The following is a 72089-nucleotide window of genomic DNA, read 5'->3' on the forward strand; positions in this document are numbered from 1 at the left end:
ACATTCCTCCAAAGGAAAAGGAATGTACCTGAAAGAACAACAAACAATGAAGCATATTATATTGCATTGATAGAAGGCTTAGGAAAAACTAGGGAGTATGGATCCAATGGAATTGTAGTCTTCACCAATTCTGAACTTGTGTGCAACCAGATGAAAGGCGTGTACCAAGTTAAAAAGGAGAGGTTAAAACAATTGCATGGAGAAGCAAAAAATATTGTCAGTCAATTTCAATCATTTAGCATAAGACATTGTGCAAATGTTAATAAGATGTCTAGTGATCTATTGTATGGGAAAATGCCAATTCAATATTTGTGTGTGAAAGATGAATCACTGTTAAGAAGTTCTCCATAAATATTTATTGGTGTACATTGTAACATATATTTGATATGTGTGTGTTTTTTAGTTATCAATGTGTCATTTTTAATGACCATGTGTTTTTTTTCAATTCTATACCAAGTGTACCCCCACTATGTAAGCACAAATTGATTAACTTGCCATGTTTTAGAAAATTTTGTATTTAATTTTCAAAATGTGCATGCTTCAACATTTAGTCTTGAATATATTTTAAATGAAGAGCTTCGAATTTTTACATTAATTTTCTAAATTCTTTCAATATTTTTAAATAGAAATTTTAAGATATTAAAATGCATGATGCAATTTCAAGGGTTAAATCAATTAAATACATGAGGTAACTTCAAGGGTTATCTCAATTTTCTGAATTTTTAATATTTTTAAATAGAAATTTCAATATTTTTAAATGCATGTTGTAACTTCAAGGGTTACAACAATTTTCTGAATTCTTGAATTTTTTAAATAACATTTTTAAAAAGAATTGTAAATCCATGAGGTAACTTTTTAAATATCATGCATGTCTATATATCTATAGATATCCATATCATGGATGAGAATTTGCCACATGATTCTTCGAGGCGAACATCAATAGAGTCTCATGCATCTACTAGAGCGGGAGGTTGAGGTCGTGGATCAAAGAGAATATCAAATGAATCGGGGAGGTCCATCATTCACATCATGGTATATATATATATATATATAAATGATAAATAAGTAGAATCATATGTATGTACACATAAATATTGAAAATTGATTTTCTATTTTTTTAGATGCTTCGCTCACAGTGTTGTCGCGTGACGATGGTCAACATTTTCCTGGTGGTCATCAATCTGAGGGTGGTCAACATTCTCCAGGTGGTCAACATCATTTTGGTAAATTATACATGTCTATATTGCATACATGTATGAATACATTTGTTCACATGTTTTTATATTTATGTAATTTTATATATTGATCCAAAGGGTGAAAATGTTGGTCCAAGTAGACGTAAGTGAAGCCAGATGGTTCAAGAAGAAGGCCAAACACCAACTACTTTTTATCCATCTGATATTCTGAATGAGATTCCTTAGGAGACAAACCTCCAACAATGCACATTACAAAAGTACAAAAATCATTATTCTAAATTGAGGAAATACCTTAGGAGTTTGGAACTCCTTGCAGAGAGTAGAGAAAGATAGAAATAGTTACACACTTGCTAAGATCATTTCTTTATGTTTACGAGAAGCTTGGGCCAACCACGAATTCATTTATAAATATGATGAGGCATAGAAAGGAAGTAGTGATGGGTCCCGATAAATGGGTCGAGGTTAATAAAAGGGTTACAAAAGAAGATGCAAAATCTATGTTTAATTTCAAAGAAGGGCTGAAAAGAAAGATTCTCAAGGTGAAATATTTCAAGCACCCTAATATAGCTTTCCATTTGTATGATAGGTTCCTTGCAGCGTATGGAAAGATGCCATGGAATGATGAGGTTCCAGTTTATTTTGCAAAATTATTTTATGCAAATTTGTTTTTGGGTATGAAACCCAATTATAATGACCTTCCATCTAAATATTATGGTACTAGGAAAGGTCAGTTATATAATCATAAGGGCGCATTACGTGATACTGAATTGCCTCCCCCTCAACCACCTTTGGTACGCCAACCTCCTCGTCTGGTAACTTTGTGGTCAGAGATGGATGGAACTTCTCAAATTAGTTTAGAAGGAAGGGATGCCATTATAGACCAAATACAGAGTGCATTGACTAGAATTAATATAATTCTAAATCAGAAAAGAGCACGAGATAATGCACGTGCTAATTTTGTATATAAAACATATGAGGAGATAGATAATATGAATACTAAGGAGCTTAAAGCATATGCAAAGGCTTGTCATAATGGTTGGAAAGACTTAATTGTTCATGAAGAAGAGGGTGTGGGATCGGTATGTGTCAATGGTTAGGGTTGATATTTTAATGTAATTTGTAATATATGTGTTAATGTCGATTCACATACATTTTGTTATTTTTTTTCCAGATATAATCTAATAGAAATTTATCATATGTTCAACATTTTCAGTTAACTCATTTGTTGAACGAAAATTTAGATAATGTCATGGTCCCAGGTTTAGATTCCAATGAAGATATTTTGAGAGATGCTAGTCTTTTTGAAGAGTTCATGTTGATAGAGTTATTATTCTAGTTTTATTAAATATCGGTATATTGTGACCTAACACATTTTTAAAATAAATAATTATGTATAAATAATTAAATGTTAATAGATTCTGATTCCGACCGATGTTTTGGACATAGTGCCTCCCTATTCCTCCCTATTAGGAGATGTGCCACAAATATTGAATATTTCACTTATGTTTTGTTATAAATTGAAGTGAACGTTTAATTAAAAAATGATTTATATATTTATCTTATAATTCTAAAATTTTGGAATTTTAGGTCTGGGGAGATGATTTTCATTGTCCAGGGACTTTAGCGATGGAGTCAAAAATGGGCATAGGATCATCTAAAAAATTCAAAAAGGCGTGTATCGATTTTTTAATATTGTAAGTTTATGCATTTTGATACATGCAACTTAAAATTTCTAATATATACATGTATATGTATTGTACAAGGCTTCCAGGAGGGCACAATGCAAGATGAACACCAAAAGGGCACAATAGAGGGTGAAAACCATGAGGTATTGCATGGAATTTGAATTTTTTTTATAATTTTGTTTTGATGATCTTACATTCTCATTTAATTTTAAAACATTAAAATTTAATTTTAAAGTACATAATATTATGTATATATGCAATTACACATGTTGTGTAGGGCACCCATGATTCAGAGGAGAGCACAAGGAGGTTGATAGATCGTATATTTGAGCGAGATTGTCTAAATTGATGCAACTTTTTATTTGACAATTTTTTAATGTTATATTTACTTTTATCATGATATAAATTTTGGAGATATTTAAAGTAAAACTCTTTATTATGAATTGATGCATCTTATTATTTGACAACTTTTGTTATATATTTTAAAATTTTGGACATATTTTAAATGTTGAACTCTTTATTATGATTTAATACATGCTAATTTTGGAGTTTATGTACATTTTGCATGGTACAATTTGCATGATGTATGGTTTGATGCTTAAAACTTGGTTTTACATACTTAAGTTCATGAATATGTAGTGCAATGAAAGTAAATTTTCATTTAGTTGTTACATTTTGCATTCAATCATTCCTATACCTATAATGTTAGTAGATGATTCTTAGGTTTTGTTTAAAGTTGTTTTGTCTTGACTTATTTAAAATGAATCTATTAAAATTGCAAATTACAAAATGTGGTCTACATTTTGTATATGAATGAATCAAGTATAATTCGATGTAGATGTCTAAGAAAAGAAAAATTAGTATTGCATTGTAAATATGATACATGTAAATTTTGCATTCATGTATAGAAAGACTACTATGGATGTCTTTTGATAGTTAACTTTTAATATAAAGTTTGAATGCACATTTACATAAGTTAGATAAAATTGTATTATAAAACATGACCCACAATTTGTATGATGTATGCATGGCTTTATGCTTTTAAATGTTTTACATATTTGCATTTAGTTGGTACATTTTGCATTTAATCATTCCTATAATGTTAGTAGATGTTTCTTAGTTTTTTTTAAAGTTGTTTTGTCTTAACTTATTTAAATTGAATCTATTAAAATTGCAAATTACAAAATGTGGTTTGCATTTTGCATTTGAATGAATCAAGTATAATTCGATATAGATGTCTAAAACAATGATAACTTAAAATTGCATTTTAAAATAAGTACATGTAAATTTTGCATTCATGTATAGAAGGCTACTATGGATGTCGGTTGATAGTTAAATTTTAATATAAAGTTGTTTGAATTCACATTTACATAAGTTAGATATAATTTCATTATAAAACATGACCCACAATTTGCATGATGCATGCATGGCTTGATGGTTTTAAATGTTTTACATATTTGCATTTAGTTGGTAGATGATTTTTAGTTTTTTTTTTTTAAGTTGTTTTGTCTTGACTTATTTAAAATGAATCTATCAAAATTGAAAATTACAAAATGTGGTTTGCATTTTTCATTTGAATGAATCAATTATAATTCCATATAGATGTCTAAAACAATGATAACTTAAAATTGCATTATAAAATATGGTGCATGTAAATTTTTCATTCATGTATAGAAAGACTACCATGGATGTCAGTTGATAGTTAATTTTTAATATAAAGTTGTTTGAATGCACAATTACATAAGTTAGATAAATATGCATTATAAAACATGGCCCACAATTTGCATGATGCATGCATGGTTTGATGCTTTTAAATGTTTTACATATTTTCATTTAGTTGGTACATTTTGCATTCAATCATTCCTATAATGTTAGTAGATGATTATTAGGTTTTGTTTAAAGTTGTTTTGTCTTGACTTATTTAAAATGAATCTATTAAAATTGCAAATTACAAAATGTGATCTACATTTTGCATTTGAATGAATAAATTATAATTCGATGTAGATGTCTAAAACAATGATAACTTAAAATTGCATTATAAAATATGGTACATGTACATTTTGCATTCCTGTATAGAAAGGCCACTATGGATGTCGTTTGATAGTTAAATTTTAATATAAAGTTGTTTGAATGCACATTTACATAAGTTAGATAAAATTGCATTATAAAACATGGCCCACAATTTGCATGATGCATGCATGGCTTGATGCTTTTAAATGTTTTACATATTTTCATTTAGTTGGTACATTTTGCATTCAATCATTCCTATAATGTTAGTAGATTATTCTTAGGTTTTGTTTAAAGTTGTTTTGTCTTGACTTATTTAAAATGAATCTATTAAAATTGCAAAAATTACAAAATGTGGTCTGCATTTTGCATTTGAATGAATCAAGTATAATTTGATGTAGATGTCTAAAACAATGATAACAATTTGCATGATGCATGTGCATGGTTTGATTCTTTTAAAGGTTTTACATATAATTTAAGTTCATGAATATGTAGAAATGAAAGTAAATTTTCATTTAGTTGGTACATTTTGCATTCAATCATTCCTATAATGTTAGTAAATGATTCTTAGTAAATGACTCAACCAACCACAATCACAACTTAACAGAGAAGTAACAATGCTTAAATCAACCAACCACAATCACAAAGTAATAGAGTAGCAACAATGCAATATACATAAAAAATTAACAGAGAAGTAAATCCCCAATACATGTATACATAACAAGCAATATACATATAACTTTGTAATTCAATACAAGACCCAATGAGTATCGCTTTCACATCATCACATTCTTAAGAATGTACAACTTAAGAGTGCACAAAAAGAAATGCTGACAATGTACTTGAACTCTAAGTACTCAAAGATGAATCCAAGTAGAAGAAATTGTTGGGCAGTTCAATTAAAAAAATTCTAATGGAATGAAATCTTTAATGATCTGTTCGTGGTCAACTTTTGACATTCTCCATTTTTTAACTTTCAATTTTTTTTTTTATTGAACTTCTATCAAGTGACTATATTGACAACTTATGACATCGAGTTAGTAGTCTTGAAAGTAAACATTACTCTCAGTTTGGTGAGTTTCTTGGAAAAAATAACCTTTCAGTATAATAGGCCCTCTTTCATATATAAAACCGTTATCATCATATTCTTCCAATAACTTCATTTTTCATTCAATGCACCACATCAAATAATACTTGACATTTTCTATGTTGTTAGTGGGTGCAACTACAATGAAAACATCTCCTGCACAATAAAACAAGTGTAAATTCAGATCATAATTTACATGAAAGTAACTTTATCAATATGAACATGATTTTATTATCTATTTCTAGAGCTCTATGTTTTAACTATTATCTAGATACTTATACACATTGATCTTAAAAACATAAAACATATATATATATTTTGAAATCAATTGAAATGTTACCTTCTCTAACAAGATTAGAAACTTGATCACCTTCAGATGATACTAAGTCTCCTCTAATTCCATCTCTTCTAAGCTTGAAACTGAGATTTTCCCTTTTGCATTTAATTCTATATGTTGCCAAGGTTTTACATACATATTGTTTTCACAAACATCATTAGATTGTGTGCCCTCTATGAAAACAGGACAAAAACAATAATATTTTATTTTATCAAATGCAAACGCATTTCAGTAATCCTTTGTTTTAATTGAATGAAATTTTTGAGTCCCTTTTACTATTTCAACTTCATATGTAATCAATCTATCTACATCTTCGACTCAAATATGCCAAAAAAACCTATAGTAAATTCAAACAAGAATTTAAATATGTTATTTAAAATACAATTTATATATGTTGAAGATAATCATTCTCATACTATTTAAACTATATAATTTATAAATGTTTAAAATTAGAAAATTAATAAAAATTATCATATATTAAAACTATATACATGTTAATTTGTACATATATGTACATACCTTCGTACCTCCCTTGATGGGTTAGTCTGATAGCTTAGTGCAGCATCACACCATTGAACAACTTGTTCAGCTGAGACAAGTCTGTCTGCAGAGTGGTCCATTTGATATCTTTGAATTTCTCATTTATACATGCCCCTGCACCATCATGTTCTCCTTTTCCATGACTAGTCTCAAAGAAATTCCAACGATGTTTAATGTGGGTTTTCTTATGAAGATGACACAACCAAAAGAATGATCATGAAGATTTGAATTGACCTGTGCATCCATCTGACCATATCCAATGTTCATTGAATTTTATTCCACAACCTTTCAATGAGTCATAAATCTTATCAAAACAATGTTGTACAAAATGTGTATCATGTGTATGATCATCACTGATATAAAAATGATATTCTTTAATAACATGTCGATTCTCACTAGTGATTTCTATATCATCAACATTTTGTTCAACATGTTTATATAGAATATGGACAAGCACAAAGACATGGTTAGAATGATACTATTCAATCTGTATTTCATTTTGTGCAACATGTGTAATTCTATGCAAAACTAGCTATTGAAAAAATGGTCCCTAGTGGAAACATTTCACACGGGATTTTTTGAATTTTAGGTCATGTCATCGAGCTCTATGAGAATGCTTGGTGTACTTATAAATTTTTGTCCCAAATTCTTTCAAAAACTCTATCACAGGAATTTCTTCTTCTTGTAATTCAATCCTTTTAGCACTTGTACTATTATTTGAACTAATAGATGTATGGATATATTCATATCTCTTTCATTTCACTTTTAGGTTAGACAATGATTGATCATTTATATCAATAGAATATTTGTTGTGAATAAAGTCAAATTTCCAAAATGATCACATTTTTTACCACCAAGACTTTTCTTTTGGTAAAATAATTCATGACTTTATTTTTCACATAGAATTTCAGATATGAAACCATGGATAGTGGAGAGGAGGTGAATTTTTCCAAAATGTTTTACCAAAATCAAGGAAGGTGTCATAATATAATTGAAATTCCACATGATAACGACAACAAGTGTCACATATAGTTATAGGTTTAACATACCATGGTTTTTGTTGCACAAAAGTACTAATTGAGACATTAATTCCGCGATTCTCTTCTATGAACTTATTGAAAAACTCTATCTGAGTGGTGTCCAAGATATGTTCTGCATGTTCTTCATACTTCTTTTGTGCTATTCTTCGCCGCATCACATCCCATGCTTTTGGTAAAACACGTGAATTTTTTTAATCGAATATTCATATATTGTTTTTTTATTATCTTCTCCGAGTCTATCTTTGTATGGTTGCCTACAAATAACTGTCCAACAAGCGAGCTCATCATTCACATCTATTTGTAATTGAAAGTTCCTATGTTTGAGCAATGTTTTTCGTGAGGTCCCTAATATTTTTGCCATAGATTTTTCCAAATGATTTTCTTTAATACTTGATGAAACTACTGCCATTTTTATTGCTCTACATGCAGCTAAATCATTTTTCTTTCTAGATCTTCCAATTTTTTGTAGAGCATTATTTATATTTTAAATCACGTTTTCCTTCACCTTTTTATCTTTCTTTTATTTTCAAATACCCGATAGAGTTGTAGTTTCTTTTAATTTCTTTGATGTTAAGAGACCTTTCAAAATTTAAACTTTAAATGTTACACTTTCATCTTTGAATAACGTTTCAATAATGACCTTAACATGACATCGTACAATATGATCAACTTTTTTATCTCCATATATGTCACTGCTAACATTTTCTAACATATCATCATCGATATTAATTTCATCTTTACATATGAAAATTAAATGTAAATGGGTATAAATATTCATTAAATAATAAAATGGAAAAATAGAGTTTGAATGAAATTGAAATTAATAAATATGTATAATTTCATTAATACACATGACATATATATATACTTGATGGTGATTCAACTTCTTCATTTGAATCTCTTTCAACATCTTCAACAACATCATCAATTATTGTTTCATTATCCTTTTCACTTTGTCTTTCAACATTTTCCATCTCATCATCAATGTTATGAGGAATATATCTCTCTGTTTACATTGAAAAATATTTTTCAAATTAGTTCATCAAATAAAAATTAAATTTCAAAATACACCAGTTAAATTTTAAATATGATTTATAATATTTACATTTCCATACCTGCTTCAACTTCTAGTTGGGATTGATTTTCCCTTTCAATATTTGCGCGTTCTTCCTTATTTTTTTGTAATAGTTTCTCTTGTAATCTCTACGAGCCTCAATGTCTCTTGTTCGATCATATTTTCTCTTGCAATTTCTTTGATTTCCGTGATAATTCAATCTATGTCGATCTCAAAAATCTAATTAAAAAAATTCAATTTCAAAAAATCCTGCAAAAAAATTCACTTAAAAAAATTGGACCAAAAAACTCACTTTAAAAATTTAGCATAAAAGCGTTACTTTAAAAAAAAAAATCACTTTAAAAATTCAGCCAAGAAAGTTTATTTTAAAAAAAACTCATTTTAAAAATTCAACGCAAAAAGTCACTTTAACAATTCAGCCTAAAAGACTTACTTTAAAAATTCAGCTCAAAATGCTTACTTTAAAAATTAAGCTGAAAAATCTTAATTAAAAAATTCAACCCAAAAGCCTTACTTTAAAAATTAAGCTAAAAAAACTCACTTAAAAAATTCAGCCGAAAAGACTTACTTTAATAATTAAGCTAAAAAATCTCATTTAAAAAATTTAGCCCAAAGGATTTACTTTAAAAAATTAAGCTAAAAAATCTCATTTAAAAATTTTAGCCCAAAAGACTTACTTTAAATATTAAATCCAAAACATTTCCTCCAAAAAGTTGAGCTCAAAAAACTTACTTTCAAAATTAACGCCAAAAAATTCAGCCCAGAAGATTTACCTTAAAAGTTCACTCCAAATGAGGAAATTGTGCGAAAATGAAGTTTTGGCTCCATTTATTTATATCGTTTTGGGCGAAACATTTTTTCGGAGGGTCGCATCATTTCATTTTTGCGGCCGACAAAAAATATCGACACATTTTCGGCCGAATTTTTAAAATAATTCAGTCGAACTTTTAAAATAATTTAGATGAATTATTTTTCCATTTGTTTTAACGGGTGTCGACGACAAACACAAGTTCGTCCGAATGTAATTTCAATTTGGCTGAACTATTTTACCCTTCACCTTGCAACATCTCAGCTGTTGTCAACTTTTTCCAATTTCAGAATGCTTAAACTCCAAATCTGGTGAATTTACTGCCGAAACAAAAACCAAAATTTGCAGAATTGAATCTACCTTTAGTAGATACAAATTTTATGGAATTTCATAGAAATTTGCTAATTTTAATTAATTTTCTAAAAAATAGTATGCAAAAAATATTTGAAGGTTATTATGATTCAGTGAAATAAAAAATCTATATCTTCCAAAGTACACTATAAAAAAATATGAAAAATTTATGGTTCATTACATTGGTCTATCTTCTGTAATGGGTAGTTTTTAAATTTTTAATTTATAGCTAATATTTTAATAAATTTGACGCTCAACTAAACATCAAACTATGCAATTTTTTCATATTGGTTCAATTCAAAAACTTATAGTAATTATGATGTGGATCAGTTGGGTTCATAAATATAATGATATCGAAGTAGAGTCTATCTAGATTGCTGCAACACATTTTTTTCTTTCTAAAAGGAAAAATTAACAAAGAATACACTAGTGCTAAAAAACATGACGTGTTATGAATCCCTTGATTTTTAAAGAACACATAGTCAAACAATTGCTAAGTTGACATATAAAATCTGAATAATAAAATTCCAAAAAATAAGTAATAGAAAGCTAATAAAATTTTTGACAAGTTCCTTTTTATTGTAAAATGAAATTCTAAACAATTTTTTTTTTTTGTCTTGCCGAAAGTTGAAAAACTTCTAAAATGATATACTTTTCTCAAAAAAAGGCACAAAGTGTAACCCAACTTCAAATTTTCACCCTGAAGTATAGATCAATATGGAATGAAAATATAGAGTTTTGGAAAATATATGTAAATGAGAAAGAATTTTAGCTTTCTCGTTAAAAGTTATCCTAGATTTTTTTTTTTTTTTTTAAATTAAAACATAACTAGAACAAATTAAATAGTAGTAAATGTTTAACCAAACCGGAAACATGACAAATTTGTACAAACAAGACTATAAGTATAATAAAAGTAAAATATTTAACAATAAACATAATTTCCAAATTACAAATAGAGATCAAATGACTAATAATCATTACTGGTTCTTTTTATAATGTATTTTGGAAATAATTCTCTGTGTGAGGCATTTATAACATCAGAGTGTTTGCAATCAATAAAAAACATACAAAATTTTAGCATTATGTCTAGAGAGATTAAACTAGAAATTCTAATTACAAGAGGCTTATAGCCTTTGATAAAATTCTTCTTTTCAGGAAGGAATCTATACATCAAAATGAAATAAAATAAAATTAATTCACAAGCACATTAGAATTCATAAATTCTATACAATCGTGTTCAAATACTGCAATCACGCCCAGATAGAATGAAAGACTAAGGGTTTGGAATATCCAACCTGGTAAAGTGTAGCTAAACGTTTAACGAAATGTAGAAGTAACTCAAGAGATTGGAAACATCAAAGGAAAATAAGTATCCTTTCTTGATATGTAAAGGGTTACCTATAAATTAGGGAAAGATGTGAAATCAATAAATAATGTACATAATTGTTTAAAAGATGTAAAGGAAAAAGACAGGGAAGATACATTCCTTTAAAGAAACTTAGACTTCGTAAAGTCTTTAGAAAACCTAAAATATTAAAAATAAACATGTCGAAAACAAATATAAGGAAATGTGATGAAATATAATTCAAATAAAGAACAGATATACATATAATTACAAAGACTATGAAATGTGAAGACAATGTACACTATATGTCTTCAACATTAATTTAAAAACACAAGAAAATATAGGGACTAACCAAGAGGAAATTTGACTTCTGGTACTATAAATAAAAGAGTAATTAGGGAATAAACCATACAAATAAAGGAAACAAACTAACCCTTTTTTTTATATATGAATGGATAAGAAAGTAAACAAATCATAGAGGCAAATATTGATCATTGCATTCAGAAAATTGATATACAATTGTACATCCAAGTAACAAAAGGGAAATATGTTCCCAATACAAAATTGTGTGGCCAAGCCATCAACATCCGATAGGGTTTATTTGATTAATGTCAACCCAACATATATATACATATCAACAAAATCATATTCCATTACATTAAACAAAGCTGAAGTTTGTATTTGGGCACAAGGAAACAATTGCAAGAAATAATATCCAAATATGATTTAAATTCGAAAACCCTTAGAATATTCCATTAAACTTTTTGTTGACTATGATGGAAGTCATCAACACAAGGGGGTCTCCCTAGTATGAAGTCCCAATTAGACCTCACACCATTTGATAAATAGCCCCATTTGAGAAATAGCCCTGAATGCCATTATAATGATCTTAAATATTTGTGTTGGTTGCAATTTACAACATAAGAGAGCATGCATATACTTTTGAGATAAGAAAGTAAGTGAACTTTGTGAAACAAACAATTGAAATGTGTACAAAGTACTTTCACGGATGGGAAAATAAAGAATGAGCCTTTAGAGGAAATGTAATAGTACTATCCTAGAAAATGTACACACATATGTAGAAAGAATTATTGATTAATTTTCAAAATAGTTCACAAAGTAACAATGATCATGAAAGAAAGTAAGGATGCACAATTCAATTAAGATGTATACCAAAGCCAACGAAATAGTTAATTTTCTTTAGTACATATGAAAAAAACATACATAAAAAATATGAAAGAATATTCTTACAACATTCATGATACATGTATGAAAGTATGCTCGACTTTGAGAGCTTCAAATCATTAAGTGAAAGTATCAAGATACACAATTAAAATGTTGCATCACTAGCCCCAATAGTGGAACATGAAGCCACCACTTGCTCCTCAAAAGAATGATCTTCTCTCCTATTCCAAGCTTGAGAATCCAAGGTGAAAAGTCCTTTGCTTGAGTTATGAGGGTTTATTTATAACAAATGAGGTGACCTTTCACCTTCCATGTGACTCTTGACCTCCCTCATGAATCTTGAGCTCCCATATGAATTTTGAGCTCCTACATGACCCTTGGACTTCCTAGTGACTCTTCACATTCCATGTGTGACCCTTAGGCTTCCACACATTTTACATTTTCTAATTTTGGAAATTACAAAATTACATTCCACCAAAATTGTGGCAAGAATACATAGAACAAAAAAACACTCTTGTGTTTGTGTTTTGAAAAGTTACGATGTGGCAATTGTGACATGAGAGTTAATTGTAATGTGTCAATGCCAAGTTCTTTTATTTACTTCTATGTTTTCAACTCTTCATGATAGATCTATAATGTACTTCATCTTCACCCTCCAAAGGGTCTAGATATAGTATTAGAGCCTTCCAAGTCATCTTGGGTTGCCATCTATCTATCATAGTTAAGAACTCCTTCATATTCTACATAATGGTATCTTTATATCTCATCTCCCAAGTGTCTTCTTGAACCTATCCTTGATGTCCTCCTTCAACATCATCTGCCATGTTAAGATGATAATACCTACAAATGAAATTGACTCATGGCAAGGAAATATCAGTTCCGAAATAACCTATTCTACCTTGTGTTGGGCATGGAATCCCCCAAGGCATGTTTTGGGGCTTAAAGCCCAAGTTTTGACTGAATCTTGTTGTAAAAGCTCCGCGAATTGTGTGCGTGGGGCACGAAAGTATAATAGAGTCACAGGGTTGTCCACCCTAGTTTTTGTAATGTAATGTTGGTTGGATAGACCTACCCATGGTTCGCCGACCATGGGATTGTATAAATAGAGCGAGGCTCTAAGTATAGAGGAAAAAAAGAAACAAATAGAAGGATGAGAAGTCTAAGTGATTGAGTTGAAGCGTAAAGTGTGTTTGTGGGTCGTAGAATAGGAGAAGGCTCTGCAGCTGAGTGCATAGAGGCCTAGTAGTCCGTAGCTGAGTGTACAGAACCCTGCAGCTGAGCGTGCAGGGCAGATCGAGTCTATAACCATTGGAAGAATCAATAAAGATAAGTTTTGCTATAATTATGTGTATCTTTTCTTGGTTTAATGCATGATCGGATCTAATTTGCAAGTATACTGATTATTTACTACGTGAACCTGTATGAATGTTTTTCATTGTTAAGTATAACTTAAGACATTTAAGTAGGCGAAGGTGCTTGATTAATACTGGAAGATAAATAAGATCTCGGGTAATAGCACAGAGCGCGACACAACCCCTGGTTAGGGATGTGTGAAGGAAGGGTATCAGGCCACAAGGAACGGAAGGTGTGCGAAGCCACCTACGTGCAAGAACAAACACAGGACCAGTTGAGTCTCTCAGACATCTCAAGGGTGTGGAAACCTGGTTTTAGCACCCTCCCATACTACTTCAGGTGAGACCTCAGTTCACGCTCCGTGGACTGTTGCTGAAAGGGCCAGTAGTACAGGGATTTGTTTGGATAATTAAATCTAAACCTGGGTCAGGCCCCAACAGGCCAACAAATGGTTCTATTGCCAGGACCGAAATTTGCATAGATATGTCTGATGTCTTATCACTGTAATCCGACAAAGAAAGGAATTGAAGAGTGGTTGGATAGAATGATTCACGAGTTTACGGCGCAGGAAAATAGGAATCTTTGACTATCAAAGGAAGAGTGGTTAGATTTCTACTTGTATACGGAGATCCATGGAATTTTCTTTGCATCCTTCCCTACCGAGTTGTATGAGTGGATCGCGAAGCTAGTAGATAGCCAAGGAAGGTGTAAACTTGAACAACCTATTGTGTGGACTCTAGAATTGGTGCGCAGACTGGAATCATCGGAAGATGAGATCGCGTGTGCTATCATTCACTGGCTTGATCAAATCATAGGAGGATTCATCACTGAATTCGTGGTAGATACTTCAGTCAGCTATAGCGAGGCAGAACGATGCTTTCTCAAGGGACCGTGAGGTAAGTATGTTAATCTTTGAACACTTGGATTAAAATTCTACTATATGAAAAACAGGTTATGCGAATAAATTGATGTTTGGGGCTACGTGGAGTGGGAGAATATACAGAAACAAATGTAGCATAGAACTAGAAACTAGCCCCTTGATTTCACCTTTGTGAGGGGCCGAAGAAGATCTCGCGAAGGTTTCACCAAGAAGTGCGATCAAATTGATAAGGCAGAGAATTCCGCGCATAGCACCCCCACCCACACCACCACCAGTTTCACCATCTTCACCCCCGACTTCGCCCATACCACCTCAGCCACCACCGCGAAGTAGTATGGCCTACACAATAAAGCTAACAGTGTTCAAGGGAGTAGGGAATGAAGATCCATACCAGTTTTGGTTCGTGATAAAAGATGTATGGGAAGCACAGGGTGTCATGGAAGACAATATAAAGAAGGCGACGTTGGTTAGCACACTGTAGGATCGCACGCTGACCTGGTACATTAAGCATTCCAATGACAATCCAAATGTGGGGATAACGGATATCCAAGCTGCGCTAAACAAAGAATTTAGCAGGCCAAAATCAGAGGCACATTCGATCATTAGATTCAAGGAAATCACAATGCTACCAGGCGAAACCCCGTGGGAGTTGGATCAAAGACTGAAGTGCATAATTCACGAAGCGAACATGACATTAACATATGGGCAACACCGCAAATGGTTTGTAGCATCGTTAACACTGCATCTACGGAACGCGCTGTCGCAACAAAGGCTAACCACTTAGGCTGAGGCTTTGGAGGTCGCAATGAGATTGCACGAGACTCTGATACAAGATCCTAACCTGGGAGTTCAGTAGATTCACGCGCAGTTGAAAAACTTGTGCCTTGAAATGCAGATTTTGAAACAAGATAGGATAGCTCACCCAAGAAGTGCGCGACGAGGTATGGTGCATAAAATGCAATGGCCAGGGGCACAACAAGGACGACTGCCCGATGTTCGCAAATTGCCTTGCAGGAGGAGGACCAATGCCACTAAGACCAGAGGCACAAGCAGGACCAAGTGCTGCGCTTGCGTTATGGTGCATGATTTGTCAGATAGGAGGAAAGCATGCTACAGATAACTGCTATCTATTACATAAGTATACACATAATTCACAGCAGTTGATTTGTAATTTCTACAGGTCAGTAGGACATGATGAATGCACCTATAGAAGTTATGAACTGATGATGGATCAAACTCCTACCTATATAGTTCAGGCCGAAACATGGGCCCTCAATCAAAACATAGGGGCACGGACAAGGCTGAGGTAGAGGGGGACCAGGAAGAGGTCGCGGACAGTTGATATGTTACAATTGCGGAGGGCTAGGACGTTATGCCCGCGATTATACGAATCCAACGCGGTCATCATGCTTGTATTATACATTATTTGATCATGAGACAGAGGATTGTCCAACACTGATAGCAAGGTTGTGCGATAAAGGAGCACTCCAACCTCCCCTGACTTAGAACTTGCAAATGATTAGGTCTGAGCCATGCGAGGAAGACCCTAATGTAAATATCGTGCTCCGGAGTGGTATTACTATAGCGGATGACAAAAGCAAGCAACCTGAAGAAAGTACTTGGGTTTGCAAAGCCCCAACGAAGGAACCAAAATTTGATTTGGAGCGCGCTAGGGAGACCTTCATGGAAGCTAAGAGGAGCTTCGCTGATGCCTCCACTTCTGGAAGTAAAGATAGATTGGAGCCGGAAATGGACCCATCGATGTTCACTACATTCTTGGAGACATGCATGAAGCTACTGCGTGACAGCAAGGTTGTAAAGGGGTTGCAAGAACTCATAGCTAGATGCGCTGGGACCGTGCCAAGAGAACCGAGCGTAGTCTGGAAGCTCTGGAAGCACACGACGTGAATAGGAAGGGAGATGAGATTGACTGTGTAGATTGGGGAATATGAGATGGACCAAGTGATTATGGACCTAGGATTAGACATGAACGTCCTGCCAAAGCAGACATGGGAGCGCATGGGCAGGCCTGTGTTGCAATGGTCTCCTATCCAACTGCGAATGGTGAACCAACAAAAGATCCTACCTATGGGGAGGTTGTAGGGAATCACAATAGACATTGAAGGAGCAAGCACACTAGCAGATTTCGAAGTGCTAGAGATTATTGATGACAACAATCCCTAACCCGTGCTATTGGGAAGAGATTGGACCACTGACATGAATGGAGTGATAAATCTAAAGAAGTGCAAGATGATCTTTGAGAAAAAATCTCTACGTGTAGTGGTACCTTTAGACCCTGCAGAAGGATCATGCTACACAGATCCAGTGCGTGACTACGACAGTGATGATGACTTGGACTGTATCTACAAAATAATCGCCCAGGAGCAGGATTGGGTAAATCCAACCGCGGATGGCTAAATCTCATGGGAGTGTGAAAGCTCCTACACATCAGATTCTAACGAGGAGATAGAACAATGGCAGAACCTATTACACGAGGTAACCACACTCAACTGTAACATGATGACAAGGTCGTTGCACTGTGTAGCAAAAAAGGTAAGAGATCTGCTACGTATGATGGGTTGAACGAGGTGGAGGACTTTCTAAAAAAATTTGAAAGAGAAGTACCGGAACAACAGTGTTTCGACACTCTAAAATTTGTACTTCAAGCTACATCCACTAGATGGTGGGGTACGCACCCAAGAAGTTTTGAGGACTGGTGCGAATGCAGAAGGATGATGCGCATGCGGTTTGGGAAGCCTTAGATACAATTGAAAGTTAAGTATGATAGAGAAACTGGCCTGCACACCCACCTATCGAGGTGGATACAGGTATATGGTGCAAAACTTTCACGAATGCACACTGTCCTTTACGGTAGGAGACATGATCAGTAAGCAGGTGCGAGTAAGGCAATGGCGCGAAAGACCTCTCTGGATGGGACAATGAAGTATGGAAAAACCAAGTGCACAGAAGAATATCCACGTATAAGATTTTAACAAAGTACGCGAAGCACTGAACAAGGTCCACAATGTGAGGCAGACTGACTGGGACGTCCATGTACCAGCGGTTTTTTGGGCTCATAGGACCATGTGCAAAAACCTGACCGTGCAGGCGCTGCCACGGCTGGAGTATCAAGCAACCATAGTAGGCCCTATAGTACTTGGAGAACTTAGAATGCGCATGATAACACTAGTAGATATGATGGTTCGTGGAATCTTGGAAGCAGAAATCCAATAGGGAAATCTCCGACTCCAAGAACTTGAAGAAGAAAGGATAAAATTAAGGAATAAAAGCGCTCTGGTGGATGCAGAAGTCAAGAAGCTGGAGGATGAGATAAAGGAATATTTTCTCGAAAAAAACCTAGGGTGATAAGGTAGGATGCATACGATCGTGATGACAGGTTTAATGCCTATCGCCATGAACTGATCAGTCTGATGCCTTGGCTTGGATCGCACATTGCTAAACGTATTGACCAGGGTAGCGCATTGCATGTGGTAAAGTGCACGATGCTAACCGTAACAATAAAAGGTGGGTATTCTCCAGGAAACATGATGGATGACAGGATGAAACTTTTCACGGGTGGTGCGACCACATGACTAGCCGAAGGTAGAACAGTCTTAGTGCTCCAGGCAGTTGAAAGGGAGCATGGGACTATAAACTATTTTGCCTAGGAGTTGCGTGATGTTGAATTTGTGTGCAGAAGCAAAGAGTCACAAGGTCCATGATCACGCACGAGGGGATGCTCTGCTGTGCGGATTGACCAGGAAGTGACCGTTGAAGTCACTATTCATGATGGGATGCTCAACTTGAGACCAAATGGAGTGGGCGACATGCATTTAAGAATCAATTTATGGGCAAGACTTGGGAAAATCTGCCGCCAAGGGAGCATTAATGAATCGGATTTGGGGGGAACAGTCAAATTCAAATTCAAAAATCACTATAAATTACAAAGGACTGCCCAACAAACAACACTTGGTCATTTGCAAATTGAGCTATTGAGTGGAGCCCTAATTGTTGTGTACCGAGCGTTGATTGAGCCACTGAGTTTGCGAGTGCTATATTTCTGGACAGATACGATGGTAACAACTGAGGATGTTTTGGAGATAACATAAATGACCGCTGAGAAGGCCACGTAGGCCCTGACTGTGGGGGATGCTCCAGAAGGTGTCGGGATTGTGGAAAAAATCTTGAAATCACCACGCACGCCAAGACCCAGGAAGGATAAACAAGCGATGGTTCCCGTATGTGTGTCCCCGTGGAACCCACTGCACACCAAGATGTCAATGGAGGAGAAGGGGAAAGCCATCACCATAGAGACCAATGAAGAAGGGGAAGACCTTGAGGACCTAATCATCGTAGAAGACGAGGATGAAGGCATGGAGGAGGAAACTCAGCCTGCACACAACTCGACAAAGTTTCCCACCTATGTCCCCCTGCAAAAAGGAAAGGATAAAGTGCCCAAGGACCTGGACAAGACCAAGAGCTCCCTCTAGACCCCGCTCCTCCTAGACAACATTATTTTTGAGGGCACGCACCTGGGACGGGTGCTGAGCCTAAAATTCGAAGATTGGGACCTCGTTTACCATGAGAAGTTCCCTCACCTTGAGACCAGGCACCTCATGAAGCCTAAGCATAACACTATGGTGGGGGTTACAGAATTAGAGCTGTGAAAGTGGTTGCGCGGAGTGGAAATGGCTGGGCTACTAAACCTGCTCTGGGTGCCGCATTTCTACCGCGCCCCAATAACAAATTTCGTCATTAGGAAGCTACTCTGCCTGGTGCATGATGGGTGTTTGTGGCTGGAGGAGTCCATCCCCATCACTGGCAGACTTGATTCACCGCATCTCCCGGCTTCCATGTAAAGGAGAGGACCTCGGGGACATCTCGGAGGGGAAGAGCAGTGACTTAGCCATCGTGGAGGCCATGAAGAAAAAATACAAGCTAGAAAAGAAGAAAATGGGTTACATCATATCTAGCATCAATGACAAAGCAGTGAAAGTGGAAACCCAAATACTAGCTGGTAAGGTTATGCGCAAGTGCCGCGCAGACGAAGTATCTGCATCAGTGGTCGCACTGGCTGAGCAGTGCACAAAGGGGGTCTAGTTTGACTGGTCTGAGTTCCTCTGCAAGGAGTTTTTAGAGAATTTCCGTGAAGCTCAGGAATAGGGAAAAACATTCCACTATGCATGGATTCCACTGTCCATAGTACTCGTGGTAGGGGAATTACCGGAGGATAGTCAATTCCTCGTAATTGACAGGGACCTGCCAGAGGCTATGAAGTATGCTTCGATCTGGGCCATAAAGGATGCCAAGAGGATCCGTGACAATAAAATATTCAGGGTGTTCATGGAGATGAACCTCAGAATGGAGATTAACTGCAACCCGTGGTTGTCACCCACTTCTACAAAAGCCTGCAGAGTTTTGCAAAATTCAAAGCGGACATCCACAAATTTACATCAGAGCGCGCAAAGACTCGACAAACAATGGATAAAGCTACCCTTTGTAGCCATAGATGACGCCATTTTTAATGTACTGGAGGCATGGTCGCCAGAGTGGCGCGCCCCAGACATCATAGAGATAGAGAAGTCGGTGGCACAAAGAAAGAAAGATGAGGCCAAGCTGCGCATTGCACAGTTGGCCGAAAATCAAAGGAAGGAAGCAGTGGCAGCAGAAGTGCGTGCGACGCGGGATGCTGCACAAACAACACTTGAACTGGAATAGGTCGCAGCAGCAGTAGCAGCAGTGCACGAGGCAACTGCGAAGGCTTGCGAGGGGAAACCGTCACCTTCACATGGGCAGGAAGCAAAGGAAGAAGAGGAAGGTGCAGACCCATGAACCATGTCAACATAGTTAAAGCGCCAGCACCCAGCCAAGTGGGAAGGGTCACGTAAGAAGTTTCAGGCATCGAAGTTGTCGATTGACCCTCTCACCCTAACCAAGGGTGATCTGCATGACACTGGCGAGATAATGCCCGGTGTCACCTCCGAGGCCCTCCATAATTTCATGTAGGAGAACCAGATTGTGTTGGGGGCCCTCAGAGCATAGCTGCAGGAGTTGCAGATGCGCCCTCCTCAGGCTGGTACAATTTTGACTAGATGGTGGGCTCCAGTATTGTAGCAATAATGCTACAACTCCTGGAGCTTCCTTCTCTAATTTTATCAACCCGGTAGTTCGTAACAAACTTGGAAGCGACGGTGCTGTATGCACAAGTACTAGCTCTTGTCGCAGCTGTCACTTGGTCAGCTGGCACAAGTCCGCTAGGGCTCAAGCCAACTTCTATATGCTCTCAGAAGAAGCTTTTTAAGTGATGAACGAAAGCTATCTCAAAGGAAATTAACCTACTTTGCAAGAATGAACTGAAAGCCAACAAAACATGGAAACCCTAGTAAACCCTAATTTGACCAGCTTAATCCTTACGATGCAATGGTGGGAATGAAACTGCTAAAAATGATGCCATTACTTCTAGTGAGATGAGATGCATGAGTCTAAACTACTTTCATCTGAAGAGAACATGTTTTTGTATTTTTTCTCAAGTGGTTGGAGTTATTATGACTGTGCTTCTTACTGGGTCTTGACTGTGCAGGGGTAGTTCAAGGGGAGGAAGGCTTGGAAAAGGTCAGGAGGACTCTGAGAGGGTCCAGGGGATCCCTAACATCATTCCACAGAAGTTCACAACCTTCAGATGCCTGGCAACCATGTTTACAAGCTTCTACAGGATGTCTGCAGGGGATCCTACAGGAAGCTCGGGATTTCTACAGGAAGTCTGCTAACTTCTACAGGATGTTCTGCAATCGGAGTTTTGGGTGATGGATGGGTGAGTGAGCTGTATGGGTGGATGGGTAGGATGAGAGGGGAGCTTGTAATGGATTATGGACAGAGAGATGAGATGGAGAGGGGGTGTGTAAAGCTGGTTGGTCGATAGGAGGGTAGGGGTAATGGAAGGCCGAAGAGATAAAACAACGAGGATAATAGAAGAGTTGGTGGGCAAATGATCTAGCTGGGAGGTAAGGAGATGGCTTAGGCACGGCTGAGAAGGATAAGGAACTGATAGAGTGGTGCTGCGCAGTGTAAATGAAACAAATCACCTCTGTCTTGCACAAAACCGAGAATTCATCAACCTATTCTAACTGTTTTATTGAAAACCAAAGAACAACAATGTAAGTTAAGGGAGAATTGTGCATGGTACTGGAGCAAAGAGCTACTCCACAAGATCTAAATGCATGGACACTTCTGCAACTGAAATTATTGCGTTAAAGCTTGCATGAACATATGAAACAGTGTTTTTGGTGGTTGGCACGGTCTACACTCCCAATCTCTAAACAGAGGTGGAAGTGAGTGTACAATCAACCTTTTCTTGGAACTCTGATGAATTCTAATCCTCCTACTCTAATCTAAACTGTTGAAAGCACTTTATCCATAAAACTAACCTACTTAATCACATCAAGAAATTCGAATCAGCAAACTGTGTTTTCCAAGTGCATGTCAAGGCAAAGAAATGAAATGCTGAAAGGAAAGACAAGTAACAATACAAAGAAAGGAGGCCTATTGCTCTCAGGTTGGGCCCAAACCTGAGAGCTATAGCTCCTCTAAGAACTCAGAATTGAACTCAAATCTGCCTGCCTTTTATTAAAAGATCATAGTCAAAAGTCTAACAACATGCCAAAAATGGCTTACAAAGAGCAAAACAGAGCTGTAGCTCGTACTTCAGAATTTGCAACAAAGGTTCAAAAGTTTTTTATCAAAGGCTACAACCTCAATATTTATACATTATGAGGGCCAAGCTGGCCTCCTAAATTAGTGGGGCTTGGCTGTCCAACTAAAAGTAAACTGCTGTTCCTTTAGAATCCGTTGGCTGCCTTCTAGCTCGGTGGTGATAGTTGTTGGAGCTCGGAGTTGGGGTGGAGATCACGAGGAAGGTCATTCAAGGTTGTGGACAACCTTCCTACAAAACCGCAATGCCACTTTGGCTGTCTCCTTGCCTTCATCTGCATGGTTTTGCTCCATTTAATGTCAAAAAGACCTGAAATAAACATGTATTGGCCACATAGGCATAATGACTGCCCTCCTTCCTACAAATAACATGAATATACTAAGAAATGATGCATAAGTGATAAAAAATGAAGGGTTGAGCAAGGTAAGTAGGCCAAATGAGCCCAAAATGTTACCAAAATTTGGGGCTCATCATCACCCCCCAGCTAAAATATTTGCTCATCCTTGAGCAACTAGTCCAACTCTTCATCCTTCATTGCCTTTACTGCCACCCTTACATCCCAAGCCTCTGTAGTAATGTCCTCCTTGCTGATATGGAACCCAGCCCTTCTGTTCACCTCTTCCCACTGTTCATTATCATCTTTCTCTATGCTGCCTTCCATCAATCCTAGCAGCAGTGGTGGGCTTAGCTTAAGGCCAATCCAGCTGGCCTGGAGGTTTTGCATGGATTTCTTATAGAGGGCCACCTGTACCAGATCTTCCCTCATCCGAGTTGGGGTATGATACTCTCGGATTTTCAGACTGTGGGCCAATGTATTCCATCTGCGGGTGCATGCTTAGACAGCGTTGTCTCCTAACAGTCTCTCCATGTCCTCAAAATGAGCTATGGCTTGGGCCTGTTGATCCATATATCTCAATGAAGCTTGAGGGTCAGTGGACAAATGTTGGTGTGCCGAGATTAGTGCAACTGGATCCCCTGGTTCTGGTCTGATGAGAAATGGCTCATTCAGCTCTCTGTTCATGACTGCTTTGGCTTCTGCTTCTCTTTTGTCCTCATGTTTCAGCCATGAGGCAAATGCCATTAATTGCATATCTCCCAAGGCCGTATTGGGATCCCATGAAACTACATTAGGCAGGGCCAAATTATGGAGGTAGAACTCCGCTAATTTGGCCTTATCCTCTGATGAGCTGGTGCTGCATACTTCAGTGAATTGCTGCGGGTCTTGGAGCTAAGAGATACCTCTTTGCGCCAAGGTATTGATTTGAAATTGCAGCCATTGGTATTTCAAGTATAGGCCATAGGATTTGGCCGGCTGCCTGCATTGTATAGCATCCATGGCCCAACTGGCCATGCAGGCCAATTGTGCCTCCTTCTGCTGCAGCTGTTGTCTGAGAGCTTGCACCTCAATTTGTGCTTGCTATTCTACTTCCTGTAGATGTGTGGTTGTCTCCCCAAGACCGGTGTGCAGTTCCTTTTTGCCTTGCTGTTCTGCTGTGGTGTCATTGGAGGGTGTAGCTGTCCCTGTCCTCAGCTCCTATAGCTGCAATCTCAGCTTTTGGTTTTCCTCCTGTAGGAACACTCGTTGGCAATTTTCCACGTGTTTAGCCATGGACAATTCACTTTTGGCCTCCTTGAGCTGCTCCTGCAAGGGACCTATGTCCGCCACACCCTTTGACTTGGCTATTTTCATCCACGTGTGTGTACGGACTCTTTCTTCCTCCAATGCAGAAAACAGTGGCACAGTAAATTTCTGAGGTATAATTTTGCCAGCCTCTAAAAAGTTGTAATATGAACTCAGACTTGGCTGAGGGCTGGGCTCTGGTATATGCTCTTTCTCCACTTCTTTTGGTGGCTCTACTTCGCCCTCCCTTGGTGGTGATGAGGGTGCTTCTCCTTCCATTCTCTCAGTTTCTTTAAGCCTGGCTAAGGTTTCCTGTAGAGCATCCTCAGCATCCTGTAGTCGAGCTTTTGTAGTCAATTGGTCTAACCTTTCTTTCCAAGTAGTTTTCTTCGGGCTCCCCCTCTCATATGTGACTGATATCCTCGAGGGGGACCTCTCCTTGGGCGAAGTAGGGGCATCTTCGATAATGATTGGGCTGCTGGACGGAGGCTGTGGCTTGCCCGTCTTTATTCTCACACTTCTTCTAGCTTTAATATATAGAGGGGTCTCCCTCTTTCTCTTCTCCTTTGGCTTAGGAGGTGTGCTGAGGGCAGCCAGCACAGCTGCTGCCTCCCTTGCAAGAATGTCAGCTTTCTTCTCCTTGGGTTTCACTTTTTCAAGGCTTCCTGTAGAAGACCCTGTTTTAGTTAATTTCGAGCTTCCTGTAGAAGACCCTTTTTCAGTTGATTTCGGGCTTCTTGTAGAAGCCGGTTTCGGTTTTCCTGTAGAAACATGTGTCACCTCTTTGGTTTGTTTTGCTGCATGAGTTTTACTTTTTGACTTGGTTGCGGTTGCTGTCGAGGCACTTTTGCTGATGTGGACCTTCTTAGCCTTGTCCACTCTGCTTTGCAATCTTTTCTCTCTGGCTGTCAACATGGGTGTGTCATCCTTCTCTTTGGCACCCTTTTTCTCTTGTTTCTTCTCTTGCTTTTTCTTCTGCTCCGTGGTTGTGGTCTTCTGGCCTTTTTCTTTCTTCCCTGCGGGCACTGACTCTTTCTCCTCACTGATAGATGAACCGAGCTCCTCGGTCAGCATCTTTATATCACCATCCTTGGTCAAATTTCTGAAGGCTTCCCATGAGAGAGGAACCTTGTATGTGTGGAGCGCATCCTCCACGAGGAGTTTGATGAGTCCATGGTGGGCTACCTAGTCTGGTGTGCCTTCTTTCAACTTGGTGGCACACTCAATCAGAGACTGTAGTAGAAAGTAGGGGAGACTGAGTTTGTTTTCTACAGGTAGGTCCATCTGGTGCCTTAATTCCGTGAGTAACTGAAAATGGTACCCATATACAATGCTAAAACGGCCTTCGCAGGTGATGTACTTCATAATCTGAAGGCTAACTTCACTCCACAGTGGCAGTAAACTGGTTCTACGAACCCCATTTTTATCTTCTGAGAATTCCTCCTCTGGTGGAAAGAAGTCTTTCTTAGCCTGTTGGCCCAATTTCCTTTCTTCTTTATCCCATGGTAATCCCATTGGGAGCTCAGTAACTCGGCTGATGAATTGTGGGGTGAGTCTGAGACTCAAACCCCTGAAGTTAACGGTGGCCAATGTTTTGGATTTCGGCCTCAGAGCTTGCAAAAACTCCTCTTCCACCTCGTCGTCATAGCCTTGCAATTTGTCATAGAATGATATCCATTGCGCTCGCGTGAAGAGATCCACCACCTCAGGATTTTCTCTTAGCTTTGTGGAGTCAGTTGGTTCCCTTCTGATGAACCCACCCGGCATGGTGAAAAACCTGCGACGTTAACTGGAGGTGGCGAGTGCAGAAGAAAATTGGCTAACTGGGACAGAGCGTAGAATTACGCCTCTGCCACGCATACAATTCACAAAACTTATCTCCCGACGACCTTAACACAGCTTAACTATAACTCACATCCTGTAGGACGACAATTCATGCAACAACAGACAATATTTGCAAAATTTCTCACGACCAGACTGTAGATGTCGATTCTGCCACCCTCAAAACCAATTGCATGGAAGGTTCAGGCTTACCTTGTTAATCCGCCACCTTTTGACGTGAGGAACCCAATTTCCTGTAGAAACAGCTTTCCTGTAGAAGCAGCGCGCGAATTCTGGAGGATACTGCAGTGGGTCTGCGCTCCCTGTGCTGCTTAACAGGCGTTCGAACGGCCAAAGACTTGGAGTGTCGAGCTGCAGAGGGATCCGGATGATCACTCGACTTTCAAACGGTGAATGATAAATGTGTGGGGTGGCAATCTAGCCGATTAGATTTGAATTCGGCGGAATCCGTGGCGCGAGGGTGAGCTGTCCCTGCCGGACCATTGGACGACATCACTCCATCATTCGTCTGCGAGTTCCCTTACTGCCGCATCATTCCCCGCAGATCCGCCGCTGTCACTTCTGTTAAAACTCGTTTTTCCCGACTGGATGGCTCTCACGTGTGCACTTCCCGTTCCTTTTTGCCACGACCACCATTCAAACATCCGACTAGACCACTGACTGGTCGATGTGGCCAGTCGAATGGCCATACGACCGCTCAACCCATTCACTTTACACTTCGCAAACATTCCAAAGTAAAATTCATGCAATTTGACAGAAGAAAGGGCGAGGCACTTACCTATGCGGCCGCGACACGATTCTTCAGGCTTTTGGACGATGATGAGTCGATTTGTTCGCTGCTGCGTGATTGCACAGGTTTGGAGGTTCCTCTTTACAGGCCGCTGACAATGAATTTGATGCTTCAACTGCATGCGCCTGCGTTTTCATTGCATGTGGCAAGCGCTTTGAATGGTGTACACTCTAGCGGGCTTAACTGCTACGGGACTCCTGCAGGATGTCCTGTAGCAGTTTTTCCTCCTCGGGTGCATGCTGCACGGTGAAGACGGTGGCCCCACGATCATGCTCACAGGGCTCTTAGATAGCTGGGATGGGTATGGCACGGCATCTCAACGTTTTTTCGTTAACAAAAAATTGCTTTCTCTTGAATCTCAATGATCTGCCTTGATTGTGCAGGTATCTTCATTGCATGTCGACAGGGGTGCTAGAAAGAGGTGACAACAGTGTGTAAGGGTGAAAATGGTAGCTTGCATGCGTCCAAACCAATCCTTTGTAGTTAGATCTCCTCATACAATGAATTCTGGGCCGTCCCGAACTTCTACAAGAAGTTTCCTGTAGAAATACAGAACTTCCTGTAGAAAGTTTGCACCTTCCTGTAGAAAGTCTGCACCTTCCTGTAGAAGGTCTGCATCTTCCTGTAGAAGACTTAAGCTGTGATGAAATCGTGCCCATACCTTGGAGAAGATGAGTATTCTTGGAGGAGGTGCTGGTGAGGTCCCCTGGCAGCATGATAAGGATCCTTGACTTTGAGTTGAGAGACCTCCTCTCCTTCATAGAACACCTGCAACCTGCACGCATTTCCACATTATAAACTTGTTGTCCCTGTCTTCTTTTGCTTATTGTTTTTTTTTTTTTTGAAATATAACAGGGGTGCCTCAATGAGGTTTTCACCCTTGCCATCTGCCTTAAGTGCCTCAGAGAGGTTTTCACTCAAGGATCTTTTTCAAATCTCCTTTTTTTTTTTTTTGAAAGACAATAGGGGCGCCTCAATGAGGTTTTCACCCCTACCACCTGCCTTGGGAGCCTCAGAAATGTTTTCACCCAAGGATCTTTATTACTTTTATTTTTTATTTTTTTAGATCTTTTAGGGTATGCCCAAAGCAGAGGCAGAACCCTTCTCTATGACCAACACTAATTTCTCCATAGTTTTGATGAACTCTTGTCTTGAGAGAGGTTTCCTGTAGATCTTCAGTCGATGCCCATTGACAAGCATGGGGATGGACTCCTCATCAATGGTCCGAATAAGAACAGATCCATTGCCATGACATTTTTCCACTGCATATGGTCCCAGCCATCTGGTTCTTAGCTTCCCCTTGAAATCTTTGTGCCTGGAGTCATACAATAGTGCCCAATCTCCTGGCTGGAATTGCTTGTCATTGAGGTGTTGGTCATGCCACACCTTTCTCTGAAGTTGAACCACTTCTGAGTGAAGGAGGGCTTGCATTCGATGCTCGTCCAGTCCATTCAGCTGCAATAACCTTTCTTGTTGTGCATGGCTGAGATCTAGGTCCAGCTGAGCTGCCATCCTCAAAGTGTTGTATTCAAATTCAATGGACAACAAAGCTTTCTTCCCATAGACCAGCTCATAAGGTGTGAAGCCGGTGGTGGTCTTCCAGGTGGTGTTGTAAGCCCATGTGGCCTCAACCAGGCGATCTGCCCAATCTTTCCTACTGCTGCCCACCGCCTTAGTCAAAATCCCTTCCAATGCTCTGTTGGTGACTTCCACTTGCCCATTTGCCTGTGGATGATAGGGGGTGGAAGTCCTATGCTTGATTTTGTGATGAGCTAGTAGGTCTTCAATTAAGTTGGATGTGAACTGGCTTCCTTGATCGGTGACCAGCTCTCTTGGGTAGCCAAATTTGTAGAAGATGTTCTCTCTTAAGAACTCAGCCACCTTTTCTTCTGTTGCTGCTTTGATTGCTTTAGTCTCTGCCCACTTTTTCAGGTAGTCGGTGTACACAATGATGTAAGACCTTTGCCTCGAAGGAGGGTTGATTGGACCCACAAAGTCCATACCCCACTTCTCAAATGGCTCAAGAGTCACTTGAGATTGGAGAGGCATCTCATCCCTTTGAGTTGGTTTCCCCATTCTTTGGCATCGGTCACATTGGCTGATATACCTTCTGACATCTTGATGAAGTGTGGGCCAATAGTAGCCTGCCTGCAGGATTTTGAAGGCAGTCCTCTTTGCTGCAAAATGTCCTCCACAAGGCCCATCATGATAGGTGAGGAGGATATCAAAGACTTCCTCCTCCCTTACACAACGCCTTAAGATATGATCAGGGCCAAGCTTGAACAGGTTGCCCCCGATCCAAGTGAATGAGGCACTTTTTCTGATGATTCTGCTCTTCTCTCTTGAAGATAGGTGCAGAGGGAACTGTGCTGAAACAAGGTAGTTTGCTATATCAACAAACCATGGAGAGAGTACTGAGATAGCAAACAGATGTTCATCGGGCATCTGGTCATCCACTGTTCCATCCTCATTTGCAGACAAATCCAATCTAGATAAAAAGTCAGCAACAACATTTTCTTTACCTGGTTTGTCAACAATGGTCAAATCAAACTGCTGCAACAAAAGTAACCATCTAATAATACGAGCATTCACATCTGGTTTATTCATTAAATATCTAATTACAGCATGATCAGTATGTACAAATGTTTGATACCCAGTGATATAATGTCGGAACTTGTTCAGTGCATGGACCACAGCCAAGAATTCCCTCTCGGTTACAGTGTAATTCAGTTCTGCTTTGGACAAGTTTTTGCTGACAAAGTAAATGGAATACGGAAGTTTTTGTTCCACTTGTCCTAAGGCTGCCCCTATGGCTTTGTTCGAGGCATCAGCGTGGATGTGGAAAGGTAGGGCCCAGTTGGGACCTCTCAAGATCGGTGCAGACACCAACTTGTCCTTTAATTCATTCAAAGCGCTCTGACATTCGTCTGTCCATTTAAACTCCACATCTTTTGCCGACAAACCAAACAATGGCAAGGCTAGCTTGCTGAAGTCTTTAATGAATCTCCTGTAATACCCCGCTAATCCTAAGAAACTCCGAACATCCCTTACCTTTTGGGGAGGTGGAACCTTCTTGATGAGAGCAATTTTGTTAGGATCCACCTGTAACGCTTGGCAAGAAATGGTATGGCCTAGCACGGTCCCTTCAGTCATCAGGAATTCACATTTTTCAGGACTAAGGGACAGGTTCATCTCAATGCATTTGGTTAGGACTTTTCCCAGATTGGACAATGCTTCCTGGAAGTTGGACCCATAAGGAGTGAAGTCATCCATATAGATTTCCATTGCATCATGGACCAGCTCCGAGAAGATGCTCAAGACAACTCTCTGGAAGGTAGCAGGAGCATTGCATAGCCCAAAGGGAAGAACTCGGTAGGCAAAGGTACCCCAAGGACAAGTGAAGGTGGTCTTATCTTGGTCTTCCGGGCTGATTTGGATTTGGTTGTACCCGCTAAACCCATCTAGGAAAGAGAAGAACTTCTTTCCTTCCAGTCCATCCAACACTTGATCTATGAAAGGTAGAGGGAAATGGTCTTTCTTGGTAGCTTTGTTCAGTTCTCGGTAGTCCACACAGATTCTCCACTTCCCATTTTTCTTGGGAACCAACACCAGAGGGGACACCCATTCACTATCTGAGATGGGGTAAATGAATCCGGCATCCAATAGTTTTTGCAATTCTTCCTTGACAATGTCCTTAAGGGCTGGATTCATTCTCCTCTGGGGTTTCCTAACCGGTTTACAATCCTCTTTGATGTATATGTGATGGGTACAGACCGAAGGATGGACTCCTTTCATCTCCTTATAGCTCCAAGCAAAAGCATCTAGATGACTGGCCAACAGGCTACACAGCTCCTTTTCCTGGGAAGGAGATAGGGAGGAGCTGATCTTTAACATTCTCTTAGGGCCGAACTCCACATTCTTGACTCTGGGAGTGACAGGGTTGGTTGCACAAAGGTCCACTAAGGTGCTAGCTTGGGCATCGTCCACCAATTCCTCTAAGGTTAGTGCACTGGGAGGGGGATTCTGGATCAAGGTCTCAATCAAGTCATCCTCGGTTGGGGGGTCTCTTCTAGAGGTGTCTAGGGTGCACAAAGGTGCTGAGTACACCTCATCCTCTTCTCCTTCCTCCAACCAAAGTGGTAAGTCATGCTCTAAGGAGGGTTGGGCAGGAGGGTATAGGACTAGCTACTTGGACATAGGACCATTTTTGATGGTCATGTTTCCTGTACGGCAACTTATGTAAGCATCTGCAGTGGCTAACCAAGGCCTTCCTAAAATCAAAGGGTATCCAATAAGCTTTGCCTTTGGTTGCAGAACCAAGAAATCTGCAGGGCATTCCCAAGAGTCGACAGAGACCAAGACATCCTCCACAATCCCTTCGGGAGTCACGGTGGAGCGATCTGCTAGTTGCAGGACTGTCGAGGTCCTCCTCAAGGAACCCTGAAGGTTGAGTTTGAGCATGGTATCCCTGGTCATCACATTAATGGCAGCTCCCAGGTCAATCAAGGTGTGAGGTATAATGGTGCCATTGATGTGGACATCTACTACAGGACTCCCAGGATCTAGGTACTTTGGGCAGATGACTTGTCCTAACATAAGGTCAGACAGTTGTCCTATGACATTGATGGTTGAAGCATCTCTCTTTCGCCTGCCTGGGTGTTTGAAACACTTTTTCTTAACCAGTTTGTTGTATATTGGCACATCCTTGATGGCTTGGAGAAGTGGAATTTTCACACACAACTGCTTGAGCTCTCCCAGAAGCTCATCCTCCTCTGGGTTGGGTTGTGTGGTGGCTGTTAGTCTCTCAGGAAAGGGTGGAATAGCCTTTGGTTCACTTTCCTGTTTGTCTTCCTCGTCCTCTGGGGGAGGAGGTTGGCGATCTGGAAGAGTCTTTCCAGATCGAAGATTGATCTCCTGGATCTCCACAGCATAGGTAGGGCATGATTTTTCCCCAGTGTATACCTGCTGGGCCTGTCTATTGTTGGGGTTCGGGTTCGGTTGAGTAGGCATTTGAGGTTGCCTTGGAGGAGTAGGAGGTAATGGTTGAGGTTGAACTGGTGGTGGAGGCAAAATGGTGGGAGGAGTGTTGTACTGGGGCCTCCACCCCGACTGAGGTGCATTCCACTAAGGCTGTGGCTGGGCATGTGAGTGATATGAATGGGTAGTGGGCTGAGTAGGGTACTGAGGTGGATAATACCATGGAGGAGGCATAGACCAGGAAGGATGAGCAGGGGGACCCCAGGAAGGCATAGGAGTAGATTGGTTGGGGCTGTAATAAGCTTGGGGTGCCCCTTGCATCCCCTGCTGGTAAGGTCTAGGTCCTTGTGGCCTCCTTTGGTTGAGGAAATAGAGAGGTTCAGTGGGGGCTTCTGTCCCTTGGTACATGGATTTAAGCCCAGGTAAGGTTGGACATTGATTTGTGGGATGGTCCTCCTCACAAACGAAACACACTTCAACCGAATGCAATGGGCATTCGTTCTTAGGGTGTCTCCTTGTACATCTAGGGCAGAAGATAGCCAAGGCCCTCTCAGCTTCTTCCTTCTTCTGCTGGATCCTGAATGTGTCAAGTTGCATGGCAATGGTCTGTCTCACATCACTCTTAAGATCTTCTAATTGATTTGCAAACTCATGTTTGGAGAAAGGAATACCAGCTGAGAGGAGGTTTCCTCTACCTCGTTTCCGGGCTGCCCTAGAGTGGTTCCTAAACACAGTCTTGATGTCCTCATACGGCAGTTGGTAAATATCTCCTCCAGCTAACATGTGAAGGGTATCTAAGAGGTCTTCAGGGACTCCTCGGAGCAGGACCAACTTGAGGGATTCAGGGTCAAGTGTGCACCTGGCCCGTTTATAGCTAAGTTGGAACCTTTCCTCATAATCCTCTAAGGACTCATCATTCCCCATGGTCATCCGAAAGATTTCTCCCTTGGTTTCCTTGGACCTACAGTAGTCCCGGTACTTGGTATTGAAAGCTTGCTACATCTGAGCCCAAGTGGTGATTCTATTCCCAGGTAAGCCCATGAACCAGCGTAATGCTGCATCCTTAAGAGTTGAAGGGAAGAATTTCAACTTCTGCTCATCTTCAGTATAGTCATAGGTTCGACAAAGGACAGCAAACTCAAACAGGAAGGTATCAGGATCTTCAGTAGTCAGTCCATGGAAGTGAGGTAAAGCGGAGGGGCTAATGTTATTCATTTTCATGTCTCCATTGGTTTCTCGGATGGGGAAGGCACCTTCTATTCTCTCATCTTCTCCTCTATTGTCAGCCATAACTTCAGATGGGATGGTCTCTAATTCTTCTTCTGCTATAGGATCTTCGTATATCTAAGGAGGTTCACCTATAGGTTCTTCTGGATCACTGTCACCGAAGAAGAGAGAAGGGTGACTCAGTGATGTGGTGGGGGTGTTGGGTAAGAATTTGCCTGTTTTATCTCGATTCCTACGAGGCATGAAATGGAAAGACTTTTTTTTTTATTGCTTTTGTTTTTTTCTTTGGTACCTGCAAAAACTGAAACAGATTGATCTACAACTAACTATCTTGCTGAAATGAAAATGCAGGATTGAAATGAAAGCAGGAAAGAACTAGTCTACTTTGCTCAAATAGAATTGCAGGAATGGAAATGCTAGTCTACACTTGCAGAATTGAAATGCTAATCTATGCTTGCAAAATTGAAATTGCGGAATTGAAATGCTAATCTATGAAAGCAGGAAATGTCTATGCTACTTTTGCAGAATGAAAATGAAATAAACTACTTGGCAGAAGGCAAGAGTAGGAAAATAGAAGAAAAGCAACAATTACTAATACTCTGACGCTTCCCCGGCAACGGCGCCAAAAAGATGGTGGGCTCCAGTATTGTAGCAATAATGCTACAACTCCTGGAGCTTCCTTCTCTAATTTTATCAACCCGGTAGTTCGTAACAAACTTGGAAGCGACGGTGCTGTATGCACAAGTACTAGCTCTTGTCGCAGCTGTCACTTGGTCAGCTGGCACAAGTCCGCTAGGGCTCAAGCCAACTTCTATATGCTCTCAAAAGAAGCTTTTTAAGTGATGAACGAAAGCTATCTCAAAGGAAATTAACCTACTTTGTAAGAATGAACTGAAAGCCAACAAAACATGGAAACCCTAGTAAACCCTAATTTGACCAGCTTAATCCTTACGATGCAATGGTGGGAATGCAACTGCTAAAAATGATGCCATTACTTCTAGTGAGATGAGATGCATGAGTCTAAACTACTTTCATCTGAAGAGAACATGTTTTTGTATTTTTGCTCAAGTGGTTGGAGTTATTATGACTGTGCTTCTTACTGGGTCTTGACTGTGCAGGGGTAGTTCAAGGGGAGGAAGGCTTGGAAAAGGTCAGGAGGACTCTGAGAGGGTCCAGGGGATCCCTAACATCATTCCACAGAAGTTCACAACCTTCAGATTCTTGGCAACCGTGTTTGCAAGCTTCTACAGGATGTCTGCAGGGGATCCTACAGGAAGCTCGGGATTTCTACAGGAAGTCTGCTAACTTCTACAGGATGTTCTGCAATCGGAGTTTTGGGTGATGGATGGGTGAGTGAGCTGTATGGGTGGATGGGTAGGATGAGAGGGGAGCTTGTAATGGCTTATGGACAGAGAGATGATATGGAGAGGGGGTGTGTAAAGCTGGTTGGTCGATAGGAGGGTAGGGGCAATGGAAGGCCGAAGAGATAAAACAATGAGGATAATAGAAGAGTTGATGGGCAAATGATCTAGCTGGGAGGTAAGGAGATGGCTTAGGCACGACTGAGAAGGATAAGGAACTGATAGAGTGGTGCTGCGCAGTGTAAATGAAACAAATCACCTCTGTCTTGCACAAAACCGAGAATTCATCAACCTATTCTAACTGTTTTATTGAAAACCAAAGAACAACAATGTAAGTTAAGGGAGAATTGTGCATGGTACTGGAGCAAAGAGCTACTCCACAAGATCTAAATGCATGGATACTTCTGCAACTGAAATTATTGCGTTAAAGCTTGCATGAGCATATAAAATAGTGTTTTTTTTGGTGGTTGGCACGGTCTACACTCCCAATCTCTAAACAGAGGTGGAAGTGAGTGTACAATCAACCTTTTCTTGGAACTCTGATGAATTCTAATCCTCCTACTCTAATCTAAACTGTTGAAAGCACTTTATCCATAAAACTAACCTACTTAATCACATCAAGAAATTCGAATCAACAAACTGTGTTTTCCAAGTGCATGTCAAGGCAAAGAAATGAAATGCTGAAAGGAAAGACAAGTAACAATACAAAGAAAGGAGGCCTATTGCTCTCAGGTTGGGCCCAAACCTGAGAGCTATAGCTCCTCTAAGAACTCAGAATTGAACTCAAATCTGCCTGCCTTTTATTAAAAGATCATAGTCAAAAGTCTAACAACATGCCAAAAATGGCTTACAAAGAGCAAAACAGAGCTGTAGCTCGTACTTCAGAATTTGCAACAAAGGTTCAAAAGTTTTTTATCGAAGGCTATAGCCTCAATATTTATACATTATGAGGGCCAAGCTGGCCTCCTAAATTAGTGGGGCTTGGCTGTCCAACTAAAAGTAAACTGTTGTTCCTTTAGAATCCGTTGGCTGCCTTCTAGCTCGGTGGTGATAGCTGTTGGAGCTCGGAGTTGGGGTGGAGATTACAAGGAAGGTCATTCAAGGCTGTGGACAACCTTCCTACAAAACCGCAATGCCACCTTGGCTATCTCCTTGCCTTCATCTGCGTGGTTTTGCTCCATTTAATGTCAAAAAGACCTGAAATAAACATGTATTAGCCACATAGGCATAATGACTGCCCTCCTTCCTACAAATAACATGAATATACTAAGAAATGATGCATAAGTGATAAAAAATGAAGGGTTGAGCAAGGTAAGTAGGCCAAATGAGCCCAAAATGTTACCAAAATTTGGGGCTCATCACTAGCCTTGCAGTCAGCTCAATGGTAGCAGAACAGATATTGCGCGCGCGGATGACGAATACCATAGTTCTACTAGAAGGGGCACTAGTGATAACAAATGAGGCCGACAGGCCTATGGTTAGTGCACTAAAGGGTCTTGGTATCAAAATAGTTGCAATCCTGTGAGAGACCTTATATGTTTTACAGGATGGGATAACGGCCAAGTAGCGAGCTAGGGAGAGTCGCGCACTACAGGTCCTCAGCGAGCATAAAATCAATATGAAACAATTGAGCTTGCAACGCGACAAAGTGGTGTCACAGAATCAACAACTGGTACAGGTAATAGACGACACTTTCCAAAGCGTCCTGGGGCTAGCCATCCCAATAGACATGCCAGCAGGGGTGCAGATCCACAAGTTAGAAACAGGGGTATCTAAAGCGAGGGAAGAAATGAAAAAGGTTCAACTGGAGCTAAACCTTTTAGATCACCGCGCTGCGATTAAAGGTGCAGCCGTCCACCCCCTTAAAAGTCAGAGAACAATGCGCTAGCACTATCACAGCGGGACTGGAGGAAAATGGCAGTGCAGTTCGAGACTGCACCAACATGTTGGAAGAATCATTTGAGGTCCTCACAAATATACAGAAGGACCCTAACATCCAGTGCTTAGAGACAGAGGTGCAAGAACTCCAATAGCAGTATGACAGCATCAAAGGAACTGCGCAGATGGTGGCCCTCGCTCAGAAGCTTGCGCGGATGCAACAAGCTAAAGCATTGAAAGAACAGGTGGACGCAGCATGACACAAGGAAGTAGTCCTGAAGGCACGCATTCAGCCTTGGATCGACGAGGCCTTCACCATCACAGTAGAAATTGAGGGAAATCTCGTACAAATGCAGGGGATGCACACCTTAATTCAGAGAAGCACTTCCAACATAGAGGTCTCAGAACAACGTATGTAGCAGATCCAACAAGTAGCAGCTCAGTGTGCTGCTGACCTTGCCGTAGTTCGATAACAATTGGAGGGAATCTGCGCAAAGAACTCCATGCAGATAGAGTGACTCTAGGGTGAGTCATGATATTTGTGTTGGGGGCCTTTGGGCATGGAATTCCCCCAAGGCATGTTTTGGGGCTTAAAGCCTAAGTTTTGACCGAATCTTGTTGTAAAAGCTCCGCAGATTGCGGGCACGAGGCGCGAAAGTATAATAGAGTCATAGGGTTGTCCACCCTAGTTTTGGTAATGTAATGTCAGCTGAATAGACCTACCCATGGTCTGCGGACCATGGGATTGTATAAATGGAGTGAGGCTCTAAGTATAGAGGAAAACAAGAAACAAATAGAAGGATGAGAAGTCTAAGTGATTGAGTCGAAGTGTAAAGTGTGTATGTGGGTCATAGAATAGGATAAGGCTCGGAAACTGAGTGCGTAGAGGCCTAGTAGTCCACAGCTGAGTGCGTGGACCCCTGTAGCTGAGTGCGTATGGCAGGTCGAGTCCGTAACCATTGGAAGAATCAATAAAGAGAAGTTTTTGTATCTTTTGCATTGTTAAGTATAACTTAAGACATTTAAGTAGGTGAAGGTGCTTAATTAATACTAGAATATAAACAAGATCTCGGGTAATATCACAGAGTTTGGCACAACCCTTGGTTAGGGATGCGCGAAGGTAGGGTATCAAGCCACGAGGAACAGAAGGTGCACGAAGCCACCTGCGCGCAGGAACAAACAAAGGACCAATCGAGCCTCTCAGACATCTCAATGATGTGGAAACCTGGTTCTAGCACCCTCCCATACTACTTCGGGTGAGACCTCAGTCCACGCTCCACAGACTGTTGCTGATAGGGCCAACAGTACAAGGACTTGTTTGGCTAATTAACTCCAAACTTGGGTCAAGCCCCAATAAGCCAACACCTTGTTTGTTCATGTAAGATGCTCATTGTGATGGGACAATGCACAAATACTGAGAGAATATTTATTGATTGCAGAGCACAGGTTTAGGAGGAAAGAGGTGGAGGTATGGGCATAGTAAGTGCACATAGTGTAATAGAAGGAGAAAGAGGGACAAGTTAGGGCACAAAGCACAAGTCCAAGAGGAAAATGTGACATGCTTGATCACTGAGGATGCACAATGCACAATGATTGAGAAGGAGAGTCTTGATTGATTGCTAGTTACCACTATAAGGGCCAAGGAATGACCCTATTATGCACTGGGAGTGTGCATTGCACTCGATAAGGAAGGGTTGTGAAGGCTTAGCACAAAGGGAAAGTGTAAGCAACAAGGCGTTGGGTGATTGTGCTCTAGAGAAGTACAATGTGCAAAGAAGGGAGCTATCCTCAAGATGGGCATAGGGCACAAGTTTAGGAGACAAGAGTCTCAAAACTGAGGCTTGGAAGTGTGCAATGCACTCATCACTTGGATGGAAGTTGAATGTATTCATAACTTTCACATCATGTGAGGACAAGGAAGAACTCCAAAATTGACTAAATGTAAGATCAACAAGATGTGAAAGTGAGAGCAAGAGCATGCAAACAAGTCCTGAACATGATCAAACACATACACAATCAAACTCATGAAAAGAAGATGCACAATACCCAAATAGAACATGCATATTTTGAAACAACAAAAAAATGACACTAATATCCAAGTGTGACAATTAAGGCACATGTATTTATGACACAAGTGTCAACTGCAATAAAAAAGTGCTCTATGCCACGGGCGTGTTTCCAACACATGTTCTTGTGATAGATAGGATAAACTAATCCAGGAGAGTGCGATGGAGCTACCTCTATAAGGTGCACCATAACCACCTCTAACAAAAGACAACACTTCTGACTTCTTTAGAAATGGAATTGAACACTTAGAAAAAATATGATAACAAGTGGAATAACTTTAATGAATTGAAGTGAAAATTCACATGATCAATAAGAGGCTCCAAAATTTAAATGAAGGACAACTTTGGAGGGTGTTGTAGAAACTACAATAATTTATTAAAGGGTATGGTTTTACCATTGAAAGGTACACCAAGAGGAAAAATATATTTATAATTAAACAAAATAATTTAGAAAGCAAAAGATTCACACTCAGATATATGGCTACATATATATAGAAAAGGTAACTCAAATTGGATAAAAGAAAACCATTGAAAATAATAAAAGAATTTGTAACCATTCTAATTGTAGAGGAGAAGTTATGGTGCAAAGGTTTATTTTAGTAATTACTACTAATAAGGTGGTTTAGCTTATCTAGCTATATTATTTTGTGGGTGTGTGACCATTATTTAGTAATTGGAAGAACCAAACCAAACTTCAATACATCAATGATATATTATAAGGGTTCCATTACAAGGAAAATGCCTTTTACTCGAGGTTATAATGAAGGTTTTTAGTGTTATAAAATTTGAAAAAAATGTTAAAAAAAATCCACTACAACATCTGTTTGCGACCTTTTATAACACTAAAAAATCTGGGTGGTTGGAGGTTTTAGCAGATGTGATTTTAGTGGTGCGCTTAATGGAAAAAACCCACTGGTGCTATAAATTTAAATAAAATCATTTGGAATGGAAACAAATGTTTGGATAATTGGTGTGTCATATTTATAAAAGAACCAATGCTTTAATAATAAAAATGCACCGACTCAGACAATTTATGATTGCACACATCGAGTCGTTGAATGCAAACAACATCGGTGCCTGAAACGTATATCACCCCAATTCTTATGTCTTCAACAAACGCCCTGGTCCGTACCTTTCAGGAATGAAACTAGGGTAGGCAAAAAAATCTTCTACACCTAGTGCTTTTTTAAAGTCTACAACACCGGTTCTTATGAGTTTTACAAAAACACTAGTTCACTACTAATATAGAAGAACTAATGTTGTTAATTTGAATATTGCACAAGGGCGTTGGTTCTATGAAAGTACCAATGTTTTAAGAATTACAATTCACTGGTACATACAATCTATGATACCATGCACCAGGGCATTAAATGGAAATAATACCAGTGGTTGAAAAGAATAATGCCCCAGTGCTAATGTTTTTCTGAATGCCCCGTTGCTGTACTGTTTAGAAAACGCACTGGGCCATGAAAAATACTATTGTCATACGAGTGATTTTAGGTAATATAATGCACCAATATGTATTTATTTTACAAAAACACTGGGATGTTGTATGGGTACCATATTTTATTATTATAAATATTGTTGTTGAAAAATGCATATTTAGAGTGGTGCACATTAATGTACGATGTCCCGATATCCATTTTCTATTTTTTAGAAACATTGACCTGTGATAGTGCAATTATTGTGATTTTTAAAATCCATTATTCATCGAAAAATTGACATATATATTATAACAATATATTAGAAAATTGGAAGTGTATGGATGGCTACTGGCGGTGATTATGTTGGCATTGATGTCAACCAAATTATCATGGTGATAGTGAGTTCAGGAGGAATCCCATGGTTGCTACAGTTATTTGTAGAGAATCATGATAGTAGCAGGCTTACTCGAGAAGCCATAAAATTATGACTATGGTGGTTGGGAGTTCAGGATTCCAAGCACAAGAAGAAGAGTCAAGAAGAAAATAGTGGTAGAGAGTTTGTAGCCATATAATATGTAGCAGATGGGATCAAATGTTCTGAAACCAACTCACAAAAAGATAGAAAAGATAGTTGAACACCTTAGAATTCAGCCTCTTCGAGGGGGAAACCTCCTTTACATTACACAAATGAACAATTCTTGGATGATACAAAAGACAAGACCTCCTTTCTATATATAGGAGTCTATGGATTCATAATATAATCAGAGCCAACATAACAATAATAATGTAAGGGCACAATAATAACAATAGTGGACTTCTATGGGGCACAATAGTAACAATATGGGGACTACATGGGTACAATAATATAATAAGGGGGCTGTACTAATAACAATAAGGGGTTACACTAGTAGTATAGGGGCCTAACATGCCCCTCTGCTTCAAAAAGTGTTGTCCTCAACGCTTGAGTAGTTCTTGATGCTTTTGTAGAATATTCTTGTCCTCCCATGTGGAATCTCCAGCGGGTAAGTTCTTCCACTTGATGAGATACTCTGAAATTGAACGATTTCGTAGCTGTTAGGTTCTTGTTTCTGTGACTGCTCCAGTTCCAATATTATTTTTCCTTCCTCTTCAAGTTCTAGAAATATTGTTTGAATTGGGATCATCTGCAACTTTTGAATGATTGGCCACACTTCTTCTTCCTTCTTCCATTCATCCCTTGCTTTGTTTATCCAATCTGGTTGGATAATAGAAATAGCACAAAAAAATGCTTCCACATCCTCATCATTTCTTGAGAGTGCATTTGCAACAAAATTTTGCTTCCCTTTTCTATAGATGATGTCAATCTCATTACCAAATATATTTTTGATCCATTTTTTTGTTCTTCTATAGATAATATTTGTTCTAAAAAGTATTTAAGACTATCATGATCCATTTTTACCTTGAAGTGTCTTCCCATTCGGTAAGGTCGCCATTTCTTAAGTGCATGTAGTATTTCCAACATTTCCTTCTCATAAATAGCTTGCTTGAGATGTAGTAGTAAAAATACCCAATCACCTACATCAAAACATTTTTCACTACAATGTTAATCTACCTGTTGTTTCATTCGATTTTGCACCAAAGTGGCGTTATCCTTTAAAAATTGGAGAACTTCTTGTTGATGCTCGTTGTGATCCTTCACTGCTTGAACCTTTTTCTTCTTGATATGTCATTCTATCTTGAGAGTTTGAGGAGTGGTAATTTCTTCCAATGCTTTACAAGATATGGTCGGATTCATTTCTTGATGTTCTATGTGATCTTTCACTTCTTGAACATTTTTCTTCTTGATTGTCCTTCTATCTTGATAATTTGAGGAGTGGTAATTCCAACTAATGCATTACAAGATATGGTTGGATTCATTTCTTCTTTCTCGATGTGATCTTTCACTTCTTGAACCTTTTTCTTCTTGATATGTCCTTCTATAGTTTGAGGAGTGGTAATTCTTGTCAATGCTTTACAAGATATGGTCGGATTCATTTCTTAGTTCTCTGGGGTTGGTTCTAGGTGTATATACTCTTCTTTTGATGTTTCTTGATCCTTTTCTTCCTCCTCTTCATAATATATGTAAAATAATTTCTTCTGAGCACACTTATGACCTTTAGTGCATTTGCTATCACAATTGTAACAAAGCCCTTTTTCTCTTTTCTCTTCCAATTGTTGTGGTGTAATCCTTGTAGGTTGTGGAAGGCTAGGAGAAACAACACTTCAATTATTATAGTTGTTAGGGGTAGACTTCCTTGTTTCCATAATTTTACTTTCCACTATGTAACAAAGCTCTTTTACTCTTTCCAATTGTTGTGGTGTTGCTCTAAAGAAGGTGTTGCTCTTTGTATCCTCATAATGTGCTATCATTTCCTCCGTGAAAATTGACCACGTAACAAGTTGTTTACGAGAACAAAGCCCTTTATACCATAAAAATTGATCTGGTTCTAAATATGAAGATGCAATACATACCTTTTGTAACAATGGTACACCATGTAGATCAAAATATTCTCCATCTGAAGTATCCAATTTACTGGATCCTTGCCATCAAACTTCCTCATATAGCCTTTTCTTGATTTTAGGAGCTCGATCTTGAAACGACTATAACTCTGTAATTTCGGTTCTTCTAGTTCTAGTAGCCCTCTATGTCTTCTTTCCAATGCCACCAGTTTGACCCAAATTGGATTCTCCAAGGAAGAGTTATGCAAAATCTCCCACGCTGACCTGATTATAAACTAGTTCAGTAGAGCGAACTTGTACGACATGCCTTGTGTCACTGTTTCGACCTTTGGATCTGAAAAATGTATACAAGAAACTAAAGTCCGTCCTCGTTCTGCAAATTCTTACAAAATTTCAATATGATGCTCAAAACAAAAGTTATGACTATTTTACCCAAGTCACCTGTTTGGAATGTAATTCAGGAGTCTGTAAAAAGACCAAATTTGTCAGATCATATCTCTGCAAATATTGCAGAAAAAGCTCTGAAATTCAGACCTGAGGTTCAACGCGATTTCCTCTCAAATGGGTTTTTTTTTTTCGTTTCTGAAACATCACAGAAAATTTTTTTATAGAGAAAATTCCACGGTGACCTATTTGGAGCAGTGAAATCCTAGAATCCAAAGCTCTGATACCAAATGTTATGAAACCAACTCACAAAAAGATAGAAAAGATAGTTGAACACCTTAGAATTCAGCCTCTTCGAGGGGGAAACCTCCTTTACAATACACAAATGAACAATTCTTGGATGATACAAATGACAAGATCTCCTTTCTATATATAGGAGTCTAAGGAGTCATAATATAATCAGAGCCGACATAACAATAATAATGTAAGGGTACAATAATAACAATAGTGGGCTTCTATGGGGCACAATAGTAATAATATGGGGACTACATGGGTACAACAATATAATAAGGGGGCTGTACTAATAAAAATAAGGGGTTACACTAGTAGTATAGGGGCCTAACATCAAATCCTACATTAGACCCTCTCTATTGGAAATTACTTTGAAAGAGCCTTCCAATGGTGTGTGGAAGTCTGAAAATGGCCTCCTCGATCAAAAGTTAAGGTCTGCTGAAATCAAGGTCTTCAAGTCCTGAGCAGGTCGAAATATTAGAGGTCAGAAAATTAGAGAAGGCTATATCGGAGCATCGAAATAGGCTATATCAGAGATTGGAATATCAGAACCTTGGATCACATCGAGACCTAATATCGGAACATCAGAGTAGGCTATATCAGATGTTGGAGAATATTGAAACCCTAGAGCATAGGAACACAGAAGCATTGAAAGGATGATGTTAGAGAAGGTAATATTGAAATATCAGAGGCCAGAGCATATTGGAATATTGCAACCTCGTAAGTCCTTACAAATTGCAACTCTTTGAAAGTTCTGAGGTTTGTGAAGGTATAGAAATACAACTGTTTTTGTTGCAAAACCAAGGCTTGATGGGAACCCTTCTCTCTCCTCAGAGAGGACACATAGAAACTTGTGATTGTACTTGAGAGATGAAGTGGCAACCACCGTCATCATGGTGTGGCAGTACGATGGACTCGTGGTAGCTTATTTGGAGTTTTTGGTGACCCAATGGGGTAAATCAAGGTGACACATGTCACCACTCAAGAGCTTCCACGTGGAGAAATGATGAAAGCATGACGACATCCTAGAGGTCAACATATAATAGGTCGTAGACCTCGTAACTCCTATGAAAATGGAATTTCAAAAAAATTTATGATAAAGGGGGCTCCCATATTATCTGGTGCATGGTCGTATGGAGATCAAAGGAACCAAGGGCTAAGCAAAGGGAGCTAAAAGACAATAAGGATTTTACAAAAGTTACGATATGTAGGGACTCCAATATAATTCTACAGTGGTAAGCTAAGCCAACGGTCACATGCCTGGTCTTATGAGAAAGAAAAAGTTCAGGGAGCTAAGCGTCAAGGGGATAAAGATATCAGAGGTGTGCGATATTGTAACATTTCATTTGTATGAGTTATGATATGCTGGGGCTCCGATATAACAATACAAATAATTAAAAGAATGGATGGGTATGCAACTAGAGATTAAATGTGATTCATGTTAGAAAATTATATATTACAAAGCAATGGAACACATAAAATATTGCAGAAGTATAAACACAGAAAATACATAAAACAAGAGAAACATAGATATACATGGTTCACCTAGTTTGGGTTACGTCTGTTATACTCCTATAGTAATAGGTGTCATATTTCATGATTGACTAGTTGAGCTCTGTAATATGTTCATACCTTTCCTTGCTGTAAAGGTTTCCATATTATGAAAAAAATAAAAAAAAATAAAAAAAATGTAAAGAGGGTATACCCTAAAAGAAAAATCAAAGGGTGAAAAAATAAATGGTCAAAAGAAAAAATGAAAAGAAATGAACCCCAAACAAAAAAGACCAGGAAAGTGTGCAAGTCCAAATGCCACTACTATTTCATTTTCTGTAAATAAAAGCATCACGTACAGCTTGTTGAAAATTTTTGCCACAATTGATGAATGGCCAAACAACTTAATCTTGGCCAGTTCATGCTTGAATTTCATGTTTTAGAGATAGAGAATAAAAATCTGTCCAAACTGTTTAAACTTGGCAGATAAGTAGATAGGTAGAGAAGCAAAGAAGCTCAATTGTTTAATCTGAGCCCTTGGAAGAAATAAGTGCAGACTTAGGTAGGCTTATAATGAAAAGAAAATAAATTTGATGAGGGTTTGCCAGTCTAAGTGCACCCAAAGAAAGAGGAGGAAAAAATGTTAGGCAAAGTAGGCAGGGTAGGTAGACAAAGTTGCAGAATGAGACTTGTGATAGGTTTTGTCTCTTAAAATGTGTTAATCTTGTCTCTATCACAAGTGCTATGGTAGATATTTCTTTGGAGCAGCTCAAGCAAGGCATGACTAATCTCCCATTCATATTCTTCCCTAAATCACTTACTAATCTCCCCCAAAGGTATTAAGATCTGCTTAATATCCTTAAAATCACTCATTCCATTTTTTATCAAATGCCTAAGTAAAATCCCATTTTTTACTTAGGGAAGTGGCCACATTTCTTGTATAGACCCCTTTTCTTCCCTTTGGCCTAAGTTTATATGTAAAAATTCCAAAACATTAAACTTAGCGCTTGCTTTCATTCATTTGTCATATTAACACTAATTTTTATTATATAATTCCCCTGAAAAAGATACCCTTATCCCGTACTATATATATAATATAATCCCCCGCTATTGTATATACCCCGCCCCTCGGTTGAATACATCCACATCACTGTTTTTTGGGAATTAATAGATTCATTTGGGATTTATTAATAACCCGTCGTGTGCTCGAGGATTAATTAACATTTGGCTAATTAATAACTTAACCTAAACTCACCCCGCAGCCAATCAAAACGCGCCCGATGCAATGAGAAAACATGATTAATTGATGGGCCTCGCGCGTTAACTCCCTGCCTTGTTAATAAAGCACCAGCCGTCTGATCAGCCGCTCCATATCCGATGGTCGAAGTCCATTTCGCTAGCCCTACATTTGTCGAACGTTAAGCCGCAGGGAAATGGTCGTATTTCTCCCAAACAAGTGCCATGTGTCGAGCTCCCGCGGTGTTCGCTGCCCCTCCGCCCAAAACTGCCCAAGCCCAAAAGCGGTGCGGGCAAAACAACTTACCGCCCTCCCGCTGACCCTTCGCTGACATCATCTTGCCACATCACACCTCACTGATGTCACCTGCCATGTCACCATCCGTACTGTCACATCACTGCCAAGTCATCCATACCGTACTCCCGCTGACGTCATGCTTACATCACCTATCCGAAAAATCAATTTTTCCCGCCAAAAATCATTTTGTCTAAAGAGGGTAAAAACGTCGTTTTTTCTGTAGTTTTTGCATTCAGTGCCCTACGCTCACCTGCAGAGTAAAGTCATTGAGGTCGCATTTCCGCATCTCAACCAGGAAAGGCTGCACCGACGAGTTCACGACCTCAACCAAAGTTGCCATTGTACAATCTTCTTCCTTTTAAATACAGTTCGAGGCAGCGCCGAAGGATTCCCAGTTCGCAGAAGAGATATATAGGATGTTTTTCTACCCTAGCCAGTGGAAACCGGCAGAGACATAAATTACAGAGGAGAGGCGATGTAAAGACATGTTGCAGTTCTATTTTTGCCAGACAGCGGTGAGCAGGGTCGGTTCGGCATTTAACAGGGTACAAAACAAGTTAAAGAGTATAAGAGGAGCCATAAAGAGTATCAGTGGAGAATTAAAGGCAAATCAAATCAGTATCAGAGCTGACAAAGAAAAGCAGATCAGAAGTTAAGAGCAGTTAAGACAAACAGTCGGCACAGAGATACAAAGGACACCTACAAAGCGAACCCTAAAGAGCTAGCCTCCAACACAACATAAGTTAGCTGTTTTTACTTCGCTTATAAATTAATTTAGGTTAAAATTAGATATTATCTCAGATATTTTATGAGATACGTGTTGTACATATTTTGTTGTATAAATACCCCCTTCATCAGAGTTTTGAAGAGGTTGGGTCTGTGTAGATTTTCTAGACTTTGCTGTAATTTTGAACTTTGGAATAAAGAGCTATTGGAAACAATCTATTGTCTGGCCTACTGGATGAAGAACTGATGCAGAGGACCTGTCATAGAATTCTTGAATCAACCCATGGATCAATGAGTACTTCCTAGCTTGTGTTTTACAGTTTCTTGTCTGTTATATCATCTATGTTTCATAAATCTGAATGATAAAGCAAAAGATTAATTTAGAATTTGCTTGACTGCACTCTACTTTCAGTCTTTATTATTCTCTGTGTTTTCTTCAGAATTAGAATAAACAGTGAATTCTTAATTGCTCCTGTTTCATGATTCTTTCATGCTGATTATTTGCTAAAGAATCCTTAACTTCTCCTTAACAGTAATCATCCATTTTCCCTCTGTCAATATGTTGGAGGATTTTTAACTGCCCTTCATCCATTTGAGTCCATTCCATCTGATTCCAGCCTTTAAATTGCTCCATGTTTGACCACCTTGCTCTGTGATGCCATCCTCTATTAGAAACCAAATCCAGGAAGCCTGTTTCTTTTGACTCTATCATGCCCAAAGGACTGAACTCTTCAGTTTTATTTCACTGTTCTATTGAATCTCACCACCCAAACTCAAAACAAAACCCTTGAACTTCATAACTAGCCTAATACCTTTCAAAACAAAGCTAAATCATAAAGAGAGAGCCCTCTCTGGATGCAGAGTGGCTAGAATCTATGTCTAAAAGATTGGTTTGTGGTTACCTCGGCCGTATTCCCTTTCTTACAACTTTCGGGAACAACCTGAGTGATAACATCATTGGTGAATCCACTGGGGACCGAACATAATTGTTTGTTACTATTGTTTATTTCATAAGCTACAGATGGAGCCTGAAGTTAGCTAGGTAGCCTTTGAAACTACTTTTGCTTTGCAATTACAGAAGTAAATAAATGTTGCTTTAGTCTATCTCCAGTCTAGTTTATGGATTGAACAGTTGTTCCAAATATTTGATCAGTTCCTTCTTTCAATAAATCTTTAGGAAAGTTCAAAACTCCCATATATAAAATTTCTTAGAAGAGACTGTTAAAGTTGTGTTATCAAAACTATTTCAAGAAAAAACCAAAAACACCTAGAAATTGGCTTCAAAAAAGGTTCATTACACTAGATTAAATCCTAATCCAAATCCTCCACCTGTGTTTGAAAATCCTAATCTGATTTCTAGGATTGTTAGAAGACAAGAGAGCCAGGAAAATACTGCTAGTTCACACCTTGACAAACATTTGCAGAACCCTATTCAATCTGAGCTTACCTCTGAAAAACACCAAACCTTTCTGTCATTGCTATAGCTTCTCCAAGTTCCCCATCAGTGCCTCAAGCCATCCTTTCCACTCCTCCATCGGCAACTCTCATTCCCATTGTTATCCCTACTCTTCCAGCTGTTACATTTATCTCTGCAATCATGGCAAACCGATATACTCCCCTAAACCTACTTGCAAATCCAGGGGCCATGCCTCAAGATTATCAAAGCAAAATCACTTATTTTGACTGTACTAGCACTTACACAGCTCAACAAAATACCAAGAAAATGATCGACTATTTTGAAAACTATGAGATTGATGATGATGTCAGAATGAAAGTATTTGTTCAAAGTTTAACTGGAGATGTTAGAACCTGGTTTAGAGCCCTCCCTACAAATAGTATCAATGACCCACAAGCTCTTTATCAGACCTTCTTGAACAGATGGGAAAAGAAGAAAGATCCTCTGCACATTCTATCAGAATATGAAAACCTAAAAAGAGGCACACAAGAAACTGTCCAAGATTACTGTACCAGATTCAATAATATCTACAATGCTATTCCTCAGAATCTTAGACCTCCTCTAGATTTAGCGTTGATCAAATTCCCTAATGCATTTGACTCTGATATGGCTTACCAACTTATGGAAAGAGCTCCTAGAAACTTAGAAGAAATGCAATGTATAGCTATAAGTGTTGAGCCATTCTGATATCTAAACGGTCTAGAGCCAGAGCTGAAAGGAGGATACCTTTCAAAGAAGAACCTTCTGCCGTTGAACAAAAACTAGATGCAATTATCAAAGGAATGGACAGACTTGGAGATAGAGTGGAAACAATTGAGAGAAAATCCCCTTGGGATGGTCAACCAAGCAACACTGTGAGAAATCCAAATTTCAGGAAGAATCAAAATACTATCACTGGAAAGACAGGGCATGCTCAAAATATTAGGCCCCCATTTCAAGAAAATTATGCTGAAGCCTCAACATCTGATGAACCAACAGAAGACACTCAAGTCAACCTGATGGGACTCAACAATGAACAACAAGTTTTCTTAACCCAAGAGCATCAAGAAGCTAACATTCTTGAACAATTCCAAACTCAGTCAGGAGAATCATTTGACTTTAGGGAGGGATATGATACAACCATTTATGAAGTCCACAAACAATACAGTTTGAGGAGTAGAAGAATAGATTTCCCTGAAATCAGTGAACAGAAAGATACCAAACAGCCTAACAAAGGTAAGGTCAGTAACCCCCCTGTACATGTTCTTTCTAAAACACATCCTAACCCAAACAATCCAATTGTTGAAGACATATCAGACAACCTAATACCTAACAGGCAACCTTCCACTGCTATTCCTGCTAAAGGAAAAGAAGAACAACCCATAGAACATGATTTGGAAAACATTGCAGCCCATAATTCCACACCTGAAGAAGAGAAAAATGCAGAAAATTCAGCTGTGCGAAATACAAAAACTCTGACTGAGAAACCTTTCAATTTTGAGACAGAAGTACGCAAACTAAAGATAGCTGTTCCATTATCAGAATTAGCTAAACATTATGTCTATAGAAGTCAAATCAGCAGATCAGTAAAAATTTCTATGAGCGAAGATTTAATAAATGTTTTTGATGACCAGCCATAATTGATATTTGGCCCTGAAATAAATGGAAAAACAAAAGAGGGACAAGTTCCTCCTTTTTATGTGGCTTTAAACATACATGATAAAATACTCCATAACACCATGTTCGATTCTGGTGCTTCCCATAATTTAATGCCTAAATCTGTAATGGAAAAACTTGACCTTGATATCACCATGCCATATAAAGATCTTTTCTCTTTTGATTCAAGTTAGGTCAAATGTTCGGGTTTAATCAAAGATTTATTTGTATCACTAGTTCAATATCCTGCCAAAACCATTTTCATAGACATAGTAGTAGCTGATATTCCTCCAAAGTATGGTATGTTATTGTCTAGATCTTGGGGTGCAAAGCTTCAAGGATCTCTTCAGTTAGACATGTCTTATGCTACTATTCCAGTGTTTGGTCAACCAAAAAGATTATACAGAGAAACCTTAATGAAGTATGTAGTAAGTAGTCCAGAGAAACCTCAAAATTTCCCTATCTACTCAGTACACTCGGATATGGATTCTTTTATCCTTTACAACGCTGAAATTGATCCTACACATGCAATAAAAGTTCTAATAGGTGAAATAGAAAAAACAGCAAATGAAAAGTCTAGTGTCCGAATCCAAGAAATTGTTGAAAATCATGGAACATCAGAGAAATCAAGAAAAACTGAAAAACCAGATCTCCCTATCAAACAGATCCCTGAAACTGCAGATACTAATTATAAACATGAAATCCTTTGGTACTTAGAATTTGATGGTTCTGTGAACAAATTAGGAGCAGGAGTAGGAGTCTGGGTGCACAATCTTGAAAGAAAACATGCTAAAGGTCATGCCTACAGGTTAAAATTTAGATGCACTAATAATATGGTTGAATATGAAGCTCTGCTGCTAGGTCTTGAACTGCTGAAGAAGTTAGGAGCAACTACAGTGTCGGTCTTAGGAGATTCTGATTTGATCATTCAACAGATAAAATGGAACTTCTTGATAAATGATCCCAGATTAAAAGAATACAGAGGAACAGCCATAGAGATCCTCAACACATTTCTGGAAACTCAGCTTGCCGAAATTCCAAGAAAACATAACTTGCAAGCTCACAGCCTAGCAATGTTTGCCAGCACCTGTAAATTACCATTTGAACCAAATCATCGATTCACAACAAAAATTAGGCACAGGCCAGCCATACCTAATAATGTGAAAAAATAGCAAGTGTTTGAAAGTGATAAACAGATCAACAATTTTTTGACCTTAGAAAAGGAATTTTCCAGCACTAACATAGATGTAGATACATTTAGTGAGTTTGATCCAGCCAATCAGTTACAAACAGATAGTTCAGCAAAAAATGCAACTTAAATGCTTCATCCAACAAGGTTCACCAAAGAGGAAATACAAGAGCTCAAACAAACAAATGTTGATGAGATTATTGAAGAAGAATCTGAAGTCATCCAATTGAAAGACAATTATTTACCCAAGGGATTAACTCCTTTGGAAGATCTATTTGATTTCAATGATATTCCAAAGAAACCCCAGATGGAACCTCCAAAAGAAGACATTGAAGACTACAACATAGGAACTGAATAGAACCCGAAAATGATAAAATTGTCCAAATCTTTGCCCCTTGATCAAAAGCTGAAGTATGTTGAACTAATTAAAGAATTCCAAGATGTTTTTGCCTGGAGCTATGAGGACCTGAAGTCTTATGACACCTCTGTAATTCAACATACAATATCCCTCAAGGAAAATCAAAAACCATTCAAACAGAAGCTCAGAAGAATCAACCCTATACTGCTTCCTTTAATTGAAAAAGAAATCAGGCGAATGCATGACGCAGGGATAATTGCTCCAATCAGATTTTCAGAATGGATATCTAATTTAGTGCCTACAAGGAAGAAAACAGGAGAAATCAGATTATGTGTCGACTTAAGAAATTTAAACAAGGTTTCTTTGAAGGACAACTACCCTTTACCTAAGATGGATCATATTTTACAAAGGGTAGTAGGTGTCTCTAGGATCTCACTTTTGGATGGGTTTTCAGGTTTTAATCAGATTCGAGTCCATCCTGATGACCAAGAAAAAAATGCATTCACAACGCCATGGGGTACATTCAAATATGTTAAAATGCCATTTGGTCTTAAAAACGCAGGGGCAACCTTTCAACGAGCCATGGACATAGCTTTTGCAAAAGAAATTCACGATTTTCTGGTTGTATATCTAGATGACCTCACTGTGTTTTCCAAAACAGATCAGCAACATTTAGATCATTTGAGACAAGTGTTTTTAAAATGCAAAAAATATGGTATTTCACTAAATCCTAAAAAATCTTTGTTTGGTCTAGAAGAAGGCAAACTCTTAGGCCACATCATCTCCAAAGATGGCATCAGAATTGACCCTGCTAGAATTAATGCTATTATGCAAATACCTCACCCCAGAAATGTCAAAGAACTGTAAGATTTCCTAGGGAAGATTAACTTTTTGAGAAGATTCATACCCAATTTGGCTGAATTAATCAGACTGTTGAACAATATGTTGAGAAAGGATTCAAAAGTTAAGTGGAAAATAGAATCCAAACAAGCATTTGAAGAAATTAAGTTGGCTTTAACTAGAACACCAGTCCTCACAAGTCTAAAATTTGACAGAGACTTCATAATTTTCTCATTTGCATCAGAACACACCACAACAGCTGTTTTATTGCAAAAAGATGATCAAGGATCTGTAAAACCCATAGAATTTTTCAGTAAAGAACTTAGAGATGCACCTCTAAATTACAAAACCATGGAAAAATAGGGTTATGCACTTGTGAAAGTCATTCAAGACTTCAGAGTTTACATATTGTACTCCCTCTTGATAGCTTATGTGCCAAATGTTGTTGTAAAAGACATCCTGACTTAGGATGGAATTGAAGGCAAACAAGGTAAATGGATAGCTAAATACTAGAGTATGACATTGAAATAAAACCTACAAAGCTAATAAAAGGACAGGGATTAGCTAAACTCATGACTGAAACCAACTATCAAGCCCTAGATATCAATGAACTGGATAACGAACAGGAGATGGTGACTCCAAAAATCAACTAGGCCTTCTTAGAATCACCTTGGTATGCTGACATAATTCATGTATTATTAAACCTGCAGGCTCCTACAGGGTTATCCAGAACAAAGAAAAGATTTTTAAATTTGAAAGCTTCAAAATTCTGTATTTTAGATGGTGTTCTTTTTTGGAAAAATCATGGATGTATTTTATTGAATTGTTTGATAAAGGAAGACGCTGACAAAGTTCTCAAAGAATTTCATGCAGGGGACTATGGTGGACACTTGTACTGGAAATCAACTACAGACAAAATCGTAAGGGCTGGATTTTACTGGCCAAATTTGTTCGCTTATGTAAAAAAGTTTGTCACTGCTTGCCACAAATGCCAAATTTTTGAAGGCAAAAGAAACTGTTACCCTTGCCATTGAAACCAATTTCCATTGAAAGACCATTTCAACAATGGGGTTTAGACTTCATTGGAGAAATCCATCCTTCCTCTTCTGGCCAACATAAATGGATTCTTACTGCCACAGACTATTTCACCAAGTGGATAGAAGCCATCCCTACTAGACAAGCCAATGATACAATGATCATAGGATTCCTAGAAACCAACATCTTGTCTAGATTTGGCTATCCTGAAAAGATCATAACCGATAATGCTGCTGCCTTCAAATCCAAGAAACTGATAAATTTTTGTAGAAAATACCATATCACTTTAGGCCATTCCACAACCTATTACCCTCAAGGTAATGGTCTAGCTGAGTCTTCAAATAAAAGCCTGATCAATATTATTAAGAAACTACTAGAGGAGAACAAGAAAAACTAGCACAAGAAGCTTACAAATGCACTATGGGCAGACAGAGTTACTACAAAGAGATCTATTGGAACCAGCCCTTATGAGCTAGTTTATGGCATGGAGGTTGTATTTCCTTCATATTTAGGAGTTCCTGTGATGAAATTACTGCAATAAGCTCAAGTGGAACCCAATGCCATTCAAAGGAGAATTAATCAGACCATCCATTTGCAGCAAACCAGAGAAGAAGTGCACTGAAGATCCCAAGTGTTACAAGAAAAACTCAAGAAGATATTTGATAAAAGGACCAAAGCAAAAGACTTCTACATTGGAGACAAAGTTCTAAAGTGGGATTCCAGAAGAGAAGACAAAGGAAAGCATGAGAAGTTTGATTTCCTATGGAAAGGACCATTTATCATCCATGCATTACAAGGGAACAATACTTACTTTCTGAAAAGCCTGGATGGTACAGAAACAGAAGAAGGACCAGTGAATGGTCGAATGCTGAAGCATTATTTTGATCCAATTTTTTGATGTTTTCTGACTCTAACATGTACATAAGAAAATTCAAGTTCAAACAGCTTGAAAGAAGTGATTAGCTTGTTCATTTCAGTAATGAGAATGAGGAGGAAAGTGCAGAAATTTCAGAAATCAGTGAAGTAACTTTACCATTTTGTTTTGCCTCATTTCAGTTTACCAGAAATTGCAGAAGAAGACTTGGAATTAGGAAACATAATATCAAATAATCCAAGTGAAAGCTATCTAGCACAGATGTACAATTGTTTGAATCAGCTCTAGAACAATATATATCTATATATTATATATATATATATATACAATATATATATATATATATATATATTTTACAACATCCTTTTGTACAGTTTCTACATTTAGCAAAAGGAAGATTTCAGAGCACAGTAAAAGGTATTCATAAGGCCATCTGACCTGCTGTTCTTGACTTTCCACTAGGGAAATCCATCCCCAAGTGGAGCCAGTGTTATACTCCTATAGTAATAGGTGTCATATTTCATGATTGACTGGTTGAGCTCTGTAATATGTTCATACCTTTCCTTGCTGTAAAGAATTCCATATTATGAAAAAATAAAAAAATTAAAAAAATGTAAAGAGGGTATACCCTAAAAGAAAAATAAAAGGGTGAAAAAATAAATGGTCAAAAGAAAAAATGAAAAGAAATGAACCCCAAAAAAAAAATACCAGGAAAGTGTGCAAGTCCAAATGCCACTACTATTTCATTTTCTGTAAATAAAAGCATCATGTATAGCTTGTTGAAACGTTTTTCCACAATTAATGAATGGCCAAACAGCTTAATCTTGTCCAGTTCATGTTTGAATTTCATGTTTTAGAGATAGAGAATAAAAATATGTCCAAACTGTTTAAACTTGGCAGATAAGTAGATAGGTAGAGAAGCAAAGGATCTCAACTGTTTAATCTGAGCCCTTGGAAGAAATAAGTGCAGAATTATGTAGGCTTATAATGAAAAGAAAAGAAATCTGATGAGGGTTTTCCAGTCTAAGTGCACCCAAAGAAAGAGGAGGAAAAAATGTTAGGCAAAGTAGGCAGGGTAGGTAGATGAAGTTGCAGAATGAGACTTGTGATAGGTTTTGTCTCTTAAAATGTGTTAATCTTGTCTCTATCACAAGTGCTATGGCAAATATTTTTTTGGAGCAGCTCAAGCGAGGCATGACTAATCTCCCATTCATATTCTTCCCTAAATCACTTACTAATCTCCCCAAAAGGTATTAAGATATGCTTAATATCCTTAAAATCACTCATTCCATTTTTTATCAAATGCCTAAGTAAAACCCCATTTTTTACTTAGGGAAGTGGCCACATTTCTTGTATAGACCCCTTTTTCTTCCCTTTGGCCTAAGTTTATATGTAAAAATTCCAAAACATTGATCTTAGTGCTTGCTTTCATTCATTTGTCATATTAACACTAATTTTTATTATATAATTCCCCTGAAAAAGATACCCTTATCCCGTACTATATATATAATATAATCCCCCGCTATTGTATATACCCCGCCCCTTGGTTGAATACAGTCATATCACCATTTTTGGGAATTAATAGATTCATTTGGGATTTATTAATAACCCGCTACGCGCTCGAGGATTAATTAACATTTGGTTAATTAATAACTTAGCCTAAACTCACCCCGCAACCAATCAAAACACGCCCGATGCAATTAAAAAACATGATTAATTGATCGGCCTCACACATTAACTCCCCGCCTTGTTCATAAAGCGCCAGCCGTCCGATTAGCCGCTCCACATGCAACAGTCGACGTCCATTTCGCTAGCCCTCCATTTGTCGAACATTAAGCCACGGGGAAACGGTGGTATTTCTCTCGCATAAGTGCCACGTGTCGAGCTCCTGTGGTGTTCGTTGCCCCTCCACCCAAAACCGCCCAAGCTCAAAAGCAATGCAGGCAAAACAACTTACCGCCCTCTTGTTGACCCTTCGCTGACATCATCTTGCCACATCACCCTTTGCTGATGTCACTTGCCATGTCACCATCCTTACTACCACGTCACTGCCAAGTCATCCATACTGTACTCCCACTGACATCATGCTTACGTCACCCGTCCAAAAAATCAATTTTTCCCGCCAAAAATCATTTTGTCTAAAGAGGGTAAAAACGCCATTTTTTCTATAGTTTTTGCATTTAGCGCCTTGTGCTCACCTGCAGAGTAAAGTCATTGAGGTCGCATTTCTGCCTCTCGACCAGGAAAGGCTGCACCAACGAGCTCATGGCCTCAACCAAAGTTGCCATTGTACAATCTTCTTCCTTTTAAATACAGTTTGAGGCAGCGCCGAAGGATTCCTAGTTCGCAGAAGAGATATACAAGATGTTTTGCTACCCTAGCCAGTGGAAACCGGCATAGACATAAATTACAGAGGAGAGGCGATGTAAAGACACGTTGCAGTTCTATTTTTGCCAGACAGCAGTGAGCAGGGCCGGTTCAGCATTTAACAAGGTACAAAACAAGTCAAAGAGTATCAGAGGAGCCATAAAGAGTATCAATGGAGAATTAAAGGCAAATCAAATCAGAATTAAAGAGTATTAGAGCCGACAAAGAAAAGCAGATTAGAAGTTAAGAGCAGTTAAGACAAACAGTGGCACAGAGCTACAAAGGACACCTGCAAAGCCGAACCCTAAAGAGCCAGCCTCCAGCACAGCATAAGTTAGTTGTTTTTACTTTGCTTGTAAATTACTTTAGGTTAAACTTAGATATTATCTCAAATCTTTTATGAGATACGTGTTGTACATATTTTGTTGTATAAATACCCCCTTCATTAGAGTTTTGAAGAGGTTGGGTTTGTGTAGATTTTCTAGACTTTGCTGTAATTTTGAACTTTGGAATAAAGAGCTGTTGGAAACAATCTGTTGTGTGGTCTACTGGATGAAGAACTGATGTAGAGGACCTGTCACAGAATTCTTGAATCAACCCATGGATCAATGAGTACTTCCTAGCTTGTGTTTTACAGTTTCTTGTTTGTTATATCATCTATGTTTCATAAATCTGAATGATAAAGCAAAAGATTAATTTAGAATTTGCTTGACTGCACTCTGTTTTCAGTCTTTATTATTCTTTGTGTTTTCTTCAGAATTAGAATAAACAGTGAATTCTTAATTGCTCATGTTTCTTGATTCTTTCATGCTGATTATTTGCTAAGGAATCCTTAATTGCTCCTTAACAATAATCATCCATTTTCCCTCTGTCAATATGTTGGAGGATTCTTAACTTCCATTCATCCATTTGAGTCCATTCCATCTGATTCCAGCCTTTAAATTTCTCCATGTTTGACCACCTTGCTCTGTGATTGCATCCTCTGTTAGAAACCAAATCCAGGAAGCCTGTTTCTTTTGACTCCATCATGCCCAATGGATTGAACTCTTCAGTTTTACCTCACTGTTCTATTGAATCTCACCACCCAAACTCAAAACAAAACCCTTGAAGTTCATAACTAGCCTAATACCTTTCAAAACAAAGTTAAATCATAAAGAGAGAGCCCTCTCTGGATGCAAATTAGCTAGAATCTGTGTCTAAAAGATTGGTCTGTGGTTACCTCGGCCGTATTCCCTTTCTTACAACTTTCAGGAACAACCTGATTGATAACAATGTCCACGGAGAAACAACCAGGCCTTCCTTTTATATTATCCAGTAAACTGAATAGATACAACCTACAACAGATCCACTGTAATTCCCTCTTCACTCTCAATCTCCTCTCTCTTCCTCACCCAAAATACAAATCTACATAGACACAATACAATTCCCTCATATATAGTGAGGTGTTTCCTTCTAGGGAAAAAAAACCTAAATTAAACATAACTTCTACTGTCAGATCTCCACCTAATGAACGACCTAGATTGATTATGAAATTACAACATTTTGCAAGGTAATTTTAAATCTATTTTTAGCTTTGGGGGCAGCCCCCCCCCCCCTCCCTAGACCCCCCCTACAGCAAATATTTTATGGGCACTGTTGCCGCCCCATTACAAACTGGGGTCCAATGCGGCACTACCGTGGAATACAAAAGATAATCAAGCTCCACACCCAACAATCTCCCACTGGGAGACTGATTATAGCAACTCCACTGTTGCTTCATTTGTTGGACAAGGACTCCTCTTTCGACCTAGCTGTTTCTCATCTTCTTCATCATACTTGAAGACCAATTGAAATTGAGCAGATTCTTAGTTTCTCCCTGGTTACAACTTTTGTTAACATATCCGTAGGATTCTGGCTAGTGTGTATCTTTTCCAGCTTCAACTGACCATCTTCCAACACTGACCATATGAGATGGTACTTGATTTGTATATGTTTAGTCTTGGAATGAAATGCAGAGTTCTTTGCAAGATGTATGGCACTCTGGCTGTCACTGTATAACCTGCCCAACTCCTGATTCTTACCCAATTCATCCAGAAACCTTTGTAACCAAATCATTTCTTTACTAGCTTCTGTAGAAGCAACATACTTTGCTTCTATTTTTGAGAGTGCAACAACACTTTGTAGTTTTCAGATCCAACTGACAGCTGTTTCACCTACAGTAAACACATACCCTATTGTGCTCCTCCTGTTATCTCTATCATCCACCATATCTGCATCAACATATCACTGTAGAGCAATGTTTGAACCACCAAAGCATAATGCTTGATTTGTGGTACCTCTCAAATACTTGAGAATCTACTTCACCGCCATCCAATGTTCTTTTCCTGGATTGTTCATGTACCTGCTTACAACTCCTACTGCTTGTGCAATATTAAGCTTTGTGTAGACCATTGCATACATTAAGCTTTCCAATTACTTATGCATATGGAACTTTAGACATATGAGCCATTTCTTCCAGAGTCTTGGGACATTCCTCCTTACTTAGTTTGAAATGGCTAGCCAAAGGTATATTAACTGGTTTTGCATTCTGCATATTAAACCTTTTCAACAACTTTTCTATGTACTCACTTTGAGACAAGTTAATTTGCGATTCTTCATGTCTCTAGTTATTCTCATACCAAGGATTTGTTTTGTAGCACCCAAATCCTTCATTGCAAATGAGTTCACCAATTTTCTTTTGAGCACATTTATTTCCTACATGTCAGAACCTACAATAAGCATGTCATCTACATACAATAACAATATAATATAGCTGCCATCATTTTTCCTTTTGAGATAAACACAATGATCAGAGTGACACTAGTATAACCTTGTTTAGACATAAACCTGTCAAATTTTAGATACCACTGCCTTGGAGCCTATTTTAAGCCATACAAGCTCTTCTTCAACTTGCACACTAGTTTCTCCTTCCCTTTTACCTCATACCCTTGTGGCTGCTACATATATATCTCTTCCTCCAAATCCCCATTGAGAAACGCTGTCTTTACATCTATCTGCTCAAGATGAAAATCTTCAGCTGCTACTAGACTTAAAATAGTTTTGATTGAAGTCATTTTAACAACAGGAGAAAATATCTCATCAAAGTCTATACCCTTTTTCTGTGCAAACCCTTTCACCACAAGTCTAGCTTTATACCTTTTTCTACCTCCATCTTTTTCCTTCAACTTGTAAACCCATTTATTCTGCAATGTTGTTTTAGTTGTAGGCAACCTGACTAAGACCCAAGTCTGGTTATGTGCTAAGGAGTCCATCTCTTCTTTCATGGCTTGCTGCCACTTCTTCCTGGTTTCTACCTATATTGCTTCTTCATAACATTCTAGTTCACTAGAATCAGTCAACAATACATAATATAATGAAGGAGAGTATCGTTCAGGGGGTCTACTTATCCTGGTAGATCTTCTAACACCACTTTTAAGTGTTTGAGGTGCTTGATGCTGTTGTGGTTGTTTTTCTAGATGTTGATCATTATGATTTTTAAGCACCATCATTTTTTCTGTGATCTCGTCAAACATTGTGTATTTTCTATTTTCTTTTTCCTGTTTCTTTTCCTGGAGTTGATCCTTATAAAAAACCTTTTCATTGAATATGACATCTCTGCTCCTAATGATTTTGTGTTTTCCATAATCATAAAAGTGATAACCAAAATCATTATCATCATATCCAATAAAGGTACATTTCTTTGATTTTGCCTCAAGATTTGTTCTATTTTCTTTATTAATTTGGAGAAAGGCTTCACAACCAAAAGTCTTTAAAACAGAGTAGTTTACCTTTTTACCTATCCATGCCTCCTCTGGAATACCACCATCTAAGGAACTTGAAGGCCCTCTATTTATTAGATAAACAATAGTATCTACAACATCTACCTAAAATTGTAAAGGCAGTCCTACATGCAATCTCATGCACCTTGCACGCTCCATGATTGTCTTGTTCATCCTTTTTGACACACCATTTTCTTGTGGTGTTCCTGGAACTGTTTTCTCTCTGCGAATTCCATTCTCTAAAAAGTACCTATCAAAATCTTTGTTGCAATATTCACCTCCATTTTCTGATCTGAGACACTTCAACCTTTTTCCTGTCTCATTTTCAACCAAAGCTTTCCATTACTTGAAAGTATCAAATACATCAGATTTATTTCTAATACAATAAATCCAAGTTTTTCTGGTTGCATAATCAATAAAAGTAACATAATAACGAGAGCCACTAAGAGATGATACCTGAGTAGATCCCCATACATCTGTATGCACAAGTTCTAATTTTTCACTCTTTTTTTCTTTCTCAACTCTGAGGAATCTGACTCTCTTCTGTTTTCCATAAACACAATTCTCACAGAATTTTAAATCAACATGCTTCAAACCTGGCAACAAATTTCTTGAATGAAGAATATGCATCCCACAATGTTGTATCTTCCCCTGTAGAGGTTAAAGCATTAACATAATTAGAAATACCATTGCATAAATACAATGTACCAACCTTTTCTCCTTTTGCTATTACCAGGGATCCTTTAGTGACCTTCCAGGTTTTATCTGTAAAAGTAGTCACATAGCCTTCACCTCCCAACTGCCCTGTTGAAATAAGATTTTTCTTCAGATCTGGAACATGCCTTACCTCCTTCAATAGCCATTGATTTACATTCTGTTGTTTTATGAAAACTGTACCCATTCTAATGATTTTACAGGGTTTATCATCACCCAATCGAACCTGTCCAAAATCTCCTTGAACATAATCATGAAAATGTTTCCTATCAGGTGTGGCATGGAATGAGGCCCCTGAATCTACCATCTAGGCATCAATAATATTTTCTAAAGAAAGAATCAAAGCATCTTGCAACACATCACCTATTACATTCGCTTCATGATTATTTTCTTGCTGCGTGTCTCGTTCTTTTACCTTCCGGGACTTGCAGTCTTTCTTCAGGTATCCTTTCTTCCCGCATTTCCAGCACACTATCCCCAATCTGGACTTGGATCTGCCTTTTCTCGACTTACTGTGATATCCAAGGATCTTTCCTCTTTCCATTTTTCTTCCCCTAGTTTCTGCAGTCAAAGCATTACCTGATTTCTCACTTGAGATTTTCTGTCGCATTTCCTCGCTAAGGATTGCACCGACAACATCATCAAACTTTAAAGTACTAGATCCAGAGATAGAGTTACTAATGGCTATAACTAAACCATTCCATATTTCTGGCAATGAGCACAGAAATAACAGAGCCCTAACTTCATCATCAAAAGTTACCCCTACAGAACTTAACTGACTGGTAACTACATTAAATTCATTTAAATGATTAGCAATAGATCCACCTTCTGACATTTTCATATTAAATAAACGATTCATAAAAAACACCTTATTTGAGGCCGAGGATTTTTCATATATTTTGGCCTATGTCGACATTAAACCCTCTGTTGTTCTTTCTTTTGAAATATTAAATGCTATCGATGCTGCTAGGCACAACCGTATTGTTCCAAGTGCCTTTCTGTCGAGAATATCCCATTCTGTGTTTGTCATACTTGTCGGATTCTTTGCCTTTCTACTCAATGGTTGGTACATATCTCTCTAATACAGATAATATTCCATCTGCATCTTCCACAACTAGTAGTTTTGGTCGTTAAATTTTTCGACCCTAAACCTACCATCTTCTGCCATTGCTCCCACTCAAACCAGGAACCATTCTCTCCTGCGAGTTTATCAACCAAATAGACCTTTGGCTTTGATACCAGTTGTTAGAAAATTATATATTATAGAGAAATGGAACACATAAAATATTGCAGAAATATAAACACAGAAAACACATAAAACAAGAGAGACACAGATACACGTCATTCACCCAGTTTGGGCTATGTCCACAGAGAAACATCTAGTCCTTCCTTTTATATTATCTACCAAACTGAAGAGATATAACCTACAACAGATCCATTGTAATTCCCTCTTCGCTCTCAATCTCCTCTCTCTTCCTCACTTAGAATACAGATCTACATAGATGCAATACAATTCCCTCATATATTGTGAGGGGTTACCTTCTAGGGCAAAAAACCCTAAATTAAACATAACTTCTACCGTCATGTCTCTGCCTAATGAATGGCCCATATTGACTATGAAATTACAACATTTTACAAGGAAATTTTACATATATTTTTAGCTTCAGGGGCACTGCCCCCCATCCCCCATGCGGGGGGCTCCTAAAGATCGCTGCTGCCCCCCGGACCCCCCCTGTAGCGAATATTTTATGGGCGACATTGCTGCCCCATTATGAATTGGGGTCTAATGCGATGATACCTTTGAATACATAAGATAATCAAGATCCACATCCAACAATTCAATGAAGTTGGCTTATGTAGTTAGCGAGGATCTGCAGAGAGTGTTATGATAAGGAAACAAGGACCATGGTTCACAGAGAAGAACTGAAGAAATGGAGAAAGAAATTTTTTGCTTCCCATGCACGTCTTGTAGATTTAAATGAGGAACAAAGTGACCATTCTCGAGTAGTTTCAAGCTCTTTGGAGTAATGAAGAAGCATGGGAAGTCATGATAGAGTATGTAGGCAGATTGAGATTAAATTCTTAGTATGGTGGATTACACAGGGAGTCAACGAAGAACTTGAGAGCCCATTTTTGTGTTTAATGCCATGAAAATGTTCAACTAGTAGACACAACAACAGTAGGAGGAGCCACAGGGAGTCAACGAAGAACTCGAAAGCCTATTTTTGTGTTTAATGCCATGAAAATGTTCAACTAGTAGACACAACAACAGTAGGAGGAGCCATACTGAAGTACACTTAGGAAGTATGGACATAGGCAACATAGACAATGTTGTGCAGTGTGCATCAGAGGATTAAAACCACTAATTTCCATCAAGAAATGTGGGGAGTAGAGCATATTGTTTATGTGTTGAGTAGTGAGAGCAGTTAGAGTTGTGAGAGCATAGAGACTATTGTGAAACAAACAACGAGATTAGAGTTGAAGGGTGTGTAGTAGAGACCATATGTGAGAGAAGGCAGAGTGTTGAGGATATGTTGTATTGAGAAGAGGGTAAAGTGTAGCTAAATGAGACTGAGGGAGTCTGTGGAATAGTAGAAGGCTGCTGGCAGAAGTTGTTTCTGTAACCAACCATAATTGGTATTTTATATGTAATTGTATATGCCTCTGTTTTCAGTTTGAAAATTGTATGAAATAGTAGAACAATGGCAAGAGTAGGTTGTAGCTTCCATTTAGAAGAGGTTGGTGCCTCTTGAAAAATTGGTTCTTGCTAACCTAAGGGGGTCGGAGCCTCCTGTGAGTGGGTTCTCACCAAAAAAGTGATGTAATTAAGTAGGTTCTTAATTTACATCATAAACAAACAACAATATGGTGGGTTTTTTCCCTCTAGGTTTCTACGTGAAAACACCGGTGTCAAAATGTGTGTCTTGCTCATGTGATTGGTTGTATGAACATATGAATTCTTAAACTTTCTTTTGAGTGTCTTTATGAATGAATGTTCCCATAAGAAACATAAAATAAAAAAGGACTAAAACCATTAAGGAAAAAGATTTAAGAATCTCATTATTACTGATTCACCCCCCCTCTCAGTAACTCCTTATTCCAATAATTGGTATCAGAGCCAAGTTCCTTTACAAACAATCTAACCACTAGAAGGTAGACCTATAAGGAATTATGTATAGGAAAGAGAGTCAAGAGGCTTACTCAAGCATAATACCAGTCTTTGATGGGACAAACTATTCCTTTTGGATAGTAAGGGTGGAAGCATATCCAATGTCCCTAGGAGTACATGTTTGGACTTCAGTACTAGTAGACTACAATGTCCTTGATACTCCTACCACTGATGCAAATGGTAAAAAAATATATGGAAATAAAGTTAAAGCAAAGAATGCCATTCTCTTTGGTATTAGTCAGTTAAAACTTGTAAAGGTTATGCACTGTAAGTTTTCTAAGGAAGTGCGGGTAAAAGCTTAATCAGAATCATGAAGGAGATGAAAAAGTCAAGCAAGCGAAAATTCAAACCTTCAGAATGAGGTTTGAGAGCTTAATAATGAGTGAAGATGAAAGCGTAGAAGAATAATTCCTCAGAGTTGATGAAGTAAAAAATATGATTAGAGGACTTGGTGAAGAGGTCAAGGAAGAGATGATTGTTTAAAAAATATTAAGATACTTGCCCGTGATATTTAATGCCAAAGTCTCAACTGTTGATGAAATGGGTAATTTAAAAGATCTCAAGATGGACCAGCTGCATGGTACGCTCACAGTCTATGAGATGAGAGTAGAAAGAGAGAAGTATGAACCTAAGGAAGCAACATTCAAAGTATCCAAAAAGGCCAAGGAGCATAAAGATCATCAAGACTACTCCAACTGTAAATCTGATTAGGAGTTGGCTCAATTAGCCAAGAAACTGAAGCGTGGCTTAGGAGAATATAAAGGGAAGTTTCTCTTTAAATGTTTTGACTATGGAAGAGTTGGACATTTTTGTCCAAATTTCCTCACAAAGAAAAGGCTGAAAAGGAAGATGATAAAAAATTTGGAAACAAATCTTAGAAACATCAGAAGAAAAATTTCTTTAAGAAAATGGGTTCTACTCCAAAGAGGATAGATCATCATCGGATTCAGACAATGGGAACTCTTCGAAGGATCATCCATATAAGTATTTACTTGTGGAGTTTTGAACAAACTCCAAGAAACAAAGTGTTATGGACTCTAAAAAGGAGGAAGAAGAAGGAGTAGTGGACCTTGAAGGGGAACTCATCAGTGATATTGATGAGTTAAAGAAAGAAAGGAAAAAGAATAAGTAGCTAAAGGAACAACTATAGCGCGCTGAAGAAGGTATGTATAACTATGATAATGAGGAGTTTGTTTATAAAAAAGAAAAAAATTGAAGAAGCTATTAAGAGCAAAGATAGTTTAGTCCTTCTACTAGAAGAAAAACAAGTAACATGTGAGAAACTAGAAGAAGAGAACAAGCAATTAAAACATGAACTTCTCAAGATAAGAAATGAAATGATCTCAGAAACTTGTAAACATGAAATTCTGTCTTTGAAAGTTAAACTAGAAAAACCTAAACGAAAGGAAGAGGTTCTTCAATATTTATTTCATGAATGGGAAGGGAACAATCAGAGTCTTGAGGTAGAGGTTGTATCTCTAAGAATGGACCTTGAGGGAATGAAGGCAGAGAAAGGTTTAAATGAAAAATTTGTAGAAGGCATAAGGAAATTAGATTAGATTATAAATAGATAAAGGCCCTTAGGAATCAAAATAGGCATAAGATACTAAAAGAAACAAGATTCCTCTATGGAGAATATAAACTTTAGGTCCTGTTGGGCAGCGGAGGCCCCGCGTAAGGGTTTTGGGTCTTAAAGCCCACAAGTTTTGATAAGGGTAGTGTAAAGATTCCACGAAGTGCATGGAGTGCGAAGTGTAATAAGTCAAGTCAAAGGGTTGTCTGCCTAAAATATTGTAAATTAATATAGAGTGGGTCGGCCTACCCATGGTCCGCGGACCATGGGAATGTATAAATAGAGCGGGACCATGGGAATGTATAAATAGAGCGAGGCTCTAAGTGTAGAGGTTAGCTTTTTGGTTAGATCGAAAGTTTTATGGGTTTATGAATGCAAGATTACTCTGAGTCTGTAAGTCTGAGTCGTGGTTGGTAGTAGTTAGAGTAGGGTCTGCAGCTGTGTGCACAGAGGCTTGGTAGAGTCCGCAGCTATGTGCGCAGACCCCTGCAGCTGAGTGTGCAGGGCGGAATTGGATTGTACTGAACAGAAGATTAATATAAGATAAGTGTTTCTAAATTATTGTGTATCTGGTCAAAGATCTGTATGTTTGTTCTTATGTTATGGTTTTATGCATATCTTTAAGATTTATAGTTGTGCACGTTGGTTATAACTACTAAATACTTGATTAAGACCCCAAGAATTAGATCAGATCTATAATAACCACAATAATAATAAGGAATCTAGGAAGTGCCCTGTCGCAGAGCTACGTGAAGGCCAGACAGCTGCACAGAGCAGTGCAAGTGTGCAGATCGGTTCACGACCTATCCAGACCGCATCAAGACATCCCTAGGGTGTGGAAACCTGGTTCTAGCACCCTCCCATATTACCTCGGGTGAGACTTCAGTCCATGCTCCACGAATTGTTGCCAAAAGGGCCGCTAGTGTGGGATTTGTTTGGCTAGAACACTTCCGAACCTGGGTTAGACCCCAATAAGCCAACAAATGGTTCCATTGCTGGGACCGGGATCTGCCTAAGGGATGTCTGATGTTAGAACACTTGAACCCTACGAAGAAGAAAATTGAAGATTGGTTAGATCAGAAGCTTCACGAATTCGTGATACAGGAAAACAAAACTCCGCAGATATCCGAGAAGAGGTGGCTCGATCGCTACATATACACGAAAATCCACGAGATTTTCTTCACAACCTTCTCATCAAAGCTATACGATTGGATTGCGAGGCTAGCTGACAGCCAGAGAAGGTGAAAGATTGATCAACCGATAGTGTGGATTCCTGAGTTGGTGCGCAGGTTAGAGGCCTATGAAGATAATATCGCGTGGGTCGTAGATCATTGGCTGGATCAGATAATAGGAGGGTTTATCACTAAATTTGCGATATACATGACTGTCAACTACAGTGAAGCAGAAAGACGTTTTCTCAAGGGACCGCGAGGTAAGTACATCAAGTCACTGAATACTTGGATTAAGATGCTGTCATGTGAAAAATGGGTGATGCGAATCCATTAATGAGTGGAATGACGTGGAGCAGAAGGGCATACAGAGGTATCGAAGGGTTAGGAAACAATCCATTAATTTCGCCTTTGTGAGCAGGCGAGGAAGAGTGCACTTGGGCTTCTCCAAGGAGTGTTGTTAGTTTGATAAGGCAACGCATTCCGCAGTTATCATCTTCGGTAACACTTCCACTCGTGTCACATCCTTCACCTCCATCTTCGCCCACACCACCTCCACCAAACCAGAGGTTTAACATGGTGAGCGTGATCAAGTTGCCTATATTCAAAGGAGTAGGGAGTGAAGATCCAGATCAGTTTTGGTTTGTAGTAAGAGCAGTGTGGGAAGCGCACAGAGTTACGAATGATAACATTAAGAAGGCCACCTTGGTAAGTGCACTGCAGGACCGTGTGCTGACTTGGTATATCAAGCACTCGAATGATCATCTGAATGCCAAGATAACGAAAATCTATATTGCATTAAACAAAGAATTTAGTCGGCCGAAATTGGAAATGCAGTCAATCATCGGATTCAAGGAGATCGCGATGCTTCCAGGCAAAAGCCCCTGGGATTTGGATTAGAGACTGAAGAGCACGATCCATGAGGCTAACATGACGCTGACGGATGCCCAACACTGCGTGTGGTTTGTGGCATCTTTGACACCACATCTGAGGACAGTGCTATCACAAAAAAATCTTTCAACCTAGGCAGAAGCACTGGAAATAGCAATGAAGTTGCATGAAACCCCGATACAAGATCCTAGGTTGGGAGTCCAACAGACCCACACACAACTGCAAAACCTATGCTTGGAGATGCAAAGTTTGAAATAGGATAGGGCGCCCCGGCCAGAAGTGCGCGAAGAAGTATGGTGCATAAAATGTAAAGGCCAGGGCCACGATAAGGATCATTGTTCGGTATTCGCGAACTACTTGATAGGGGTGTGACCAATGTCGTTGATACCTGAGGCACAGGCAGGGCCAAGTGCAGCACCCGCCCTCTGGTGCACGATATGTCAGGTGGGAGGAAAGCACATGATGAACAACTGTCATCTATTGGAGAAGTTTACACAGACCCGCCAGTAGCTCTTTTGCAATTTTTGTAGATCGGTGGGCCACGATGAACGAAATTGTCAGAGTTATGAATTGTTGATGGATCAAACACCTGCCTACAAGATGCAGACTGAGTCGTGAGGTTAGGATCCAGCCGTCGCAATAGCATGAGGTGGATTCCAGGGACGTGGATGAGGATGAGGAGGAATGGGACCTGGACGAGGGCATGGACAGTTAATCTGCTACAATTGTGGAGGACCTGGGCACTACGCGTGACTGTATGAACTCGACCAGAACATGTTGTTCGTATTGTTATCAATTTGATCATGAAGCGGTAGATTGCCCCACACTAATCGCACAACTGCGCGAAAAATGGGTGCTCTTGTCTACCCCAATGCAAAACATCCAAATGATGAGGTTCGAACCGCACGAAGAGGACCCCGACGTGAACATGGTGCTCAGAAGTAGTGCAACCACATGGAAGATAAGGGGAAGCAACCCGAGGAGAATACATGGGTTCACAAGGCTCCTACAAAGCAACTTGAGTTTGACTTGGAATGCGCAAAGGAGACATTTATGGAAGCTAAGAAGAGCTTTGTGAAGGCCTCTACTTCAGGTAGTAGGGATCAACCCGAGCCAAAAATGGATCCTTCTATGTTAACTATTTTTTTAGAGACATGCATGAAGCTACTATGGGACAATAAGGCGGTTAAGGAATTACAAGAGCTAATAACTAGGTGCATAGGGCTGGATGAACCACGCATGGTTCTGAAACTAGGAAAGCATGCATTGCACACCGGGCGAGAGATGCGATTGATGGCGTAGATTGGCGACTATGAGATGGATCAGGTCATCCTGGACTTGGGTTCGGATGCGAATGTGCTACCTAAACAGACATGGGAATTCATGGGCAGGCCCACATTGTAGTGGTCCCCTATTCAATTACGGATGGAAAAACAACAAAAGATCTTACCCATGGGGAGATTGCAAGGAGTAACCGTGGACATCGAAGGCACAAGCACACAAACGGATTTTGAGGTAATAGAAATTGTGGATGACAGTAACCCTTACCCCGCATTGTTAGTGATAGATTGGGCCACTGATATGAATGGAGTCATCAACCTGAAGAAGCAAAAGATGATTTTCGAGAAAAAGGCCCTATGTATGGTAGTTCCGTTAGATCCATCCGAAGGAGCGCGCTACACCGAACCTGTGCGCGACGAGGAAAATGATGATGAATTGGACTGCATTTACCAGATAACGGCGCAAGACTAGGATCGAGTGAATCCGACACCGGATGGGAGAATCTCATGGGAGCGCGACAGTTCCTGCACTTCAGATTCAGATGAAGAAATAGAGCGATGGCAGAACTGATTGCACGAAGTAACAACGTTGAATTGTAATATGATGGTTAGATCACTGCGACATGTGGTGACCGAAGCAAGAGAACTGCCAATAGATGATGGTGCAACAAACATGGAGGAATCCGTAGACCACTGTGGAAATGCAATACTGGAACATAATCGGTAGGGTGCGCAAAAAGGGGCACTGCGCACGAAAAATGAATAATGGTGGAGGCCACATCAGAAGGCTAGGTGGAACTGGCACGAAGATTGAAGGCGGATGCATGTATGGATTGGAAGTCCCTGTTAGCACCTAAATCTGCCCTGGGATGAAGGAAGGAAAAATTCAGGGTAACCACAAACCACGCTCAGTCTGGTAGCTAGCCCTGCCAGAAAAGGGGAGGGCTCTCTCCGAGTCATGCTCAGTGAATAGATAGGAAAAAAATGGTCTGAGATGACTTACAATGAAATATTGATCTTAGGCTAGTAAGTGAATAGGGATACAAGAAACAATTTTTATGAATGACTGAGCTTCTGGGATGGTATGGGACCAACGGTCATCAAAGAACAAAGAATTTAATACAAAGGCATAGATTACTTCGTGAGGCAAGGCAAGCGGAAAGTGTAGCAATTTAGTTTGAAATAACACAGAATGGAGAGATTGTTTAGGATAGTGAAAAGGGCATAGGAACATGAATCCTTTTCAATAGAAGAATAACACTGAACATGAAATTTTCCCACAGGCAGAGCAATAAAATTGGATTCTACCTTATCTAAATCAAAAATTTCACTGGAAATGAACATGAGTTGAATTATGAAACATAACGAAATACATATGAAAACATAAGAGACACATTTGCTACACTCACAACCACATGAATCTCATGAAACAGAGCCGCTGCCTTTCATTAATTCTCTGTCAAAAATATACAGTGAAGAAGTAGAGTTTTCTTTCCCACAGTCTCCCAGAGGTTACAAGCCAACCAACCCTTTGCAAATGGCTTGCATACAATATATAGAATGTGCCATGAAGAGATAGAATGCCCAAGGGTTAGGGAGTTACTTGAATCATTACAAAATGGAGGTGAAGAGCCAACCATCAGCTATAGGTGCAGCGTTACAAACATGACAAATGGCTTGGGTGAGCGTTTGCCTTCCTTCGCCACTTGGATAGAAGCCAATCTAGAGAGAAATACTTTAAATGCTACCTTAGGTGCCAAAAAACTGAAATGTAGATGAGCAGGCCCACTTGGAGAAGTCGTGAATCGAAATTTCACGAAACGGAGGTAAAATTGGGCTTTTTTCCTATATGTGTCGCGCCATTTTCTGTGTGTGCTACGCCAATTTGGAGCCTATTTTGAGGCACTTTCAGGAGTCCAAAATGTGCCCAAGTGTGCTTGTTGGAAATCTTGTCCTGTCTACTTTCTAACCCAAGTGGAATTTCTGAATTTGGTGCTCCTTTATCCCTCCAAATCTTCATTCTCAAAAGACTGCTTCCCGTGTGTCAAAATAGGGCAGGAGGTCATTTTTTGGGTGTTTTTGACCTCCTGGAGACTCATATCTTGCCCAAATTTCTTGTCCAAGCACCAATAGTCGTGATTTTTCATGCTGAATCCAAAAATGCAAACCATTCTTCATTTGGAGCTCCCAATTTTTAGCGTCGAGAAAAAACCTGTGTTTTGCCCAAAAATTTGTCATGTGACCAAAATTTCCTGAAATTCCTTGAAATTTGGGCTGGAGATTCTCTATGGGGTGCTATGTTGTGCCAAAAAAGCCTCAGCTAAGATTTGAAGCCGATCTTGTTCTTTTGCCTCTTTTGCCTCTCTTGTTGCTTTGCTCAATTTTGCCTTCAAGCTCCTTATCTGGGCCTTTGCACTCATATTTCTTGTCCTGTAATGATAAGCCATGTGTCTCAGCAAAGAGTGGTCCTTGTCGGCCTTCTCTAGCAGCCTCTCCAAGTGCATGTTCACGCTCTCGAGATTGGCCTCCCGATCCTCATTGATTTCTTGCTCCAATGACGTGAGCTCAACTCTTCTCCTTTGTGCAGCTTGGCAATGCTCACGAATGTTTCGTAGCTCCATGATCACCTGCTGATCCTCCAGCTGCTTGTTCCTCTACTCCAGGTATTTCATGTTCCACTTAGCCCTCTCCAAGTTAAGGGATAAGGCCTCAATCACTGATTTCTGCTCCTGGATGATCTCTCTAAGCTCTGCATTTGTCGGTTCTGTATCTATCTCATCATCATGAAGGAGAACGAATTCTGTCTCTCGCTCACCTGATGGCTCACCTGAAGGCCCCTCATCATGCATTGGCTCCTTACCTCTGTCCTGTTCCTGTGTCGTCGATGTAGGAAGCGAGGCCCCTTCCACCCCGGGTGGAGATAACACTCACTTTGCCGCCACAAATAAATGTCTACTGCCTCTCTGCTAGGTGATGAATACTGGCATAGTAGCAGTGTCATGGTGCTCATACTGATGTGAAGGACCACCTATCTCATGTTTTGCCTCTGATACTA

This window comes from Pinus tabuliformis, chromosome 6 (assembly GCF_031772625.1).
Source record: "Pinus tabuliformis cultivar Carrire ecotype Pingquan chromosome 6, CPIR1, whole genome shotgun sequence".
Lineage (NCBI taxonomy): Eukaryota > Viridiplantae > Streptophyta > Pinopsida > Pinales > Pinaceae > Pinus > Pinus tabuliformis.